Source organism: Pleurodeles waltl, chromosome 9, assembly GCF_031143425.1.
Source record: "Pleurodeles waltl isolate 20211129_DDA chromosome 9, aPleWal1.hap1.20221129, whole genome shotgun sequence".
Taxonomy (NCBI): Eukaryota; Metazoa; Chordata; class Amphibia; order Caudata; family Salamandridae; genus Pleurodeles; species Pleurodeles waltl.
In genome coordinates, this window is record NC_090448.1 from 752,954,881 (window position 1) to 753,026,681 (window position 71,801).

Sequence of the window (71,801 nt, forward strand, 5' to 3'; positions counted from 1 at the left end):
TTAAGAGTTACGTTTTTGGGTCACATGTTATGCAGGTGCTCACTAGTCGGTTTCATGGTTGCATCAGCACTAGGGTAAGTTTCCACAAGGGTGTTGGAATGGCCCCAGGGGCTCCATTCTCATTGCTCCTTCTAGGAATCTTTTAATGACTGGTATGTTGAAAAAACGTCTTTCATTACTCCCCGTTGTATATTCCCCTACGACCAGCAAGTGTACCTTAAATTAGAAGTAGAAGAGTCGCTCATAAAGTAGGTGTGTGAGTACCCGACTACTATACTGTACCCTGCTTTACTACACCCTTTCCTTTTACACCAATCGTTGAATCTGCGCCGCTTTGCAGTCTAGCACTTCCTTCTGCGTTCGTTAGGTACCTCGATGGCTCTTACCGGTTAGGCGTCTGAAATGTATGTCACTAGGAAGCACACTGCCAGGCTCAGGTTAGCTAGCAATGGGTGGTTTGCCTGATCCCTTTGTATGGTCAACAAGTTTTGAGGAGCTGGCAGAATTTTAACCCTGTTCTATGCCACCTTCACTCGGTGTAAAAAACATGTTTGCTTGTCCCATTGGAGTGCTATTAAGATTACAGTCATTTTGTGCTTGCTTGCATTTTTTTTATATCACAAGTGGTGGCAACAAAATTGAGAGAAGGGTGTAGGAAAATGTCCATGACTAGTCTATTAATTGAGAATTCCCTATTGACTAGACTAGTGGTGTGTAAACCTGAATCGGAAGCTTTGCCGTTTTGCTTTTTCCGGAGTTGCAAATACGTCTATGATTGGTGCGCCCCACTTCCAAACAGATTGCTGCTTTAGCTACCACTTGAGGCATTGGCCTGTCTGTTTAACCTGTGTCCTCTGCTAGTCTGGATAACATGCGAGACCCAGTCGCCCCAGTTTGTAGAGGTATAACATGGTGTTGTCTATTCAAATCTGAACTGTTCTTCCCCGCATATGTGCCTGGAAGGCTTTGAGGGCTAAGAAGACAGTTTTTAGTTCCATCACATTATGTGTTTTACTGCTTCCTGGGAGTTCCATTAGGCCTCTGATGTTCAGCTTGCCCATGTGGGCTTCCCACCCTATGCTGGATACGTCCATTGTGATGGTCAGAGGGAGTTGCCTGTTTGAATGGTCTGCCCATTCCAATGTTGTTTGTATTCCACCGCTGTATTTCTTTGTGTACTCTGTGACAATGACTAGATCCTCCCCACTCCTGAACGACTGTCACCATTGGTGTTGTAGCCACTACTGAAGTGATCTCATGTGGAGCCTCAGGGGGGACACTAGGGGGTATGAAAGAAGCCATCATGACAATAATTTTCCCTACTGTTCTCACTGTCAGATGTTCAGACGTTGACTCTTCTGGTGGAGGCGAGCATACTCTATCAGTGTCTGAGCTGACTTTGTTACTGGGAAGGCTTTAGATTCCACTGAATTTAGTCTTTCTTAGGAGCATCTTCTCCCTTTCTGGAATTGGGGGCGATTTCTTTAAGTTAAGTGTGAAGCCCAGTTTGTGGAGTGTCCTTTTCACTGTCTATGTATTGATCTGGTACTGTATGAATAATGTCACCTTTTACTAGCCACTCACTGAAGTATGAATAAACATGTATTCCCTTACTCCAGAGGTGTGCCACCACAACAGCACGGCACTTCGGGATACAAGCCACTCTAAGAGTTTTTCCCCCAAAGGGTAGAGCTCTAAGCTGGTAATGTACCTTACCTACAACAAACCATGGGAACGTCATGTGTCTGCTGTTCATTGGTACATGCAGGTAGGCACCCTTGAGGTTTGCAGTCTCTACATAGTTGCCTCTTCAAGCATGGTAGAACCTCTTGCAAAGCCGTCATTTTGAATCTTTGTAAACCGGGTCAGTGCACTTGTGTCTAGTATGAGTCGGAGTGTCTTATGCAGTTTTGGTACAAGAGGATAAATGGAGTACACTCCTTCATTCTTTCCCTCAGGGGGTGCCTGTTCTATTACTGTCTTTAGTAAGAGGTGGATAACCTATTGCCATAGACACAGCTGTTTTTTGCGGTATGTCTTTAGTTATGATTTGATCATCAATAAGTATGTTGGATTAAGCTAAATATCCATTAGTCGGAGTTTGTTATTCCACTCCTTGGTCCAATCCTGCTCCCTACAGGTGTTTTGTGTAGGACGAGTCCTGTTGGAAAGTCAAATGATATGGGGGGGGAGGGGCAGGGGGGCAGGCCCCTCGCAAGGTAGTTCCTCTTACTCTTTGTCTCCGCTGAAAGCCAGTTCTTGTTTTGGAAGTACACTACTACTGCGATGATGCATCACTTGGTGGTGTGATGGAGGGGTATGTGGAAGGATGTGAACCACTCTTTGTGGGTGTTCTCTTCCTTGATGTAATACACCCACTGAAAAAGGACCTCTGTACTGAAAAGTCCCCATAGCTTTGTTGTGTGGTTATCTTTCTTCATTTGCTGTAACCCGTCACCAACTGTGTTGCAGAAGAGACTCTCCCTGTGGAAGACAATATGTAGGCTTCCACTTCATGCTTAAACCCTAACACTCCCAGGCTCGTATTTATACTCTGTTTGTGCTGAATTAGTGTCATTTTTTTATGCTATTTCAGCACAAACATAACTTCATATTTACATTTTGACACTAGATCCGTCTAGTGCCAAAATATTAGAGCTAGTCATTTTTTGGATGCGTGAAACCACCTTGTGTCAATGAGATGCAAGGTAGGTGTTCCCATCCAAAAAATGACTAAGGCCCTAGCGCCTTATTTATCCTCCGGTGCAAAAATGGTGCACAGGAGGGAGGAGGGTCTAAATAATGGCGTTAAGCCTGCTTAGCGTCATTATTTAACGCCTGGGTCATGGCAGGCGTTATGGGACCTGTGGACCCATTTCCATGGTCAAACGCCATGGAAAGAGCCCACAGTTGCCCACCCCGAGCCCCAGGAACACCCACACCAGAGGATGGACAGGACCCCATCCCAGGTAAGTATAAATAAGTATTTTAAAATGTTTTTTAAAGTGCCAGTGGGGGCCCTAAAATGGGCCCTCTCACATGGCACTGGGTGCAATGGCCATGCCCAGGAGACCCTTGTCACCTGTGATGGCCATTGGGGTGGTAGGCATGACTTCTGTCTTTTCTAAGACAGGAGTCATGTGGTATGGATGGTTTTGCATCAAGAAATGACACTAGGCTGGTTAGAGGTATTTTTTTTTTGCCTCTAACCAGCCTAACGTCTGGTTCAAAAACCCCTTCCCCCCATACCGCCAACCCCACCCGGCTAACGTCATTTTCCCCACACGTTAGCTAAACCTTTGTGCCGGCTTGCGAGATTCTATACATTTGGCGCCCAGCTGGTGCTTTGGAATGACGCAAGCCGGCGCTATACTTTTTGATGCAAAACTGCGTTTGCACAGTTTTGCGGCAAAAAGTATAAATATGGGAGTCTGCACACAGCTACCTGCTGGTTGTGTCTCTTGGGTCGAGTGAGGACCTTAGGCAAATGTTTGGCGATGTTTTTGTCTTCCTTTATTTTACAGTTTTCACCCTCTTTCTATTTTCTTTAGGAACTGTTGTATCAGGTCCTCATATGGGTCTCATTGTTGATTGTAATACCTACTTTTCAGCACATTAGAGTTGGCAGTGTGCCACTGCTATTTACCATCTTGTGGCCCACCACGTCCACACACATGCTCTGCTTATCATGATGGGGTCTGCTGGTGCATGGTTTATTTTCCATGTAGCCATGCCTATAAAGGAATGTGCAGTGCACCTACTTTTTTTCCACCCTTGGCATCGCCACTGAAGGTTTCCCATCCTGGCTCCAGGACGCTGGGCAGCATGAGTAGATATTGTTTTTTTCTTCTGTTAAGGCAGAAGCATTTCTAGAAGGAGGCATGATTCAGTCTGTTCCTTCTCCAGTTAAACCCCGCAAGTGTCGACTGCCACTTTTTATCAGGACATTCTATACTGCAGTGTCGTCCGGTGGTGAAGGTTTAGATGGATAAGAACTGACCCCTTCTACAGGAGAATCTTTTGTAAATCTAGTGACTACTTCATAGCCTTCTCCTCTCTGGAAGGATTCCTGCACAAATTGGAACGCCTCGAATTCCTCTTCCTACGAATTCCTCCTGTGGTTGATTGGATGCTCCAGCTCAGTCTTTCTCACTGACCATTGCCCTCGATGGCTTGAGAGAGATTCATAAGGTTTTCAAGGAGTCAAACTGCTTCTTCCTCAGCAGAACATCCATTTCGTCTTCGATTCCTTTGGACATTGAGGGCCTTTTGTTAAAAAGGAAAGACGGCAAAGCTTGAAGTTGGTGTTGAAACCTCCTTTCACAGGGCTCTGCCCCTCCCACACTCATGACACATTTGAGATTCGAGGCCTGTTCTGAGAGCTGGCCTCCTGCTGCCTTTTGCTCTCAACATGTGGGGCTTTTTTTTGCTTTCGCTTCCCTTTGATCGCTAAAACTTTCGGTGCCGAGGCTGCCTTACCATGCTTAAAGTGTACGAAGACTTTAGCACAACTGTGGTGCACCATTGGTATATTACCTGCTCTTCTCATTTCGGCCGCCTCCAATGTTCCCTTCTGTGTAGTCTCTTGCTCGACCTCTATGGTTTCTTCAGCACTAAAGGCTTTGCCCTGCACCAGTTCCGTTTTTTAAGGGATACCCTTGTCAAGCCCAGATCTCTGAGTGACCCATGTTTGTGCAGAGATTGCACAGTTGCCTTGTGTCCCCATCTCCGTAGGCCTTTGCCTGGAGGTCTTCAGCTGGAACTCAGTAAATACAGCACATCCCCCAGATTTGTGAGCCTATGGAAGACAAAGGTTGCAGATGTCGCAGCTGTCCTGGGCAAATTTGTGGTTTTAGTTAGGGCAAAATCTAAATTGGGTGTGGCCCGTCCCCTTTGCTCAATCTCAGACCCCTTCACAAACACTTTGAAGATTTTTGGATTTTAGTGACTTTGTGATTTTCTCCGACGTACGGCAGCAATTTGTTTTGTGATTCCTTGGCTGTTTCAGCAAAATATTGTATTTCCCTTTTTTTTAGCTCTGGAGCTCGCTGCTTTGTTGCCAGACCCAATGAGGGGGAAAAAAAACCTGAAGATGGTGATATGTCTAAAATCATGCAAGAGTTGCATAACACCAAAAGGTTAATGATGCCCACAAAAAAAAAAAAAAAAAAAAAACGAGAAAAGGGACTAAAAGAGTCATTTACGGACCCAACTAGACGGCTGAATCCCACACTGCAAGTGAATTCAGAAAATATTATTGCTGCAAAACGTGAAACTCTAACAGTGTGGTGGGCTGAATACCACTTTTAGACACATGTTGCAGACAGGGGATTTTGAGTCTCTGACCAAGGTTTTCGAACCAGTTTGGGCTGGTTCCCTTTCAAAGGATATTTGTGGCTGTGTAGAACTTGATGACTCACAGGAGGTAGCAACGATGCTTGTGCGAAGCAAGAATATCCGAAACAAGGGCACAATGAAGTTTGAGCTCTCTACATCTGGCTATCAGAACTCCTGAAGCAGCAATGAGGGACAGAAGAGAGGCGGGTCTGGCCTGAAAACTTTATTAACAGGAACAACATAAATTGCAGTTCCATCCTTCAACCCATACAGGAGTGCTGTGGAAGGAATAATCAGCAGTCCTTAGCTAACAAGACTTCCAAATGAATTCTTTAGGGTAACCTAGTCTCTATTTTTCTTCACTTCAGTGTTTAGATTTCCACACTCCAGCATAAGGAATGCAGTAAATGGATTTCCACTGTCTGGAGGAGCGGTGCCCACCCTCAGTCTGGTGCTATGCTAGTCCAAGGGTCCCAGTACTGAGACTGACATTCACGGCCCTACAAGCGTACATGTGCCACAAAGTCACTGCATACACATGAAGTCACGAATCTGGGGTGGATGTAGCAGCAGATATTTATTACAAGAGTGGTCAGTAGGCTGCACTGCACTCTCCTTTATGCAAAGAAAAAGATCTGGTCACAATAATTCCCGAAAACGTGGTATTCTACAACTACTGCTTAAAGAGTCTTCGCAGGGTGTGGCGAGTACTCATAAGGCTGCTGTGCACCCCTTCCGGGTCACAAAACAGGTTCTGGAACTTGATTTACCACGAATAACCCTAGGCATCTGCGCACTAGATGATCATGACGCTATGCCCAAAAAAAGGTCAGGCTCTCACTTTCATGTACAGGTGGGCACTCCGTGCAGGGTTACCTGCCAGTTTACCACGAAGGCGGCATTCCCGTCCCACAACTCTTGTCAACATAAAAATGTCCTTCGTCTAGTGCTCAGTTTGTCTTTGGGGTCAGTTTCACACTATAAGAAAAAAGGCAACATAAAATAAATAAAAAAAAATGTTACTCGCAGACATGCATGTGTTTTTTTTCCAGCGGGTCTCACTCTCTCTCTCCTGAACTGCAGGTGCATAATCCAATTCAGTAATTTACTACAACTGCGACCTCCTGGCTACTCGGACGTTCAAAATTGTGAACTGTTTGCATGGGACTGAAGTCTCTAACTTATGTGCGTCGCTGTTTCCACGACATGTGCTGGACTCATTAATCTACTTGCCGAGTGCTTCTGAACCTCCTCCACACAACACACCGATACCCCAATGCAGAGATGTGTTAGATGAGCTTCAAAAATGCTTTTTAGAATATTGTCCTCCCTGTCACAGCCCACCCAAGAGCCCCGAAATCTCAGTACTCCTTTTACACCCCATCCACCTGAGTGCCCTCATAACATCTTTTTATTTGTGCCCATTGCTGCGATTGCCAGAAAATCTCAGTAAGACACTTGTGGTCTCACTATGACAAACCCCTACTGACACAATAGAAATAGCTCAGTGACTACACATGCTGAGCATGTCTTTTTATGAATATCCTGTAGGTGTCAGTGATGCACGTCATGCCAAGCGTTATAGCGCCAAATACCATGGTCAGAATAACCATTAGAAGTCACTGATCTATATGGAGGACTAACCTTTGTGCTAGTGGCCAGTAACGTTACTACGACTTGAATAATAAGTTACACACACCAAAACCTGGCTGGCCACTTGATGACACTTAGGATATTAAGCGCTTACTTTTAATCTAGCTCTCACTCCAAGTGGGCCAGAGTTAATCTGCGGATCTCATCAATCTTCTTTCCCCTCGGATCGTGATGGGGCTTACTTCATGAAGGGTGTGAGGAAAGGTCCCTGAAGTTCAATGGGATGTTGGACCACTAAGATCATCCTATCCAACCCCAAAACATTTTCTTTTTCACTTTTATCATTTTTAAAACACACCAGCTGCATCCATGAACAGTAGCCAGCAGCACCTCTAAAAAACGTTTTATTTCACAATAATTCAATCCATAGAATAACAAAAAAAAAATGCACCCTTAACTTAGCTAAAAAAGTTCCTAAAAAACACCCCATAAAATAAAAAAAACATGGAGCGAAAAACCTGGTTGAAAAAACGAGGTCTGGGGGAGGAGGTTTCCAGACCACCCCCTCCAGACAGGATGCCAGGCCATTATCAAAACACTAACCCGGTTGTGGATCAGTAAAATTGTCTCTTTGATTTTGGCAGGCTTTGTGAAGGAGCTGCACGTTGCTGCCCAGCACCACGCAAGGTGGATCCGCTGAAATGCACACCTTCTCAGACATTATGTTGGGCGAGAGATCTATTCCATTATGGCTGCAATCCACCCCAGGCGTGTCCTTCTTCCCCGGGTTGATTTCTCACTTCTTTTGTGGCGTGCTGAGTTTCTGCATACCCCTGATCTTGTCCAGCAGATCTTTCACAAAGGTCTGAAACGAGAAGATAAGAGTTAAACTTCGAAGGGGCGTCTCAGATATTAGTCCACCCCAAATCATTATTGATCTGTACATGGCAAAGTCTTGTCGGAGGACGCACCCTAATTAGATTGGTGGATGTGGACTCTCATTCTATCTTTCCTGAACCGCAGCTTCAACTAAGATAAACTGGGATGTTATAGTCCAGTATGCCATATGCAACCTTACCTTTGCTAGAACATATCACATGGCCGCATCCATGTTTGTTTTTATAAGCTAACATAGCTGACAGACTGCCATTCTATTCCAGCTGGTTTGCACACACTGTTGTGATTTCATCCACCACCCTGAATTTAAGTTTAAGGAAAGGAGGTGTTGCGTTTCTCTCTTTCGTCTCAGATGACATCATGTGCTTTCAGGGCGGTATGGTCATAAGATTTGTAGATGCTGCATTGCTCTTACTGAGGGAAACAAAGCAAGGGTTCAATTATCCCCTCTTTAAGTGATTCCCCAAGGATGGGGAAACATGGCAGAGCATGAGTCTTTTGGGCTTGACACAGTGACTTTTTTTCTTATGCTCTATGTTTTTGGGTTCCCAACTCTAAAATGTTCCTCTTTTTAGCAGATTGTCATGAACTTATTGTATGGTTTTACTTCTTTTTACAATAACCTAACTGATGGAACATTAAAATCAATCTCAAACCTCTGTTTTACCACGCCAATAGCACATCTGACGTATCATTTAAGGTTAAATACTGACATAAAACAGCACAGCACAATGCAATGCAATTAAATACTGCATTAATTGCATGACTAACCTGAAACAGTTTAGCTAGGGAAGGAACAATTAAGGGGCCCTGCAAAGGTTTCTCATCGGGCTGCATTTTTTGTGTTTTAAAAGAAACGCTGTTACATATCCCCTAAGGCATTATCGAGGAGATGTTATCTGCCAGCGTCCCAGCACCACTGCTTGAAATATTGGCTACGCTTGGTGAGAGATGGTACAGAGATTTACAACACCTGGACTACAAGATCCACGCACACCATGATTACTTACAAATTAAAAATACACGTGGGTGCCTGTGTTTTGTGTCCTGCGCACCGTGTGGAGCTACCATCTGTACATGTGTGAGACTGACTGCAGGGTGGAGAATCGGTGCGGCATATGCAAGGGTCTCCGGCGCCCAGGCTGAGCCGAGCTTTAGAGGCCTTGGAGGAAGACAAACACGGTCTCTGTATGACAGGGGAAGGATGAGGTAAGGGTTGTGCTTCGGGGTGATTGACGGGGACTGCTGCTTCTGGGTGGTGGCATTTGCAGGAGCTTGAGTGTATGTGGAGAATGGAATTTTCCAGAGTGAGCTGTTCTGCAGCCAGAGAGCAGGTGCCTGGTGCTGCTGCCCACTGCATAGCCCTTACTCTGCCAAGCTTGGCATGGGTGATGGGACCGTGCTTATTCATTCCAGGGGGGGTTAAAATAAGTGTGGCCCGTTTCTAGAGGGAGGCCACTGAGTGAACCGAGGGCTGGAAGGCCTTGCTTTTAAGGCCTTTTGCAAATCAACAGCTACAAGGCGTTATCACAAGGCTTGCTGCTAACACACTATTAATTATGCTGCCACTGAAAGCATGTGTTGGAGCCTTCTGAGATACACAATCAGAAGGCGGAAGTGGCACTGCATGAGGTGAACGAGGGTAGGGAGTTACATCACACGCGTGTGTTAGACACAAGGCTTGCGAGTGTGGTGTGCGAAGTGATCTGGATATTACCTGGTTCTAATCGGGATCTTCTTTTTTTTTTTTTTTACCCAACAGCGACTACTGAACTCCAGAGTATTCCAGCTAACCTTTTTGCACATGTGTAATCCTTTCATTGGTTTGTGAATAACATGGACAGTTTCCTGAATTGTGTATTAGTTTCGTTCATTTCCGAAGTCCTTCTTTTGCTCCACTGCAGAATATCAATGGCTGAGGCCTTCAAGAAAAGTAAACTGGGGTTGCAGGTCATCATTCTTCTGATCTCACAATTCCACAATATATCTGAAGTCCAAACCGCAAAAGTCAGTTAAACAAGGATACTGCGGTCCTATTCGTCACCAGAAACCAGCTTTTGTGCCACAGCTCTATGTTCAGAGTGAAATCCAAAATCACGGGCTACAGACCTATCTTTAGTTTAAAACATGTCACATCGTGGCATACTTCACAAGTCTAGCACATAAGGTGAACCAGAAGCTGAATTTAATTTGAAATGCTATCAAGCCAATGTGGGTCAGCCAAGGCCTAAGCTGTTGGATAAGGTAACTGGTGGTGCCAAACTGGTCATCTCAAACCTGCTTATTCCACCACAATTAAGCACAGTTAATGTCAGCAAGTGAAGTAGACTATTCTGCTGATACTCCGGTACTTAAATCTGGAAAAGATAATCAGCAGAACTATTTCCCATTTTAAACATGCTCTATCATCACTACAACCCAACTAACTTGTCAGTAATCAAGAAAACTAAACTGATATTCGGTATGGCATAGGCTCTCTGCACATGCAGTATCACAATACAGTCAAAATATAATTTGTTAAGCAAAATGGAGCGCCACACAGCACTGGAATGTGCCAACGTACATTCCAGCAAATGGCTAAAGAAAGCCTGGCATTAGCCAAGACTTTTAGATTGTAATTTTATATATATATATATATATATATATATATATATATATATATATATAAAATAAATACATAATATTCGCATATGGACTTTCAGCCCACTGTTCATTCATTGTGCAGGCAGTGTGTCGGTCACATTTTCGTTCTGCCTACCACAGCCTAGGACATGGGGCACAGGTTCAGCCAAAGTAATCCCCATGCACGGTTTTACAAGAACCATTCACAAACAATGGCAAAGCCAAAATGTGAGATCAAATGCAAGACATATTGGTTCTCACATTGCTTGTTCTATATGAAATCTGCCCCCTCCCCAAAAGGTGGCAAAACGTCCAGGAAACCAGTTACCATTGGAAGTATTACCCCTGAGTTTACTATTGTAGCCTATCTGAAGTGTGAACCTGTTGTGGTTTTCTCCTTACTGTATGGAATCCTGGTGCTGGAGTTAACAGAATTGTAATCCCCACCTTTAAGCTAAAGAACTCCGAGGTGCTACAACCTCCTTCTGCATCCCTGCTCATGCTTCATCAGCAACACAACTAGAGAGTGAGCCGCTAAGTAAGTTAACAGAAGTGCTGCAGACTAACTAGTTTACACCTAGGGTGTACTACTGTAGCGAGAGCAATTTTCAAATGGCACAAGTGAACATTTTTCATATCAATGCCCATTTCAATTGTGCTTCCAAAAAAGATGTAGCATATATATATGGAAAATGTCACTTACCCAGTGTACATCTGTTCGTGGCATGAGACGCTGCAGATTCACCTGGTTTGCACATCCCGCCATCTAGTGTTGGGCTCGGAGTGTTACAAGTTGTTTTTCTTCAAAGAAGTCTTTCGAGTCACGAGATCGAGGGACTCCTCCCCTTTCGGCTCCATTGCGCATGGGCGTCGACTCCATCTTAGATTGTTTTCCCCGCAGAGGGTGAGGTAGGAGTTGTGTATTATAGTAATAGTGCCCATGCAATGGAGTAAATATTTATGTACATACTGTTGTTTAAAGCGATATATTTACAAATTTACAAATGTTTAAGATCAAATTCAAACGGCTACAGGCTCCCGGGGAGGCGGGCGGGCGCATGTGAATCTGCAGCGTCTCATGCCACGAACAGATGTACACTGGGTAAGTGACATTTTCCGTTCGATGGCATGTGTAGCTGCAGATACACATGCTTTGCATAGACTAGTAAGCAGTTAACTCCCCAAAAGCGGTGGTTCAGCCTGTAGGAGTTGAAGGTGTTTGAAACAAAGTTCGTAGTACTGCTTGTCCTACTGCGGCTTGTTGTGCTGTTAACACATCCACGCAGTAGTGCTTGGTAAACGTATGAGGCGTAGACCATGTGGCTGCCTTACATATCTCAGTCATTGGAATGTTTCCTAGAAAGGCCATAGTAGCACCCTTCTTTCTAGTTGAGTGTGCCTTTGGTGTAATAGGCAGTTGTCTCTTTGCTTTGAGATAACAGGTTTGAATGCATTTAACTATCCATCTAGCAATGCCTTGTTTGGAAATTGGATTTCCTGAATGAGGTTTTTGGAATGCAACAAATAACTGTTTTGTTTTCCAAATTTGTTTGGTTCTGTCAATGTAGTACATTAACGCTCTTTTGATGTCTAATGTATATAGTGCTCTTTCAGCTACAGAATCTGGCTCTGGGAAGAACACTGGTAGTTCTACTGTTTGATTCAAGTGGAACGGTGATATGACTTTTGGTAAAAATTTTGGATTTGTTCGTAGAACTACTTTATGCTTGTGTATTTGAATAAATGGTTCTTGTATAGTAAATGCTTGGATTTCACTGACTCTTCTTAGAGATGTGATGGCAATTAGAAATGCAACTTTCCATGTTTAATATTGCATTTCACATGAGTGCATGGGCTCACAAGGTGGGCCCATGAGTCGTGTTAAGACAATGTTGAGGTTCCATGAAGGAACTGGTGGTGTTCTTGGTGGTATAATTCTTTTTAGTCCTTCCATAAAGGCTTTTATGACTGGTATCCTAAATAGTGAAGTTGAGTGGGTAATTTGCAGGTAAGCTGAAATTGCGGTAAGATGTATCTTAATGGATGAAAAAGCTAGTTTTGACTTTTGCAAATGTAGTAAGTAGCTTTCGATGTCTTTAGCAGATGCGTGTAAGGGTTGAATTTGATTATTATGGTCAATAATAAACAAACCTTTTCCACTTATTTGCATAGCAATGTCTAGTGGTTGGTTTTCTAGCTTGTTTTATGACTTCCATACATTCCTGTGTAAGGTTTAAGTGTCCGAACTCTAAGACTTCAGGAGCCAAATTGCTAGATTCAACGATGCTGGATTGGGGTGTCTGATCTGTTGATTGTGTTGAGTTAACAGATCTGGTCTGTTTGGTAGTTTGATATGAGGCACTACTGAGAGGTCTAGTAGTGTTGTGTACCAAGGTTGTCTTGCCCAGGTTGGTGCTATGAGTACGAGTTTAAGTTTGTTTTGACTCAACTTGTTTACTAGATATGGAAGGAGTGGGAGAGGAGGAAAAGCGTATGCAAATATCCCTGACCAACTCATCCATAACGCATTGCCCAGAGACTGATCTTGTGGGTACCTGGATGCGAAGTTTTGGCATTTTGTGTTTTCTTTTGTTGCAAACAGGTCTATTCGTGGTGTTCCCCAATTTTGGAAGTAAGTGTGTAGTACTTGGGGGTGAATCTCCCATTCGTGGATCTGTTGGTGATCCCGAGAGAGATTGTCTGCTAACTGATTCTGAATCTCTGGAATGAACTGTGCTATTAGGCGAATGTGGTTGTGTATCGCCCAATGCCATATTTTCTGTGTTAGGAGACACAACTGTGTTGAGTGTGTTCCTCCCTGTTTGTTTAGGTAATACATCGTTGTCATGTTGTCTGTTTTGACAAGAATGTGTTTGTGGCTTATTATTGGTTGAAATGCTTTTAACGCTAGAAATACTGCCCATAGTTCTAAGTGATTTATGTGAAACTGTTTTTGCCCCTGAATGCTGTGTTGATTGAGGTGTGCTCCCCACCCTATCATGGAGGCATCTGTAGTTATTACGTATTGAGGCACTGGGTTTTGAAAAGGCCGCCCCTGGTTTAAATTTATATTGTTCCACCATTGAAGCGAGGTGTATGTTTGGCGGTCTATCAACACTAGATCTAGAAGTTGACCCTGTGCTTGTGACCATTGAGATGCTAGGCACTGTTGTAAGGACCGCATGTGCAATCTTGTGTTTGGGACAATGGCTATGCATGAGGACATCATGCCTAGGAGTTTGATTACTATTTTGACTTGTATTCTTTGGTTTGGGTACATGACCTGTATTACATTGTGAAATGCTTGTACTCTTTGTGGACTTGGAGTGGCAATCGCTTTTGCTGTGTCGATTGTTGCCCCTAAGTATTGCTGTGTTTGACACGGCTGAAGGTGTGACTTTGTGTAATTGATTGAGAAACCTAGTTTGTGTAGGGTTTCTATGACGTACTTTGTGAGTTGTGAACACCTTTCTAGTGTGTTGGTTTTGATTTACCAATCATCTAGGTACGGGAACACATGTATTTGCTGCCTTCTGATATGCGCAGCTACTACTGCCAGGCATTTTGTAAAAACTCTTGGCGCAGTCGTTATTCCGAATGGCAACACCTTGAATTGGTAATGTACCCCTTGGAATACAAATCTTAGGTACTTTCTGTGTGAAGGATGTATTGGTATATGGAAATATGCATCCTTTAGATCTAGTGTTGTCATGTAGTCATGTTGTTTGAGCAGTGGGATTACGTCTTGTAATGTCACCATGTGAAAGTGGTCTGATTTGATTTAGGTATTTAATGTTCTGAGATCTAATATAGGTCTCAGTGTTTTGTCCTTTTTGGGTATGAGAAAGTACAGAGAGTAAACTCCTGTTCCTTTCTGTTGAATTGGTACTAATTCTATTGCTCTTTTTTGTAGCAATGCCTGGACCTCTAGTCCTAGAAGATCCATGTGTTGTTTTGACATATTTTGTGTTTTCGGTGGAACGTTTGGAGGGAATCTGAGAAATTCTATGCAATAACCATGCTGGATAATTGCCAGTACCCAAGTGTCTGTTCTTATCTCCTCCCAATGTTTGTAAAAATTGCTTAGTCTCCCCCCCATTGGTGATATGTGTTGGGGATTTGTGACTTGGAAGTCACTGCTTGTTTTGAGGAGTTTTGGGGCTTTGGAACTTCCCTCTACTCTTTTGGAATTGTCCTCCTCTATATTGCCCCCGAAAAGTTCCCCGTTGATACTGACTTTGATAAGTGGGCCTTGGTTGTGAGGTTGTGGGTTCTGTAGCTTGTCCTCGAAATTCCCCTCTAAACTGTGTTTTGCGAAATGTGCCTCTGCTCTGTGGGGAGTAGAGTGCGCCCATGGCTTTGGCCGTATCAGTGTCTTTTTTTAGTTTTTCGATAGCAGTGTCCACCTCCGGCCCAAACAACTGCTGTCCATTAAAAGGCATATTCAGCACGGCTTGCTGTATTTCCGGCTTGAATCCTGACGTACGCAACCATGCGTGTCTCCTTATTGTTACTGCAGTATTTACTGTCCTTGCAGCTGTATCTGCTGCATCCATTGCTGACCGTATCTGATTATTTGAGATACTTTGTCCTTCCTCCACCACTTGTTGTGCCGTTTTTTGGAACTCTTTGGGTAGGTGTTCTATGAAATGGTGCATTTCGTCCCAATGAGCCCTATCATATCTTGCCAGAAGTGCTTGTGAATTGGCAATGCGCCACTGGTTTGCTGCTTGTGCTGCAACCCTTTTTCCTGCAGCGTTGAATTTGCGACTCTCCTTGTCTGGAGGTGGTGCGTCTCCTGAGGTGTGAGAGTTTGCTCTCTTGCGAGCTGCCCCTACTACCACAGAGTCTGGTGTTAATTGCTGTGTGATATACACAGGGTCTGTAGGCGGTGGCTTGTACTTTTTCTCTACCCTTGGGAGTTATGGCCCAGCCCTTCACAGGCTCCTGAAACACCTGTTTTGAGTGTTTTAGCATTCCAGGTAGAATAGGTAAACTCTGGTATTGGCTATGAGTGGAGGATAGTGTATTTATTAAACAAAAAGTCATTCTCAATCTGTTCTGCATGCAAGGTGACATTATGAAAAGCCGCTGTTCTTGAGACCACCTGCGTGTAGGATGTACTGTCCTCAGGTGGCGACGGTCTCGCTGGGTAACAGTCTGGGCTGTTATCCGATACTGGCGCATCATAAAGGTCCCATGCGTTGGGATCATCCTGACTCATTGCAGTATGAGTTGGGGATTGCATCAGTGGTGGAGTGACTACCGGTGATGTGTGCATTGATGGTGGTGGAGATGGTGGCGGAGTTGTCTGTCTTGCCACCTTTGCCTGTGGCTGCTTGTCCTTTTCTTGAAAGGCAAGTCTTCTTTTCATTTTAATTGGGGGAAGAGTGCTTATCTTCCCTGTGTCCTTTTGAATGTGGAGCATCCTTTGAGTGTAGTCTGGCTATATTGATTCTAGTTCTTGTCCGAACTTATGTCCTTGCATTTGGGAGGACAATCCCTGTTCCTCTGTGTAGGAACCTGATTTCGGTTCCGAGACTGGATGTTTTGGAATGGAAACCTTTTCGGTAGCCTTTTTCGGCTCCGACGACACTTTCTTTATTTTCGGCGTCGTGGTCTCTCGGTGCCGACCCATTTCAGTGCCGCTGTCTCGGTGCCGAACTTGCTCGGAGCCGCTGTCTCGGGCTCGAGATTGCTGTGTGCCGGTATCTCGACCGGAGTCGGATGACTTCGACACAAGCGTGCCCTTTTTCGGTGCCGATGATCGGTCACCTATTTTTCAGGTTAAGCCATGGCCTGTTGGCGGTGGCGTCCCCTGGGCTTTTGTGGTCTTCTCATGAGTTTTATGTTTCGACGTCTTACTCACGGTTTTAGGCGTTTCTTCGGGCTCGAGCTCATCCGAGTCCGACTCCTGGATGGAGAAGGTTTCTTCTTCCTCCTCCAAATGTCTTTGTCCTGTTTTTGCAGTCTTCTCGCTCTTCGATCTCTTAATGTCTTCTTCGATCGAAACGCTCGACGGGCTTCACAAGTATCTTCTTTGTGTTCTGGAGACAGACACAAGTTACAGACCAAGTGCTGATCTGTATACGGATACTTGTTGTGACATTTCGGGCAGAAGCGGAATGGGGTCCGTTCCATCAGCCTTGAAGAGACATGTGGCCGAGCCGACCAGGCCCCGACGGGGGATCGAAAAAACCCCGAAGGGCCACCGGAGCTCTTCAAAAGTCGATGTCGATCTGTAGTAACTAACCCAATACCGTATGCAAACAATACCGTCGAATTTTCCGAGATTCTAACTAACTTTCCGAACCGAAACACGGAGCAAAAAGGAACACGTCCGAACCCGATGGCAGAAAAAAACCAATCTAAGATGGAGTTGACGCCCATGCGCAATGGAGCCGAAAGGGGAGGAGTCCCTCGATCTCGTGACTCGAAAGACTTCTTTGAAGAAAAACAACTTGTAACACTCCGAGCCCAACACTAGATGGTGGGATGTGCAAAGCATGTGCATGTGTATCCGCAGCTACACATGCCATCGAACATATATATATATATATAAAAATATAAATAACAAGAGTCACTGCAGTGCTAGGGAAATAACGGTAACGCCCCACCTCCCGCTAACACACTTCCCTAATAGTAAATTTGTATTTGACTACATAATATTTACTGCAGTTTCTGAAATCCAAATTACTCCAGATAGATTTTGCAAAGGTCCAATTAAAATCCCAAACTTTCTTGAATTATAAAAAAATACATACAGATTATTTCTAAATATCAACTGGAAAAATCTGAATATAATTTTTTAGATGTCAAAATAAATTTCAATTTGAAAAATTGCATATAATTTTTAGGATTTCAAAAGAAAGTTTTTGATTTTAAATGAACTTTTGAATTGGCTGCCAGGAGTCATTTGGATTTCAAAACCGTGCGGTTACATTTATAGAGATAAGTGCAAATTTGGCATTGGGAAGATGGCAAGTGAACAAGTGGGATGTCATCCTGTCACCTGAAACCTGGTCTCACCAGACTGCAGGATTTCTAGGTTTAGCCACGAGCTCTTGGATATGAAACCAGTCCTAGCAACGACCTGTACGCCCAGAGCATAAGGCATCAAAGTAAACTGTGGTACCGCAGTCCCGTTTGTCATCTTAACACAGCTAGCCCCACCACGTGCTTCCAACTTGTATTCCTAACGTCATCGGAAGTGTCAAAGATCCATTTTTCATCTGAATTCTGCTGTAGCTCCATGCTATGAAAGCCATCGGCCAGAGTAAACCCAAACTCTGCGTATTCTGTTTAAAAATCAGTAAACTAAATAATTGTAAGAGCTTTGCAAGGCTACTAGAATTAGAGGGCACGAGTAATCATGGCCTACTCCAGGCATAACCAGTTACAACTGTTAAGCCTCTGGGTGGAAAGCATCATGTACTATTAGTTACTATTGTCTGTGGGGCTGGGCTAAGATGCTCCTCTCGAAGAAAAATAAACGAGCTTAAATATATGTATATGTATTAAAAAGTAAAGTTCCACCTGCTAGCGTGGTTTGGGTGCTTTTAAACATAAGCACTGGCAACGTTTGGCTTTCCCAGTGATTGCTTTGCCATGGTTTTTGCAATATTTCATTTTTCAGGAAGATCAAGAACTCTCGTCAAGCTTTTAAAAAAAAAAAAAGAACAAGAAACACCACACACATAAACCTGTGGCTAAATGAAAATCTTGAAATTCATTCACTGGCAGTGAAGTTAGCCAGTGGCCGAAGTGGGTTGATCAACTACCCCCAGGCTGTAAGCTGATGTAGGCGGAAGAAAACTGAATGGCACAATGGATGAAAATTGCAGGCCGAAAGTGTATCTTACATATCATTTTAGTAAAATGATAAGGCAATGGCTGATGCCAGACCTAAACTTGTAACAGTATACGCTTACACATTTACTTGCCTGCTGCACGCTCCTTTACTACAGGATGTAAAGGCTGTCAGTACTGTTTGCTACATAAAAGGTTCGGTGGGCTGACTTTCTAGAGTGGCGAAGTAAAGAACCCTGTTTTGAAAGATCGGATTCCCTGTGCTACCCCAGAACCCTTCTAAACATTGTATGTCAAGATTCCACCTAATTATTAGAGAAGCCGTAATAACCCAGTTCCAAGAAGGGAGGTGATGAATAAAGGAAGGGGCGGGGAGAGGAATGCCTGGTGCTAACAGCGGCGGAGGAAGCCATGGCAACCGTTGCCCTGCCACACCCGCCCCCTGGGTCTGCTCCACCACAAGGGGGTGGGAAGAGCTGGTGGCAGCTGCCATTGCAGGCCACACAGGCACGAGAGGTAGGCTGCAAAACAGCACACAGCTCTGCTAATCCCCTTCAACTGGTAAAGCATCTTCTACTATTCTGTGACTTGGTTCTCACACACAGGTCTGCCAAAGCACCATATTATACTCTCGGTCAGTGACCTGCATAGTGATGCATGGGTTACGCCAGTCATTCCTGCAGAGCCCCCACGAAATGCGGCCCCACAGAGCTCTGCTAGAGCACCCGAAAGTTTACACTACTTGCCCCTTACTAAATCAGCCCGGCGCACCCACACTTTACTTTTTAGTGTGTGTCCCCACAGAGGGGTCTGCTGAGACACCACTGCCCTTGAGTCATCCCTGAATTGACACATCTCTGGCTTCTCCCCTATAACGCAAAGAAGCAAATGCACTTACCTCAGTGGGTTTAAAGCACTCCACCAAGAGCTCCTGCAAATAAGAAAATAAAATTGTTACATATCCGCCCGCTTTCAATATAGGAAACTAATCATCGTCTGCAAGTACTAGGATCACGGTTGGCTTCACTCAACTCTGCTTGCAGCCTCCACTAACTGATCCTCGCCGCCACAACTCACCCCTTCATGGACTCCAGGCACCACACTCTTCTGCCCTTTACTCACTCACCTTGACGCTTACCTCGTGACTGCCACTCACGAAGCCTCTCAGACTCTAAGTCCCCACTCATAGGCTCTACACCCACCTCCATTGCGACCTTCCATGCACCTTACTAATGAGCTCCATTGGCCATGCACGTGTCTCCACTCACTGTCCTCACTCACCACATCTCTTGCAGTCTCCACTCAACACCAGTCACAGGCTCTACTCACTTTGACTCGTGAGCTCCTGTCCTCATCATGCTCCATGTCTAGGAGCTCGTCCACATCGATTTCCAGCTCCGGTATCTCTTCCTCCTGCAAGTCAGAAAGGAAACCGTTAATGGCTTGCAAGGTCCACATGAGGGTCTAGTGAATTCTTCTGTGTATCAACCTGTTTGCTCAGACCACTTTTACCCATTCAATCATGTAACTAGCTCCAGTGGATCTAAAACTAGCCCAGGGATTTGTATGCTATGGGTTCTGTTGTGTATGGGTTGGGTCCATCCTGAGAACTCCAGAAATGAACACTTAAAGGTTTGTGTCGATTTACTGGCATTGGACTCCTACCAGCTGTGTAAGGTGCTCTCCTGGGTCCAAACGTGTTTTAGGGAGCAACTCCAATTGCTAAAATGCTCCTTATTGGTTATTAAACCGGTAGGTACATCTCAGTACATAGATGTGCTTCGAGGCATGATAAAAGTTCTGCATGAGACACACGGTCCCTGTAATTTCTTCTGATGGGTCATACTGTTTGCCAACCACTCTAGAATCTCAAACGTGGGTAGACGTTTCTGCATTATTTGCTCTGTTTGAGAAAGCTGCAGTTTTTCACAAGATATCAAGAAGAACTTTACAAGCACTCCGCTGATCAGAGAGAAGATTTCAGGGTGGTTTTTAATTGGTCTTTGTAGCTTGGGTTACTATTGGTGGGCTTGGCTAATGAACTATGTATGCATCCATGAAACAGAAATCCCTGTGCATTACAGTAGCCACAATTAAAGAAATACAAAGGAACCAACAGCAACGTGGCAGCTATTTTAGATAACTTCATCTACCTCCCTCCAAAATGGTCACTGCATTGTCCAGAGGTGTATTAAGCACGTTTTATCAAATAGTAAACGGACCTCCAGAATGCTGATCCATCATTTTAAAGACCCGTGGGGGAGAGGGACTTCTACGTAAACCAGTGCTACGTTTAAAAGCCCACTTGTTTTTATTTCTTTTGACTTTAAACGTATGTCCGAGATAATTTTTTGCTTCAACTATAACCTGTGCTATAAAATAAAAAAACATGTTTTAGGCGCAAGTAGAAGAGTTCAGGTTTGTTGGTGCACTCCTGCATCCACTGCAAACATACCAGAAAGGTAACATGGTGTTTCTTCTCTGTATAGCATGCAAATGTGCAAGTAAAATACAAATGCTTGTGTTCCACCCAGGATTAGCCACTTCCCACAAGGTTTAGAAAAGCGCAGCAATGCCCAAGGTCACCAAGGGCATGAAAATGCACTCTGTACTGAACTGTAACAGAATTGATATACCTTCAGACCCTCGACGAGTCGTGAAAGTTTCCCTTGGGAGGAGATGGGGGGAAGTTTGCCCTTTTTACGTAGTGTAGATGTCCGCGAGAAGCACGTACAACTTTTTTCCGCGCTGCCCCTAGGCAAAGCGGAGGTGAAATCGGGGAAGTAATAGGATGTTTTACAATTAGAACTGATGTGTGGAGGGGCTGGGAGGGTGTGAATACTGCGTGGCTTATTTGGAAAGTGTTTGTGTGTCATGCGCGTTTGGCAGAGAAGGTTCAAACTGGGTCACCGAAAGTGTGAGGCTGCGCATACACAAGTGTTTCTTGAAAGTGCGGGAACAGAGGCAGTCGCCTAGCGTGCAGACGCATCTCTACCCGAACAATATTTTCAGCCTCACGAGGCAATCTGCTAATCTCTGATGAGGTTTTTTTGAGCTGGTTCCCGGATATGAACAGGCGATCTGTCTGAAGGCAGATGCTAGGTTAGCATGATGTACCACTGACCACTGCCTCACAAGTAGTGTACGCGGGGATCTTTGTTATGTTACTCCACGCTCAGTCTAACTGTAGCATCCAGTATTGAAAATCCCAGTAATATAGGTTTTTATGATGTGCTTGAAAAATATGAACCCCCATCCTTGCCCTCCCCCTTTTTTCCCCAATGAGTGATCATCAATGATCAGCTGTCTTCAGGGGGCAGGGGTTAGGGCCACTGTTGTTACTTGGATGCCACAGCCCCCCCCACACCCCATTACCACCCCCTTCCTAGAGCCAGGCATTCAATACTGACGTTTCCATATCGACCTGCACTTACATCCACTCAGTAATAGCAGGGTACACAGCTGTGGAGTATCGAATGGTGATTCCGTATATGCTTACCTTCATGATATGTTGGTAGTCGGTACAGTTGAGTTGATTTATGTGCAGGTCGATATTACTGAACGCAATACTGTGACACGCATCGGCTATTTCTCGCTCATGCAAGAGTTTGGGGCAACTGGCCACTGCTGCAGGGAGTCAGGGACACCGTTTTCTCTGTGCCCTCCCCTAAAAATGGATGTAGGATGTGTGAAATTAGGACTGTGTGCAGACTGACGGGTGTTCATTATGGACACTATATGTGGGTCTTTGTCCCTTGCCTGAAACTTAAGCTGTCTGGAGTGTAGGAGGAGTTTCAAACTCCCTTCCCTGCTGAAAATAGATGTGTTTTATTACAGTGTTCCCCAACCCCCGGGCCGCGGACCGGTGCCGGTCCGTGGATCAATCGGCACCGGGCCGCCCCACTGTGGCGGGCGGTAAATGTTCGATAATTTTTCCGTGGCCCGCTTGTCACACAATGGGACAAGCGGGCCACGGAAAAATTATCAAACATTTACCGGTCCGCGGAGATAAAAAGGTTGGACAACACTGTTTTATTATATAGCGCTCTGTACCGCAGTCCGCGTTTCTGCAGGAACGGCCCCGCTTCAGGTGTTCCAGGGCATAGTCCCACAGCCTGTGAGCCCAAGGTGTTAATGCATGTCCGTCTTTGGTGTTTACATGAACTCTGCCGCCCTCTCAGCCTCGCCACCAGGCTCCCGATGACAGGAAGAGGAGGGGGAGGCAGCCGAGCAACGCTCCGCCTATAGATTTGTTTAAAACAGTGGTTCCCAACCTGTGGGCCGGGGACCCCTGGGGGTCCGCAGCTGCTTAAAACATTTAATAATATTAGGTCCCAGCTATCAGTAATGACTCCTCGGGGGTCCCCGTGTTCCAATAATGATTCAGTGGGGGTCCCCGGGCTCCAATTTTGATAAAATGGGGGTCCACAGAAGTCAAAAGGTTGGGAACCACTGGTTTAAAACACAGCTCTCTGTAGATTGACATTTGGATTGCCAACATGAAGGGCGTAGTTGAACTATATCCCCTACTACAGGTACAATCCTTTTTATTTAGCCAAAATGCTGCGCTTCCCCAGGCAGCACAGTGCATCTGCTAAAACTGGGCTCTGTCAGGGCACACATCAGTGCATCCGTGATGCCAATGAGGAGCCACGCGGAGTGCAGGGCCACTAGACCTGTCCCAGCTTTTGACAGTGCTGTGATCAAGAAGCTGGGAGAGGGCTCAAGGTAAGTTTTCCTCTGAACCTGGCCCTGCTGCTCAGTCTGGCTCTGTGTTAGGCATCATGGCTTGCTGGTTCTAATGCTCAGTGCTAGGTTCCTGTTCTGCCGCTGCCATAGCACCCGAGATGCCAGCAAAGAAAGAAGGGTAAGTAAAAAAAAAAAATGTTGTTTTGTGTATTTGCGAGTGAAAGTGTGATTGTGAGTGATTCACAGAATGCAATTGAGTGAGAGTTTGTGCTAGTTTAATGTGTCGGAGGGTCAATGAGAGTGAAAGAGTGAGAACCAAATGCGTGAGAGTGGAGTATGAATAAGGGAATGCAAGGAAGGGAGTAAAGCAGTTTGAGAGTGAGTGAGGGGAAGACTGTGAGAGAGAAAGAGTGGGAGTGAGTCAGGGGTGTCTGCCCTGGTGCAACTGCACCCTCTGCACAATTGATAAAGAGGCCCTGGAGCAGCTGCACCTGCTGCATTATTAAAGCATATCACCTGTACCCCAGTAGATCAAAGCAAAGCCCCTGAACACCAGTAAATGTGAGTGAGGGCCAGTCATTGTGATAGTGTGAGTGAGCGCAAATGTGCATTTGTGTGCGAGGGCACCCAAGGCAAATTTTGAAAACAATAAACTGAACCAGTGGCAAGTATTATGCCCAACCAATTTCAGGATCACCAGCCACCACTGTACTTCTAAGCTCTGTACGGAAAAGGTGATACTACTATATAATTTATTCGTACCGCATTTACCATCATTGGAAGGCTTAATTAGCTTGACTGTGATGCAAACACATGATCTACAGATCATATCAGCGGTACACAGTTACCACACTGTGTTATGGTATGGCCTACATTATTCCTAAACTAATTTCCTTTCACTCCACTAAAACCTACTGTTTTTCCATGTTGTCGAGAACACATCCTGGATTGAATTTACAAAATACGATAACCACTTTCTACCAGGCCAACCTCACCATCAATGCCTGATAAGAAAACAGGCCAATGTTCTCCTATTTGGAAGGTAATTTTGAATTTGAAGAAAGTTTCTACAGTTGAGGCCCTTGCTCCCAGCCTCTGGCCTGAATCCATAAATAAAGAACCTATTAATCTAGTACTTCTTTATTAATTTGCTCTTCTAGGAGGACACAGACTGCATCGGGAGAGGAACACAGAGGAGAGAGGCAAGCCCCTGACCGAGAGGTAAGACTAAGTTTAGGCTGTCTCAAGCTCTACATTAAGGAAGTGCCATGTGGGGGTTTCTTAGAATTCATGAGGATCTTGCGGCCCAGTTAGCTGAATTTGCTCCAAGAAATTAACTGTCACAGCAGAAGTCAAGAAACTTCAGAACAAACGCTCTTAGAATGCAAAACGTGGTGAGACCGCCTGCATGGTACTGTCAGGGGGGCTGTATTCGGCCCATCTCGTCCAATACGGTTATAGAGGTTTTACTTCTTCATCCTCAGCAGGTCAGGCTGTTACCTGTTGGCTGAAGCAAGCTGCAATGAAACTTGATCGCGTGCAGCACTCTTTTTCTATAGATTTGATAATGTAAAAATGCATAACAGGGCATGGTGCATATTAGCATGGTCTGTGGCTGTCCGTTGTATAAGCTCATTTAGTGTAAGTGCACTAGGGCTAGAAATGAGAACTCAAAACAAAATGTTGTTTTCTTGCTTTAGTCTGTGCAAGCCTATCGAAAGTGTTGCCTGTGCACAATTACTGCATCTTTTGTCTTTAACCTTGCTTACGCTGATCGGGAATTGAAATTTCTCCAACTGGATAGGCTGCAGGTATGAGGTAAAGTTTTTGTTTTTTTGTAGAAGATAGCATCGCAAAAAGATTTGGTTTCGATACGAATAAGGCTAAAAAAAAAAAAAAAAACAACGCTTGGGAATGCTTCAATTTAAAACATCCAGCTGAATGTTACCTACACTAATGTGTGTTTGCAAGACACCACTGTCAGCATAGAAATATTAAGAAGAAAAAGCCATATCAGCTCTCCCCAATTATAGAGCGGAAGAAAGAAACCAAATGCCAGTAGACATACTGTATGTAGGGCAGGGCTGTTGAATTCCTCAGACATATTGTTTGAGGTCAAGGGCAACAAGTTTTCATGTTTAGTTTGTCCTTGGGAAAAATAGATCCACCCCCTTGCAACACAAACCCTTTGCCTGTCAGTTTACAGAGAAGGGAAATGTCTGCAGTTGAAGTAGTATGTGTGTCCATATTTTAATACTGTTCTAACTTATTTATGATTCATTAATGAAAAGTCTCCATTATTAGGGTAAGTGCTGTAAATAGACTTTTTGAGGTCACACTGCACTACTGACAGTGGTTGCAATAAAAAATTTTTTAAAAAGGGATCATGTTTGAAAAGTTTAACACTATGAGGCTAAGTATAATGCTCCCAGAATGCTCTCTGATTAGATGTAGATGTTTGCAGAAGCTTGTAAGCCAGAGTGATGATTCTTTGCTTTCAGAATAAACTGTTCAGAAAAAAATGCAAGTAGGAAAAAAAAAGTCTCATTACTATGAAATTTTAGGTTCTATTTCTTTGAAGAGTCATTTAGTAAAACACGTTAATGCATGCTGATATTTCCAAAAATAATCCTAATGGAAAATCAGTGGAACCATTTTCAACAAGATTGTGAGAAGCATGAAAATAAGCAAGCACTGGCAAAGCCAACCGATCCGACATTTTCTGTGAGTCTTTTGGTTTCATCAATGTTGTCTTGTTTTGACATGGCTTTTGTAACACTTTATTGTGGGAGCTGCCAGGCCCTCACCATTATAAGCCACTGTGGTGCTCATTGTGCCCCCCGTGAAACAGTGATGGATCTGAACCCAATTAAAAAAAAAAAAAAACACACAACATACACCCACTCACAGATCCATTCATATACTCACACCCACTCACAGACCCACTAAACCACTATCAGACCCACACAGCCACTCACACACCCTCACGACTACTCACACCCCCAATCACAGACCCTACAACCACTGGCACACCAATTCAGACCCACACAGCCATTCATACACCCACTCACAGACCCAAAATGCCACTACCAAACCCAGTTACAGACCCACACAGCCACTCACTCACAGACCCATAAAACCACTCGCACATCCACTCAGACTGACACAGCCACTCATACATCCACTCACACATCCACTTATACACCTATACAACCATTCACACCCCTCACACACAAATACAGCCACACTCATTCACAGACCTACCAAACAACTCACAAGGCCACTCCTGCATGCACTCACACCCACTCGGAGACCCCCTAATCCACTCACATACCCATATGGACACATACACCCCCACACATACCTACAAAACCACACATAGCCAATCGCAGACCCACACACACACCCACCTACACACCCATAAAGCCCCACACAGGCCCACAGCATGGGGTTGGCTGCATGTGGGAGCCGCCAGGCCCTGCGGCAACTCCCCGCTGCACGCGGCTAAGGTCATGCACAGCGTGGGGTTGGCCACAGCGTCTGGCTGCAAACAAGGCCCTGGGGCGGGTGGATTAACATATGGTAATTAAATATTACTTCACGTTAAAAAAAAAAAAATATAATAATAATCCTAGAAATCACTTATTTAATTATTACAGGGCCTGTCCAAAGAAGTGGTGATCCCTGGGCCGAAACCGACCCAGAAGGGTGGCTGCGCAGAGCCCCTCCCCCTTTCTCATCAACGACCTGGGCGCGGGGAGGAGGTATCCCGGCTTTTGTGCATTTTTCTGGACAGTGGCAAAATTATTATGCATGCCATAAGGGAATTCCTATTAATTGAAATGTCAACATTAACTACAGAAATTAGACTGCACTTCTGCAATTTAGCTCTTCTAGAAATTAAATATCATTCCAACTGGAGTAAAGAGTCTAAAAGGTATACCCATTTGATTTTTGAGCTCTCTGTGAATTATGGAATACTTCCGTCTCCCTACCCTTCCGATGACTGAAATATAACAAACATGAAAAGTCAGAAGGAACACGGCGTGTGGGTGGTACTTTGTATTTAATGTGCCTGTCACCTGATCCTAAGCAGGTTGCACAAGACTAGACTCTCACACCCTTGAAAAGTACCAAGCGTTGGGGCAAATCCGAGCATGCCTTGAAGATTGCCGAGTCATGAGTGGCAGATCCGTCACCGAGGATTAGGGGGAAGGGCACACATCTGGGCATGTGCTGGGGACTACCGCCGAGCGATTGCTTCAGGATGGCAACCTACATCCACAGCACCAAACGCCACAATATGGGGAGGCGCATCAATAACAATCAAACGTATTTTCACCGAAGAGGTATGTATGTTACTGCCCTATAGCAGAACAATAAATAAAATTCTGACAATGCCTTTAGAAAATCACATTGAAACGAGTGTTTAGAGAAACGAAGGGTATTTCAAGCTTGAAACCAGAGCGGGATGTGTCAAGAACAGGAATGAAAGGAAAATGGCAAAACTAGACGCGTCTAGCAGTCTTGTTTCTGTTGTTGTAGTCTATACCCTTGTGAGTAATGCCTAGTTTGCAGTCGCTTGCCAGTGCTGTTTTTTATTTTTGAAGAAATACATATATGCCCAGAAAATAAATGGCTACCCGGTCAGACAGATAATCTTCAGCTGGTTCTGGGGACAGAGACTTCGTGTCCGCGTGGACCCCACTCAAGGGATGCCCCCGGCAACCCCAATACAAGAAAAGCAGCCGTTAAGGAAAACATGCATCAGAGATGGCAGATTCAGCAACACCTGCTCACTTCTCCCCCCAAAGGCTGAGACTTTCTGTTCCTAGGGTTACAAATGCCTGCAGAATTGGTAACGCTAGGTGAAGAAGGATGAAGCTTCAGGCCGAAATCCATCCCGCCCTCCACATCCAACTAAATGACTAATCTGTTCAGACGTCGCACTTTGGGCCTCAACATCGCATTGGCTTTCTGTTCCATCAACTCGTGGCAGCTCCATGGAAAGAAACTCTGCTTCCCATAGGAGATGGGAGCCTTTAATTATTTACTATGTTGCAAGTGTTACTTCATTTGACTCGTGTTGCTACTTCGAAAAAAAAAATAAACGTATTATGTCAATTAGCAACAATTAAATGAACATTTTAAACGATTTCGCCGAGCTCTGAAACGTTTTAGATGGCCGGTGTTTGTTTAGATACATCAGGCACTGACTGAATAGAAGGGGTTTTTGAATGGCTACTAAGGAGAGGGGAACACATTAAAATGGATGACTTGTTACTGTAATCAGTCGACAGCGCTGACGAACCAAGGCAGGGCTTGGTTTGTACAAGTCCAGAGCAATAAAGACAACAGACGCCATCTAAAGCAGTGGTTCCCAACCTGGGGTCCGCAACTACTCAAAATTAAATAATATTAACAGATTATGTCCCCAGCTTTCAGTAATGTGGGGGGGGGGGGGCTGCCCGGATTCCAATAATGATTCAGTGGGGGTCTCTGGGTTCCAGTAATGATAATGTGAGGGTCCACAGAAGTCAAAAGGCTGGGAACTACTGATCTAAAGAACACTACATAGCAATTTAACCCAGTTCCTAAAACATGTTGCTACAGAAACCTCTTTCAGTCATCCAGTCGCAAAGCTGGCAAACTTCAGGTACTGTACATAGTCAATAGCATCTGAAAACCACAAGATATTCTCAAAAATCCAACCCCCCCAAAATGTAACAAATTAATCTTTAAAAATAGATTTATACTATGCCAGCAGCCTTTCTTCAAGACACTCTATACATTCTACACTAACTGATCCTTGCCTTAGAAGCACCTTTGATTTCTCTATTTCTCCATTACAGAAAACAGAGCCGTTCCAGTATGAATAAATGCGGTACAATCAGAACAACTTCGAAATGACTTCCCCATACTAGTAACCCAAGAAGAAAACAACCATAATAACGTTTTGCTATGATAAAAAAATCCAACAAGATTTTAACTTGTGAGATCATCATTGATGGTTTCTCTTGCTTTGGTACCAGCTAATTCCTTAGTCATATAAGTGCCCTTTCAACTTTAGTGCCATCCCTTAGATGTGACCTATAACAATAGGTCATGGCTACCTCCCTTTGGAATGAGAGTGAACATCTGATCCACTCCACTCTTTCAGTATGGCTTTTGAGGCCATCTTTAATGCAGAGACTGCATTAAAGCATTTAAACAATCAGAGTGCTGAAATAAAAAAGTAAAAGTAGTTCCCAGAATGTAAGCAGTGGAAGGATACAAATCATTCAATCAAAAGAATGTTTTTAAAAAAAAACTATTATCCACAGGAGAAACAAACAAGAAGAGGAAGGAAAACCATGACTAAGAAGCAAGCAAATAAGATAGACCAGAAAGACGATCGAGCGTGAGAAAAAGGCTCACCTGAAATATTGGTATTGTAAACAACAGCTCTTTCGAAAACAGACAGCTGAAAGCTCTGCATAGACGAGACATTCAAAAAAAAAAGTGCTTGGTTTGCACTTTTTGACTGATGAAAAAGCTTATGCTCAAACCTGTAGGTCTGAGATGGTTATAGGGACAGGCCAGTGAGAAGGCCAATTTGCTATTTTGCAGTTACGAAATGTTACAAATCAGTAGACCGACTCTTTTGCCAGTACATGTGAAAACCCCTGGGATATCAGTGGCATTAGTGATGGGGGGGGGGGGGGTTTGAGCGGAGAGACCCTGCAGGCGGGTGAACAGCGAGTATATACTACCAGGAGACCGGGTGCTTTGATAAACCTTTAACGCATCAGCACTTTGCATTCTGGAACTTGTGGTTTTGTGTTTGCTGAATATAGACTACGAACCTTTAAGTCTGAACAAGTAAAGGGACGCTGCCTGCTGGCTTAACCACCAAGGATGAGTAAGGCCTGCACCCCGTGTCCTCTCCTGTGCTCCAAATGTCGCACATTTCTCACATGCGAGTGGTCAGTGGGTTCTTCCTCATGCGCTTACCGAGCAGACGCATGATTCATCCAATGCCGCCAGCAGCCTGAGCGTGGAAGACTGGCGTCACCTGCCTGCTCTTTGATCATGTGAACTCTGCGGGACTGGACAGGAGCACTGCAACAGGATTGGTCCCGGACTGCTGTTTATGGCAGCTTGGATTTGTGTAACTCTTGATTTCTTCACTCTGCCGTTCCAAGTAGATTCCAAGAAATTAAGACGCTCGATGCATTTTGATAAACGACAGACCAGGTGAAAGGTCTAATTATTTTACTGTCTGAAACCTATATAGCGCTTCAGTCCTTTTATTCGGGAAATTGTGCTGACAAATCCACTGATTTGCTCTATTTTTCAAAGCATCTTGTTAGCTCACATAACCTCTAGTGATGTTAAGGTATGCGCTACACTACAGAAGCACTTAACTATTTCAACAGTTTCCTTCACAGCCTCTGGATTGTTCACCATTTATGTACACATTTGCTACTTAATTCCACCATTTGCTACTTTTTTTTTTTTAAGCCGTTTGGTAAAGAAACTTTTCCCCAGCCCCCTAAAGGCCTTGAGCTTGCTCAGTTCCCCTTCACAGCTCTTTCTGATGCAGGTATTACTTGCCAACCACTTTAAAAGGTCGCTAGCCGTGCAGACAGGTCTCCTGCTAACACCAGTTCGTGGAGCCCAGGGTAGAGTGGATGGCACTCGTGGTGGCAGTGGGCAGCCTCAGCTGTGGCAGTACCTATTTAAGAAACATTTTGACCCCCAAGTACTTATTTTATTACAAATTAAACATCAGTCCCGTCTTAGACGTGCATTGTTTTGCCAAGGGTCCTGGCAAGCCAATAATACAGCCTACAGGTTAAATGCATGTTCCTTCCTGTATGCATGTTTCTATGAGGTAATAATGTAGCATGAACCTAGCCAAGAGCACTGTACAGGGTTCTTTAGAAAAGTGACTACAAAGGCAGTAGGCCTGACATTCGTTGTGAAATTATGCCGCAGCCATAAATAAGGCTGTTACATGTTTAATTGTTACTACACTATCAAAACTTTATTCAAACGTCAGAGACATTGATAAAATTCAAAAAATTAAAACATTCATACCTAACATTAGAATAACATATACATTCATCAATTAAAATGGCCGGTAATATAACATGTTATCAACATACAGAACTTCAAAAAAAAAAAAAAAAAAAACTAATTCGCGAGTTGCAAGAGACATTATTATGTAGTAAAAACAGGTCTGGCTATCAATGGCTAACAAAGCATACTACTCCTCGAGTGTACGGCTAATTTCGGAAAGGACCCCACAGAAAAGCTGCCTTCCCTGTAGTAGAAATAGCAAGACACTTGATTCTACTCTGCACTTACGGAATTAAAACTTCATCAATAATGGAATTAAAACATGTCCAACTAAAACTGGAATACAATTTGCAGAAAAGAAAAAGTGCAAAAAAGGTCTGGAGAAATCTGCTGTCGCAGGGCCAGGTATGTGCGAGAGTATCCTTACAAAACCCCAAGCAGAAATCAAAGCATAACAAAACTGTCCGCATCCTGCATCCATACATCAGTGTTCTTTCCCAATACACTACGGGTAGAAAAAGATAATATGTTAACCCCGGGCTGACTTTCAAAGAAACGTGCGAATACCGATGATTTGTCCACACTCCACAGCTTCCTGAGAGAGCAGCAGCCTAAGCAAACGTTTGTTTAACCTTTTTTCTTCTCTTTTGCACTAGCAAGTGTATTATCAAACAGCAATGCTTGTTGGAACCCTGCAAGTGTTGTGCGCACACTGGCGAGTCAAGGTATTCTAAGGCGCTTGTCACATGACATTCTTTAATAACCGATTGGTTCTGGCTAGATCCGGGTTAAGCCAAATCGAGATCCACAAGGCAATTGGGTCAAATTCTATATGAACCTCAATATCGCTGTACCATAGTTTTTTCGTGACATATATAGTGAGATGACGAAGGGGGTACAGAAAGGAGCCATCTGCAAAACGATTCTCCTCGTTCTGAATAGATGCATAGTTGGGAAAAACCCTGACCCCTGCCACGTACGCAGCAGTAAATGCACTGGGCCTTATAGATCTCAAGAATGGGTGTGATTGATTTGCTACCTTGGCATGTTGAGATGGCCCCCACCAATCAAGAAGGCTTCATGCTGCTATTAAGGATCTTAAGGGACCACGCCCCTCAGCAGTCAAATATTATCTCTAAATAAGACCAGCATTTGCAACACAATAGGTCTCCCGGTTGTTCGACTTAGAGCTATTAGCGTGGTAAATTTCTAACTGGAACTTTCTTGCCACACAAACTGAAAATGAAAAGTAAAACAGTTGACATAAGCGAGCCAATCCAAAGCACCGCCGTGAGTGTGAAGGATAGACACAAAAGGAAAAAGAAGTTTGCTCGCAGTCAAAGTTTTCGGCAAACATGCAATTATCCATTTAACAGGGTCGATGGCCAAGCGGTAACCAACCCGGGATAGGAACAAACGTGAAGCATTTACCAATGAAAACAAAGGATTTTTGAAAGGCAAGCCCACGAATGAGTGAGAGTGATGGGCGTAGTTAAAAGCCCAGATACATACCAACACGTCGGAAAAGCAGCACTTGCGAACTGCTATGCTCGACCTAAAAAAACAGTGGCCCTTTCTAAGAGATTATCAACAGTTAAATAGGAAACGCATAGTTGTTTAGGGCCGCAGGCCATCATATAGGATTCAGAGTAGTTAGTAATTAAGTAAAGACCAGCCATAAAAAGGTACAAAAGTAGTGACAAGAAGGCAAAAAGCCTTCTGCATGTGGGCAATTAAAACTGCGTCATTGCCATATAACAATGCAGGCAACAGGACACCCTCTACCATTGGGATGCCTGGGCTTGCGCTGCCAAGGATATGATTTAACTTATTGATATTTAATATAAACAAAGGTGGGCAAGAACACACACCTGCTGCACACCCTGTGATAGGAAACTATCTGAAATATTCCCTTGGGTGCCAAATCTGACCCTTTGTGGACATATTCTCATGGAGGGGGTGAATATAAACCTAACTAGTATCTCATCTACCCCCAGCTTGAGTAGGGACCTCCATACATTGGACACAGTCAAACGCTGCTGACATATCAATAAAGACCTGGTACCGAGGGGGCAGCGCTCGTCAAAGGTGTATTTGCCTATCACCAGACTGAGGTTTAGTGACTGCTCTACTTTATCCAGCGACTCCCTAAATCCATATTAGCAGGTATTAGGAATGCTGTTTTTGTTGGCCCAATCACACATTCCATTACACACAACTGTTAATAACTTTAACTGAGGTACCAATCTGGGAAATGGGCCAATGACATCTGGGATCAGAGTGCTCGCCCGTTTTGAAAGCAGGAAGCTGACCACGATATTGACAGTGGTTTATGATCTGAGCTGCTAAAGATGTTTGTCATCAGTGGCACCCACAGATATAGTTTGCAATTTAGGAGGTCCATAGGACTCTGCCGGGACCAGGGGCTTTGCCTACTGGTCTCTGCTGTATGGCTAGAGTTACTTCTTAGAGTGTAAAAACTAGTTTCCCCTTCAGGGATTGTAGTAGTTAAAGGCTTTGTAGGCCCTAGACTGTCCAAGGGGAAACAAAAGAAGTTTGAGAAACAACTCTCCCACTGTACTCTTGGGACACAACAGCTACTTAGAGTGAGGGATCAACCACCAGTCCTCCACACATTAAGAAAGCGCTGCTGTCCTTAGTTACTGCTGCTAAGACTAGCTTATTCCAATTATCACTATTTCGCTTTCCTTCATTTTACAGCAACTTTATACAACCAGGATAGTAAAACCTCCAGAGGATACCTGGGGGAACTAGTTAGGGCCCTTGGTAGAGATCTGTTGGCCAAAGAGCATGAGGTGTCAAATCAACAAGTAGCACCCAAAGGAGTCTTAATAGGTTTTAGTAAGGCAGCTTTAATGTGGACACAAAAACTCAAATGATCCTGGTATATACTCACTCTGTCCATCGCAAGAAAAACAATCTAAGAAAGAGTCAAGACTTTTTTCCAAGTTAAAATAAAGCAAGCTACTGGAAGGATTCAGAAAGCTCCATGAAAGACTAAGTTCATTTGGGTGAGAATGGGACAGGGTGGAGGCTTCCGAGGGCAGATAAGAGAGACTACAAGAGGGTTATGATCTCCAAAGATTTACTCTAAAATCTCACTATATGCCAAATACTTATTCAGGCCTGTAGAAGGGTATTCTGTTCGAAGATGTGTTACTGAGCACCAACTGTAGTAGGCGAGCAAAACGTTTGATATTGGTTACCCCTCGGGCAAATCCTGGGGATAAAGGATTTGTAATGGGAGAATCTCTGTAAGACATTTTTTAAGACAGGATCTGTACTTTCTCAAATTTAATTTTGTATACATGCCTGATTTTGTGGCTGTAAACCAAATGGTTGCCCTGTGAGAAAACGTACTCAAAACAGTAGGTTTCAGTTGCTTATGGTGACAAGCCAACAATAAAGGCTTAATGCCCAATTGGTTCCAGGGAAAGTATGTCATAAGCCAGTGGTCTGATGTGTCAATTATGAAATGTTACGAAAAGGGTATTGGGGCTGACCTTTTTACTGTTAAAAGGATATTTTAAGGACAACAGGCCTTTAAGTGTGGATTGTGGCATAATGTGTAAACATTATGCATGATAATGTCTGAAGGTGGATGTGTTTAATTTTGTACCCTTTTTTACTACAAGCATGTGTTTTCTACAGTTATGCTGTGATATTTTTTTCAACTCTTATTTTAACTGAGCTTACACATTCTTGTGTACGTTTTATTGTGGAGGGGCGAGTAGCAGTCAACAGGTGGAAGAGTGGATACGCGAGTGCAAGAAACAGTGACGGACTGCATCTATGCTGAGTTACTTAACGTTTAAACTCCCCTGTGGTTGCACAACTCACCTGTGGTTGCAGAGGCGCTTTCGGTTATAAGCAAGACCTATTGGCATCGTCGGTGCTCGTTTTATTATTGCAATTCTAAAACAATTCCTCAGTTCCCAATCCACTACCGCCCCCTAAGCAATAGACTATATCCAATTAAACACCAGTTTTCGTTTATCTCGCATAATTTGATTATTCTGTAGATGTCTCCTGGGTAAATCCTGTTGAAATGGTAAATTCCTTTTGTCTAGTTAAAAAAAAAAAAAAACACGAGATCCTAAAATACTACTGCAGATTTGGATCTAGTTTTTTCAATGTCCTTTGATATGCACAGTTTTCAGCGAAATAACGTACCCTGCTGTGGAACAAGAGAACTCTCAAGGCGGTTGCTTAAATCATGTCTGAAGATCCCAAAACCAAAAGGATGAGGAGGAGGACACGGCTCTGTCTGCAACAGCAGGGGCCATGCTACTTTCCCAATTGGAAAGGGATATCGCCCTTTCCTACAAACATTCAGCGAAGAGGTGGGAACATAGGATCTGAGCAAGAGGACCACCCTCCCCCCGGAAAGAAAAGTCTCCGACATGTGACTGAGTGGGCAAAGGAAAAGCCACGTGCTCGAGCTCACGAGCGAGACAGGTGGGTTTTGTGGGGTGGGTGGAGCCAAGGGGTGGGCGGAGCCAAGGGGTGGGCGTGCCCTCACATGGATTGACAAGAACTGTGGGACGGGAAGAAGGGAGAAAGAAATGAGCGAGGGGACGATTGGAATGGACGGGTTGTCCTAGGTTCTCAATGTTTTCCTTTAAAGTGATATACTAATTTTCAACACTTTTAAAACTTGTCAAGAAATGAAAAAAAATAAGAAACGCGCTGGTGATCTAACTAACGCCCCTAATCTCTCGTCTCGCTCTCGTTCTCACCCACGGTTCTCAATGCGGTCACCGAAAACGTTAGCACAGGAGCCCGCAGCTGCCGGCCTGCTCGTAAAGTATAGAAGACAACTGGACGGCGCCCACCGCTAACTTATGCCCCCCAAGCACACGGCTAACACCTCAAGTAACAGCTGTAGCCGAGGCGCGCTTATCGGAAATGAGTTTTAAAACACTTTACGACCGGGCGCTTTAATGGACGCCATTTATAAAACACTTCACAGTCTTTAAACTAATGGTATCGAAGCAGTGTCTCTTTCAGCCAAATTGTGTGTAAAGAACTTGTGGGCCAGGGCATCGGTCATGGAAAACCTGACTTTGAAGCGCTCTGCAGAAACGCCTAACTTGAAACAGTATGAAGCACTTTTCAGACGGCTATTTTCAACTGGAGTGAGTTTAGAGACCCGCTGACAAAAACCGTCTGCAGAGTACTTTACCAACATAGTACTTTTTGTTTTACACAAACTGCCCCCAAGCACTTTGCAGACACAGTGGCTTCCCACAAACTGCATAATGCACTTAATGGGCACCGTACATGTAACACAAATTGGATCTAAAACACTTAAGAAACCGAACGCTTTTAATAAGAGAGTATTTAAAGCGCATTAAGGACACAGCGCCTTCCATGAGAACTGGCTGCAGAACTTTTCACAGACACTAAAGAGTGCCTAACGTACAGACTCTTCCCAAAGCACTTTGTCAACCAGGCGCCTTTATAAAGACAACCGGTCTCAAAAGTAGTTTACAGATTCCGTGCGTTTCACGCCAACTGTTCAGTGCACTTTAAGTTTAACACTGAAATTATTTACTAAAGCTACATCCATGTCACTTTAAAGACACCGAGCATTTCATGCACGTAGTCTGCAGAGCCTTTCACCATAAAGGGTCACTACACACTTTACAGTCACGCTGCTTTAATGAGCAGACACGACACCATTGACATGGAATTTACATAGCGCTTTACAGAGTGACTCTTTAAATCATAAATAAAGCACCATACTATGCCTTTCAATCACATAGGCACTTTAAAGGAATAGCATCTTTCAAACAAAGTACTCTTACAACACTCCGCAGAAATAGATTTTTCACATACACTGATTCGAAACGCACCCTTTCTTACAAAATGTATGAAACACTTTACAGGCAAAACTTTTCAAACACAAACGTTTAAAATATTGATGCAGTGGCCTTTTGTGTATAATATAGTCAAAGCATTGCATAAATATAAGTGTATTTAAGTCACCTGACAAAGATGGCACTTTTCATTTAAAATGTCTACAATGTATGTTACATGAACCGCGCCTTCCCTCCAAACAATTTTCATCGCAGTCTGAAACTTTCGTACACTTTAACAGACGAAGACCACTAGCTGAGTTATTTCAGACGTAACACAAGCCCAAGATTTGTCCACCTCATATCGTGCAAAAAGGAAGACCGCAGGGCAAAATATGTCACACTGAAAACTAGTTTTGTGTCACCATGGGACCGGAAGCTGTATGTTTAAGTAAAGGCCTCCATTGTCAAAGTGCCTGTGACCGACATGTTTCGGATTTGTTAGACCACATGATGTTGCATCAGGAGATATGTTCTTATGAGATGTGACTTCACTGGACAGCAGGGTGGACTAATCAAGATTGTAGAGGCTTACTTGTGTGGGTGGGGCAAGGGTGATCAGAAAGGAAAACCTTGTCCACAACTGAGGTTTCAGATGAGATCAAGTTTATTGAACAGATAATGTAATCTCACAGTTGTAGTCCTTGCTTATTGCAGCAACTTGGAAAAAAAAGTACTAGATTAGTGTGATTGTAAAAGGAATAGTGAAGACTGAAAACATGTTGCCCCAGAGACACACTAAAATTTCGCTATTCAGTCAATGTGAAAGGGTGGCCAAAAGAAGGAAAGGTTTGGAGGAAGGGGGTTTTGTGGGCTATGTCTGCAGACAGCTAAAGAATAGGTTTACACCACTGTTATAAAGAGAGATTTGCCTACAGAGACTGTTGGGAATACAGTCCTTGAGAAGATGGAAATTTCAGAGTTCAGATTCTGAAACGCTAGGCTCCAGGCCTAGTGTGTTGTGCATCAAAAACAGTAGCCTTGCTGCCAAGGACCCAATGGCACCAGTCTCAGCTAGTTCAGACAGATTGGACAGTAGTACTTTGCATTCTGAAACTTGCAGTTTCACATTACAAGCAGAGAAATGGCCCTTTTTGCAGGGTTAACCCCAAACCTTTTGCCTTCTTCCTCCTATTTTTGCTGGTTTATTGTCTCTGCACACTTTACCACTCCTAATCAGTGCTAAAGTGCAAGTGCTCCCTATGGAAATTGTACTGTTGATTGGTTGTATCCATGATTGGCATATTTGATTTACTGTTAAGTCCCTAGTACAGTGCACTAGAGGTGCCCAGGGCCTGTAAATCAAATGCTACTAGTGGGCCTGCAGCACTAGTTGTGCCACCCACACCATTAGCCCTGTAAACATGGCTCAGACCTGCCACTGCAGTGTCTGTGGGTGCAGTTTTAAACTGCCAATTTGACCTTGCAAGTGTACCCACTTGCCAGGCCCAAACCTTCCCTTTTGGTAAATGTAAGGTATCCCTGAGTTAGGCCATAGGTAGCCCTATGGGCAGGTTGCAGTGTATTTAAAAGGTAGGACACGTACTGTTGTGTCTTACATGTCCTAACAGTGAAATATTGCTAAATTCGTTTTTCACTGTTGCAAGGCCTATCTCCCTCATAGGTTAACATGGGGGCTGCCTTTAAATCACTTTGAAGCGCAGATTCCCTTTGAGTGCAGATAGAAATATGGAGTTTGGGGTCTCTGAACTCACAATTTAAAAATACATCTCTTAGTGAAGTTGGTTTTTAGATTATGAGTTTGAAAATGCCACTTTTAAGAAGTAGGCATTTTCTTGCTTAAACAATTCTGTGACTCTGCCTGTTTGTGGATTCCCCGTCTGGGACAGTTTGACAGATGGGCTGGTTACACCTCTCCTCTAGACAGAGGCACAAAGGGAGCTGGGGTGTAGCCTGCATATCCCGATGAGCCATCTGAGCTAGAGTAAGGGGAGGAGTCACTTACACCTGAAAGGACTGTGCCTGCCCTCACACAATACAGTCTCCAACCGCCTGGTGTGTGTTTGGAGCCTGACTTTGACAAGGAAGGATTTTGCAAACACTTGAGACTTTGCTTGAAGTTTGCCAACTTCAAAGGCAGAACGAGGTATAAGCATTGGACCCAAAACCCCAGACTTTTAGAATCTTTCTGGAATCAAGAAGAATCTTTGCCAAGGAGAAGAGCTGAAGAAATGGATGAGGAGTACTGTCCCTTTGCTGTGTTGCTTTGCTGGACTGGCCTGCAGTTGCTGCTTTTACCTTAAAAGAGAGCAAAGGGTGAACTTTGCGTGTACCCTGCTTGAGAAAGTTCTCCAATGGCTTGGAGTAGAGCTTGCCTCCTGTTGAAAGTCTCAGGGACACCAAAGACTTCAGTTTCATCTTCCTACAGCACTGTAAACGGAGTGTTTTGTGCTGTTCAAGAGGAAAAACCACTGCGTCGCTGCTAACAATGCCACTGGCCTGCACAGTGACCTGCCGATGCTGCACAGAGTCGCATTGCCCCGCTCGGCAACACTGGTCTCACTGACATCAGACAACTTCACTGAGATGCTGCTTGCACTGTGACCTGTGGGCCCCGCACTCCGGCATCGCCTGCTCACACCGTAGCCTGGGCTGCTCTGACGATGACGCTCCTGCTGACACCCATGCCGCTGCCTGCACCGTGGCCTGTGGACCCTACTAGTGAGGAGCACGAAGCACCATCCCGTCCTGCACCGCAGCCCCGGTCCACCGACGCCAACACCATCGACTCCAGTGTCGTTACTAGGCATCCCTGCCTGCACCATAGCCTGTGGACACTGCTCGTGAGGGTCACGTAGCACCATCCAGCTGGCTTGGGCCTACTAACCACAGCGCTTACGCAATGACGCCGCCGCAGCCTGCACTGACTCGTGGACACCGCATGTTGCACCGCCCCGCTTCACACTTTAGCCCTAGTCTCACCAACACCACTAGACCCAGTCACCGAGCCGCTGCCTGCACTGTGACCTGTGGGCACCGCACGTCGCATCGTACCGCTTCGCACCGCTGCCCTGACGCCATCCACGCCAGCGCTCCCGACTTCATTCGCCTGGAGTTTGATCTGCAATGGATGTGACTTCAAGGACCCAACGACTCCTGAGCTGACTCTGGAACCGACACCGTGACGCTGCTCTCCAGAGCTCACCTCGAGGACCACAATGCCCTACAAATCCAAGGTACTGTTCGCAGGTCTTCCTGACACCGTAGCTGGCCCCAGGTGGAGCTATCTACTTCAGGAACTGTATTTCTGAGTAAATCTTGCAGAATACTTATTTTTTATTACTGTATGTTGGATTTTTATCATTTTGGTCTTATTTTACACATAAATATTGGCTATTTTTCTAAAACTGGTGTGGTGTCCCTTTGTAGTGTTTCACTGTATTACTGTGTGTTATGTGCAAATGCTTTACACATTGCTTCTGAGATAAGTCTGACTGCTTGTGCCAAGCCACTAAGGGGGTGAACAGGGGTTATCTGTGCAGGTATCTCCCTTATCCTGACTAGAGTGACGGTGCATACTTGGACCGGGTTCAAACCGACTGCCAACTAGAGACCCCATTTCTAACACTGGCCCTGTGGGCAAAACCATGGAACCATGGGAATGAGTAATATTACTAGTAGCCCCTTTGCAGATAGACCAATAGGGCTTCTTGGGCAACTCAACCACAAATTCTGCCAGAGGCAATGGAGCATCTATGTACACCAGCCCAGCTTCATAAAAAGAAAAAAAAAAAGCCCACTGGCAAAGCCAACAGGCCTGGAGCATTGGCTGTCACCATTTTGGCTTTATCAATGCTTGTTTTTTCATGATGTTTGTAAAACATTTAATTGGGCAAGATGCTGGGCCTTGGATAATATCAAAAATGAAAACAGACTAGAAACAAATATATATTGTAGGTCTCAAAAAGAACACATTGCAATAGTACCCCCTGGCACTCTGTGGAGGTTCTTCTTGTGAGACAGCAGCATGCCATCACTCATACAGAAGTTAGCCAAAGACAAAAGTGGGCTGATCCACTACTCCATGCTGCAGTGGGAGGAAGATAAGTGTGAATGACAATAACAAACAAACGGATGAAGAGGGAGGGCTAACAGCCCCTCTTAGTGAGTATGTTCTATATATTATTTTAATAAAAATCAAAGGGTCTTGGCTAATGCCAAATATTCAAAAACATCTTGTGGGAGCTTCTCTTCAATCTACAAGCTCATTTCCAAGACGTCAGAGATGATCACCGCACTACTAAAGGGACTCTAAGGCACACCTGTACCTCTTTGCTAAAGGAGTGGCCCCTCCCTAAGGACTCCATCCTAAGGTGAAGGGCTGCTCCAGTCACTCGCCCTCACCGCAGGCTCTTCAACAGGCACTCTGCTCTAGAGCTTATGCAGCGGCTCCAAGAGGAAGTTCACGTTCCACAACTTAAGCACACGGCAGAACAACACCTCCTCACTAACTTTCACATTTTTCACAAAGGCGTCATAGGTCCTAATGCAAGGAAGGATAATAGCCCTATGCCACCACTAGGCAGTAAATATAGAGCCGTAAAAAGAGGTGCAGAAGACCCCCAACACACACTGATGCCAATGCACCCAGTGCTTTAAATGGGCCGGTAATGTCCGGTACGGAGTACCGGCACTTTATTTTTTATTTTTAGAGGGAGAGTACCTGCACTCTCCAAGAAAAACGTAAGACTTAACTGGAGAGTACCGGCACTTCTCAGAAATAAGCAGTTACACTTGTATAGAGTACCTGCACTTCTATTTTTCCATTTCAAGCACTGGATGCACATACTGAACAACTGATAGCTACAAGCTTGAAGCTAACGTAAGTGGGCCTGGTTCTTCCCTCAAACTTTATCTCAGCCGAGTAGTTCGACCTTTACACAAACATGTCACTTTTATTCATGAGTTGAAGACCGCTCTTCCGGGCCTCGCAACCTTTCCACATGTTTCTCAATGGCTTGTCTTTCCAGTGGCCGCTACACTGCAACCCTCAAGGCGATCTTTGTCAAGGCTAAGGTGGCATCTGCAGACACCCACTATGCACTTTTCAGGAAATACTAACTGCTTGTACGCTTGTACCTGATCTGTCTCAGGAGGACTTTGGCAATCACTGTTCAGATCTTATTTAAGAGGCCTGCGCTGGATTCGTCCTGTCCGACTCAGTAGCGTACAGCAAAAAGATATCATTTTGTGGTGAGACTTTAAATATTACGTTTAGTCTGGTCACCTCAAGAAAATATGAAGGGATTAGGTAGGTGTGCCCGTTCAAAAGCGTCCCCTGTATTGCCTTGAACTGGGAAGTGGCTGATAAAAAAAGCTTTCACGTAGTATAAATAAACATGTCTTTAAAGTATGTATGTATTTTATTTTGTTTACTGCTTTTTCAATAATAATCCCCCGTCAACCTAAAATTTGGCGACGGGCAGCCTCGTGCCAATATGGCCGCAGGCTTTTCCCCCCTGTCTACAAGTTGGAGGGTTCGTACACGCTTCCACAGAAACACCGAGCCTGCAGCGACTCTGTCTATCCTGGACCCACAAATGCCGCATGGACTCCGGAGTTACATAACTCACTCGTCTGCTTCTTAAATCCACCATTGCTCCTATGTGCCCTGTGGTTTTTGCTTGGGAATGTGTGGCAAGCACAGAGGGCGTGGTTGCCACGACTCCCTAAACACGGTGACATACTCGTGGCGAGGGAAGGAGGGATCTCCTCGGGCCCTCACTGGCAGGAAGTGGAGCTCCCATCCCCGAGGGCTTCTTTCCCCATTCCTGTGCATCATGCCGGGAGAGAGGGCTGAGGCCTGGGAAAGTGATGGAGCCAGGAGTGCGCATGCCCAGGCAGGCTGCAGGGACAGCAGCACATGGGAGCACAGGCTGAAAGCCTTCAACAGCAGGATGTGAGCTCAACTGACGGGATGAAGTCACTTCCAAAACCCCTTCCTTTTCCAAATCCCTCAATCGTAAAGTTTTTTTTCGTTGTCTTGCAGTTTCTCTGTCACCATTTTGTAGGCCTCATCTCCTCGGCCATCGCATCGCTTTTCTGCTCAACCCCTCCATTCATAATGCATTTTTATTTTACTTGTATGTCGAATAAATGAGTTTGACATCTCAAACAGATGAACAGAAACAGCTGTTCTCTTGTCCCACGTGATCTCTAGCGGCGAGAACTACCTTCCCTAACAACTCTCGTAGGTCAGTAATTCGACATACTGGGTTGAGTTGGGAAATGCTTAGTTTATAGTTTAAATATTTCCAGGGACTCTAAGTGTGTGTTTGGGGGGCGAGAAGGACACCAGTTACCATACTGCATTCGATTGCCATTCCCTACCCCCCTAAGCAGGAAGCAGCAACCCGCCTGAGATCCGTGCAGGAACACCACCCGAGTGTCTTGTTTGCCGACTGCACGGTGCGCAATGTCCAGTGCAGCTGCAGGACAGCCGCATCCTGTCTTCAGCCCCCAATTCACTTCCGGTCCCCACTGGCCTTCCGGCTCTGGCGTGTGGTCTCTAGTCACCCTCACAGGCATGTGCCCGCCCCATGCTGACCTCCAGAAAGAGACACACTGCCCTTCTACATACAGTGCCTCGAAATGCTCGGCATGTGATTCGGAGAAGAGGTCAAACTGAAAACCAGAAGCATGAGAGAGAGCGACAGCACACGACTGAGCAGGGAGTGCAGTATAGAGCACATGGCCCTGACAGGGCACCCCGGAGTCAGGCAGGGCTGCACGGCCCAACATGCCGCATGCTTCCTCCTATGCCAGGGGTAGCCCGTATGCTTCGCTATGCCCCAGAGGAAGAAATGGAAGTGGTGCTTAGTCACAGCGCTAACCTACTAGTGTGTGCCTAGTTGCATGATACGTACATTACGTCTGAGAAGCAAATCGATGCTACACTACGTGCGAACACAGCAGTAGTTACTGGAAGGATGCATGTGAACAGCTTTCTGTGTGCCTGCTGAATGGTGTGATGGATAGCTGAGGCCTGTGTACAGTCTACCAGCTATGTCTGAACAGTGGCCCTGTAGGTGGGAGTTCTACCTGCCTGGGCAGCAGGCGAGTGGTAGATCGTGGGCCTATTTAGTCGAGTTTAATTGCTCTGTGTCGGTCTGGTTGATCTATGGTTAGTTGTACATTAATACCAGGGGCTCGGTTGCTGAATAGGATTTCACCAGTTGGTTCATTGTTGTTGAACAGCATTTAGGGGTGCCTATCTGACGGGGTACGTCTATTCACAAGTTAGTGAGTGCATGGTGATATATTTTATTGATGTTTGTTTAGTGATCCCAATAACTGCCTCCATCTATCCGCATGCTGGGATTTTAAGAGGTGACTCTTGATTTACTGTTGGGAAAGCGCGGGGTACATACATCTAGGGGTGAATTCTCAGGTCTGTCCTTTTCCTAGGTGCATGGTTATCTAGGCCCCAGAGATGCTGGCTTAGAGTTCACCAATGGTCGTGGGCCCCTTGGTGCTTTGTGGTTCCATTTTTACTGTCTAGCTGAAGAATCGATCGTTTGGATTGCTACTAAACAAGGGTGGGTGCAAGTTTTTCAGGCTACATTCTCTCACATAGCCGCATGGTTTAAGGGACTCTACAGGGGAGTTGGGGTTACTTCTGAGTGGGGGTACGCTTGCTTACCTCGCAGTCGTACAGCTTGATGAGTTGATCCAGGATCCACTCCTCCAAGTTGAGGCGCTTGCGCAGCTCCTTGCGGTCGTATTTGACCGTCACTTTCCCCTGCCGCCGGACAGGGATCTCCTCGGTGTCGTCGCCAGCGGCCCGGGGCCCCGACGGACTCTGGAAGTACACGCGGGGCGAGTGGGGCCCGCTCTCGGGGCTGCTTACAGTCGCCATGGCCGGTGAATTACGGAGAGAATTCAAGTCAGAGTTCAGGGCGGCAAGGCCACAGCCGAGGTAGCGCTGTAAAGAGAATTATCACTAGTGGAGGCACTTGAGAGCTACGGACCTGTCAGCCCCGGTGAAAATGGTCAATGACAGTATTGTAAAGATCGTCTCCTCTGAATGGATCACACAATGAAGACACACGTGGCGTCTCTTGGGGAGAACAGCCCTATGTCAGGTCTCTCTCACCGCTGACTTTCTCTTTACCCCGCTCCAGGTTATTTACAAATACTTATTAATTATGTATGAGCACCAGGATTTCCTCGCCTCCCGCAGAACAGGATCCTTACTGTCTCCAAGTTCGACTCGCTGCCCCGTCGCTCACCTCCTCTGCTCGTGGGGTTTCTCAGATGACTGCCTGTTTCTGTCTATAGCCTCACTCACTGCCAGTGTTTCTCTCGCAGGGCTCGCGGCGCCGTCTCTCTTTGTGTCTCTCTTGTTCCCACAGGATGCCCCAGTCATTAGACCTCGTGTGCTCTCGCTGACTCTGTGTTTTCCTATTGGTTGTATCTTGCTGTGGCAGTGTGTTCTGCTGCTATCCCTGTTTCTCTTGGTCCTGTCTCTTGCTGTTTCTCCGTACCTTCTTTTTGGCTGTCTATTTAGTGTCTGGGAATTTCCAGCAGATACTATTTATTGCACTCTTGAGTTTTTCCACTGGTTATCTTTTGTCGTCCCTCCTGCTGACGGCTCTTTGTGTCTCGCCCCTGGATGTCTCTCCGCCTCGTGTGTACCCGGCGCCGGCTGTCTCGCCCTCTCCTCTTTGTCCCTGAGCCAGTCTCTCAGTCCCACCCTCTCTCCACCCATTCATGACAGTCTCCCACAGCCGCCCCCCTCCTTGACTCCTCCTCCCACACTCTCTCCTCCCTCACATGGCTTCCTGTCTCTATCTCGTGCCGTCGTCCCCTCCCCCATCCGCCGGTAGAAAACTGAAGGTGGTCTGAGACCTCCTAACCGGTTCTCTATTGTCTTCGCACCCCAAACCCCTCATACCGGAGTGCTAGCGTTGTGACTCCTTTCACACAGTACAGGAAAACCCCCTACACAAAGCTGCCACAGATACAAGTGCTAATTTAATTAATTATTCATTGAGTGTGCCCTGGAAGCATAGCTCTCAAAGTTCCCATTTCCATGTGTAAATCTGCCACACCAAGCTTGTTTTACAGCTGGTACCTGTAGACCTTATTAATGCCAATAGAAATTCAGGATTACAAGTCCCAGAAAGCAAGGTACAACCCCGGACTGGTTGAATTACACCCTGATATAGGACACTCTAGAGCCCAGCTTGGAAGTTGGCTATGCTAACCGCTCCAGATTCCCACTTCCCCTTCATCTGTGGTGCAGCCTTCCCCATTTTTTAATTTGTTCCTTGTTACTATTCCGATGTGGCAACTACTTTCACTTGATGTTCACGATTTACAAATGCCTATCATTTTGGAGTTTACTATTTATTGTTCTGTTTTCGTTGAAGCTCCCAGTTCCCCTACCTGCTTGATGGGTCAGAGTAGTATATAGCCTTAGAACCCACCATAGCGGGCTCTACCGGCTATTAAAGGCCCGCTCCCGAGTTAAATGCCCGAGCCGAAGGCGAGGGCATTTAACAAGGGAAAGGGCCTTTAATAGCCGGTAGAGCCCGCTATGGCGGGTTCTAAGGCTATTAGAACATTCTGCCACTCAGGGCAGAATGTTCTCTTAAAAAAACAAATTGCTCACGGAGCCCGAGGGGATTAGAATCCCCTCGGGCTCCATGAGGCTTTGTTCACAGCTTCTGCTGTGAACAAAGCCCATTGGAATGTTGGCGCTGCGGGCTTTTACCGGCCAGTAAAAGCCCGCAGCACTCCATTGTTTTCAATGGAGCTGCCAACTTCCAATGTTCTAATAAGGGGATACCTTCCATCAAGCTTTTGAGAGGTATCACGCCCGTGGTGACATAGACAGTGACGTGGGTGCCCCCGCCCGTGCTGACGTAGGCCCTGATTTAGGTGTGTCACGTGGGTTGTGACATCATGGGGTCACGTGTTAGCTATATGCTAGGGTCCTATTCCCTTGTGTCTAGGTCTATGGGCAGTGTAAAATGAGGGCATTGCTGGTGTGCAACCTGTTTCAGAGCCCAAGAGGACAGGTCTGGACATGTCCGACATTCAGGACCAAGAGGCTGCATGGGGACCTCCTCACAGGGTGGAGCATTGGGAGTGCAGACCAAACCTCCTCACTGCTATCTAATCAATCAATCAATCATTTGTAAAGCGTGCTACTCACCCACTAGGATCTCAAGGCGCTGATGGGGGGGGGGAGGATTGCTACTGCTCGAATAACCAGGTCTTGAGGCATTTACTGAAGGTCAGGAGGTTCTGGGTCTGTCGTAGGTGGACAGGGAGGGTGTTCCAGGTCTTGGCGGCAAGGTGGTAAAAGGATCTGCCATTGGCTGTAGTTCGATAGATGCGAGGGACGGTGGCGAGGGCGAGGTTGGCGGAGCGGAGTTGGCGGGTGGGAGTATGGAAGGTGAGTCGCTCATTGAGGTAGGCAGGGCCCGCGTTGCGGGGAGCTTTGTGGGCGTGGATGAGGAGTTTGAAGGTGATCCTCTTGATGACGGGACGCCAGTGTAGGTCTCTGAGGTGGGCTGAGATGTGGTCGTGGCGTGGGATGTTGAGGATGAAGCGTGCAGAGGCGTTCTGTATACATTGTAGTTTCTTCTGGAGCTTGGCCGTGGTTCCCGTGTAGAGCGCGTTGCCGTAGTCCAGTCTGCTGCTGACGAGGGCGTGGGTGACTGTCCTTCTGGTTTCGGTGGGGACCCATCTGAAGATCTTGCGAAGCATGCGGAGGGTGTTGAAGCAGGAAGATAAGATGGCGTTGACTTGCTGGGTCATGGTTAGTGATGAGTCTAGGATGAAACCTAGATTGTGCCAGTGGGTGGTAAGTGTTGGTGTGGTTCCTAGAGTGGCTGGCCACCAGGAGTCATCTCATGCAGAGCGGTAGGTGCTGAGGATGAGGATCTCTGTCTTGTCTGAGTTAAATTTGAGGCAGCTCTTCTCCATCCAGTTGGCGATGGCATGCAGTCCGTCGTGTAGGTTGGTTTTGGCGGTGGCGGGGTCCTTGGTGAGTGAGAGGATCAGCTGGGTGTCGTCGGCATAGGAGACGATGTTGAGGTTGTGGGATCGGACGATGTTGGCGAGAGGTGCCATGTAGATGTTAAAAAGGGTTGGGCTGAGAGAAGATCCTTGGGGGATGCCTCAGATGGTCTTGGTGGCTTCCGACAGGAAGGGAGTGAGGCGTACTCTGAGTTCTGCCCAAGAGGAAGGATGTGATCCACTCCAGGGCCTTGTGGCGGATCCTTGCGTCGTAGAGGCGAGTGCAGAGGGTGTGGTCCCAGACGGACGGTGTCAAAGGCAGCTGAGAGGTCCAGGAGGATGAGGGCTGAGGTTTCGCCTTTGTCGAGCATTGTCCTGATATCGTCGGTTGCGGCTAAGAGGGCGGTCTCGGTGCTGTGGTTCCTACGGAATCTGGATTGGGAGATGTCCAGCGTGTTGTTGTCCTCCAGGAAGCAGGTCAGTTGGCCATTAAAGATCTTCTCGATGACCTTCACCGGGAAGGGAAGGAGGGAGATGGGCCGGTAATTCTTGAGGTCTCCAGGGTCCGCTTTGGGTTTCTTTAGCAGGGCGTTGACTTCGACGTGCTTCCAACTCTCCGGAAAGGTGGCGGTCTCGAAGGAGATATTAATGAAAATACGGAGTTGGGAGGCGATGGTGGGGCTCGCTTTGTTGAAGATATGGTGGGGGCAGGGTTTTGTTGGTGTCCTCGTCGTTGATGTTGGTCCAGGAGAGCAAGAGGTTGGTGTGGCTGGGTGCGTTGGGGTTAGAGGTGGCCACAGTGGTAGTGGGAGGCGAGGAGTTGAAGCTGTCGTGGATTTCCGTGATCTTGTGATGGAAAAAGGTGTCAAGAGAGTCGCAGAGGTCTTGCGAAGGAGGGGGGTCAAGGGAGCATGACCTGCTAATCCAAAAAGAGGGGTGGGCAGTAGCTACAAAAGCCGTGACATGTGATTAACACCACATGTAACCCCAGCAGCATATTGGAGCTATCAGGGAGAGCATGTGATCGCTATGTGTTGTTAAGGCGTACGCCATTTTTGAACCATAGAATACATATAAGGAGTTGGTTAGAGCAACATGCCAAACCGTGAACCACTGCTGAAATAGGTTGTCTAGGCAATATGAAGAGATACAATCCACTCACCAGAAAAGCCACTGCCTCAGGAGCCCAGAACCCTATCAATAAATATTATTGGATCCTAACACCTCTTGTGTTGGATGAGAATGCACAGCAGACTGCCCCTAAAGATGGGGGTTCTGATGTTACTGGGTTTCAGGAGGAACATTGCCAGCGGCTTGAAAAGCTCAGCCTCAAAAATTTGCCGCAACTGGTATCCCCAATCAATGTTGATAGCAGCGACAGCGAAGCCTCGAAAGACAAATTAAGTGATGCAATCAACTTCAATGACACTGAAGATGAAGAAGGTGTAGCACCACAGAATTCGCCGATCTATGAAGACATGGTGTAGGAAGTTGGCTCTGTATATACTATCACAAAGTAAGAGATAGTGTGCACAGAGTCCAAGGGTTCCCCTTAGAGGTAAGATAGTGGCAAAAATAGATAATTCTAAAGCTCTATTTTGTGGTCGTGTGGTCGAGCAGTAGGCTTATCAGAGGGTAGTGTTAAGCATTTGTTGTACACCCACAGGCAATAAATGAGGAACACACACTCAAAGACTTAACTCCAGGCCAATAGTTTTTATATAGAAAAATGTCTTTTCTTAATTTATTTTTAGAACCGCAAGTTCAAGATTTGAAGTAAATACATAAAATGCAAGGTATTCCACACAGGTAAGTTAGGAATTTTGAATTAAGGCAAAAGTATACACAGTTTTAGTAAAAATGGCAATAAGCTATTTTAAAAGTGGACACAGTGCAAAAATCAACAGTTCCTGGGGGAGGTAAGTAATGGTTAGTTTATCAGGTAAGTAAGACACTTCCAATCTAAGTTCCTTGGCATAGGCAGCCCACCGTTCGGGGCTCAAAGCAACCCAAAGTTACCACACCAGCAGCTCAGGGCCGGTCAGGTGCAGAGGTCAAAGAGGTGCCCAAAACACGTAGGTGCCTATGGAGAACAGGGGTGCTCCGGTTCCAGTCTGCCAGCAGTTAAGTACCCGTGTCCTCGGGGGACAGATCGGGGGGTTTTGTAGAGCACTGGGGGGTCACAAGTAGGCACACAAAACACACCCTCAGCGGCACAGGGGCAGCCGGGTGCAGTGTGCAAAGCAGGCGTCGGGTTTTGTATTGGATTCAATTGAGGGACCCGGGAGTCACTCTAGCGGTGCAGGCAGGGCAAAGGGGGGCTTCTCGGGCCAGCCACCGACTGGGCTAGGCAGAGGGTCACCTGGGGGTCACTCCTGCACTGAGGTTTGGTTCCTTCTGGTCCTGGGGGTGCAGTGCTTGGTACAGGCGTCGGGTCCCTTGTTACAGGCAGTTGCGGTCAGGGGTATGCTCTGGTTTCTCTCTGCATGCGTCGCTGTGGGGGCCCTGGGGGGTAGTCTCAGCTACTCACGGGGTTGCAGTCACCTGGGAGTCCTCCCTGTGGTTTTGGTTCTCTGGATCTCAAGCCAGGGGCGTCGGGTGCAGAGGGAGAAGTCTCACGCTTCCCACGGAAGAGTGAGGTCTTTGAAAGTTGCAATATTATTGCTGTTTGTTGAGCAGAGCCACTGGTCATGGGAGTTTCTTGGTCCTTTGGTTCAGGGCAGTCCTCTGAGGCGTCAGAGGTCACTGGTCCCTGTTGGATGCGTCGCTGTTGCAGGTTTTCGAGTCAGTAGATAGGCCGGTATGGCTCGGGCCAAATCAGTTGTCGTCTTCCGTCGTCTCTGCAGGGCTTTCAGGTCAGCAGTCCTTCTTCTTGTTTCAGGTTTCAGGAATCTGATTTCCTGGACTCTGGGGTGCCCTTAAATACTAAATTTAGGGGGGTGTTTAGATCTGGGAGGGCAGTAGCCAATGGCTACTGTCCTGGAGGGTGGCTACACCCTCTTTGTGCCTCCTCCCTGAGGGGAGGGGGGCACACCCCTAATCCTATTGGGAGAATCCTCCAAACTTAAGATGGAGGATTCCTAAAGGCAGGGGTCACCTCAGCTCAGGACACCTTAGGGGTTGTCCTGACTGGTGGGTGACTCCTCCTTGTTTTTCTCATTATCTCCCCCAGCCTTGCTGCCAAAAGTGGGGGCAGTGGCCGGAGGGGCGGGCATCTCCACTAGCTGGGATGCCCTGTGGCGCTGTAACAAAAGGGGCGAGCCTTTGAGGCTCACCACCAGGTGTTACAGTTCCTGCAGGGGGAGGTGAGAAGCACCTCCACCCAGTACAGGCTTTGTTCCTGGCCACAGAGTGACACAGGCACTCTTCCCATGTGGCCAGCAACTCATCTGGTTCTGGCAGGCTGGCAGAAACTGGTCAGCCTAACACTAGAAGTCGGATTGGTATTCAGGGGGCATCTCTAAAATGCTCTCTGGGTGCATTTTACAATAAATTCTACACTGGCACCAGTGTGCATTTATTGTGCTGAGAAGTTTGATACCAAACTTCCCAGATTTCAGTGTAGCCATTATGGAACTGTGGAGTTTGTGTTTGACAAACTCCCGGACCCTATACTCTTATGGCTACCCTGCACTTACAGTGTCTAAGGTTTTTCTTAGGCACTGTAGGGGATTAGTGCTTATGCACATATGCCCTCACCTGTGGTATAGTGCACCCTGCCTTAGGGCTGTAAGGCCTTCTAGAGGGGATTACTTACCTATGCAATAGGCAGTGTGAGGTTGGCATGGCACTCTGAGGGGAGTGCCATGTCGACGTAGTCATTTTTTCCCCACCAGCCCACACAAGCTGTGAGGCAGTGTGCATGTGCTGAGTGAGGGGTCCCCAGGGTGGCCTAAGACATGCTGCAGCCCTTAGGGACCTTCCCTGGGATCAGGGCCCTTGGTACCAGGGGTACCATTTACAATGGACTTAACTGAGTGCCAGGGCTGTGACAATTGTGGAAGCAAAGGTACAGTTTAGGGAAAGAACACTGGTGCTGGGGCCTGGTTAGCAGGGTCCCAGCACACTTTCAATCATAACTTGGCAATAGCAAAAGACAAAAAGTCAGGGGGTAACCATGCTAAGGAGGCATTTCCTTACACCCCCCCCCCCAAATGAAAGAGGATGAGACTAACCTTTCCCAAGAGAGTCTTCATTTTCCAAGTGGAAGAATTTTGAAAGACCATCAGCATTGGCATGGGCAGTCCCAGGTCTGTGTTCCACTACAAAGTCCATTCCCTGTAGGGATATGGACCACCTCAACAGTTAAGGTTTTCTCCTTCATTTGCATTAGCCATCTGAGAGGTCTGTGGTCAGTTTGAACTATGAAGTGAGTACCAAAAAGGTACGGTCTCAACTTCCCCAGGGACCAGACCACAGCAAAGGCCTCCCTCTCAATGGCACTCTAATGCTGATCCCTTGGGAGTAACCTCCTGCCAATATAAGCGACAGGCTGGTCAAGGCCATCATCATTTGTTTGGTACAGGACTGCTCCTATCCCATGTTCAGAGGCATCTGTCTGCACAATTAACTGCTTAGAGTAATCCGGAGCTTTCAAAACTGGTGCTGCACACATGGCTTACTTAGGGGTGTCAAAGGCCCAGTTCACTTTCTTGGGCATTTTCTTGGAGGTCAGTTCTGTGAGGGGTGTCACTATTGATCCATATCCCTTCACAAACCTCCTATTGTACCCAGTCAAGCCAAGGAATGCCCTGTCCTGAGTCTGGTTTTTTGGAGATACCCAGTCCAGAATAGTCTGGATCTTGGGTTGGAGTGGCTGAACTTGGCCTCTACCAACAAGGTGGCCCAACTAAACCACAGTACCCTGCCATATCTGACATTTAGATGCCTTGATAGAGAGGCCTGCTGCTTGAAAGGCCTGCAAAACCTTCTTCAGGTGGACCAGGTGATCCTGCCAGTTGGAGCTAAAGACAGCAATATCATCAAGATAAGCTGCACTAAAGGACTCCAAGCCAGCAAGGACTTGATTCACCAACCTTTGGAAGGTGGCAGGGGCATTCTTTAAGCCAAAGGGCATCACAGTAAACTGGTAGTGCCCATCAGGTGTAGAGAATGCTGTTTTCTCTGTTGCTCCAGGTGCCATTTTTATTTTCCAGTACCCTGCTGTCAAGTCAAAGGTACTTGAGCTAATAGACAAATTAGGTGCTGCCAAATACTCATCTGCCCTTGGAATGGGGTGAACATCTGTCTTGGTGACAGAGTTAAGCCCTCTGTAGTCCACACAAAACCTCATCTCTCTCTTGCCATCTTTTGTGTGAGGTTTGGGGGCCAAGACCACTGGGCTAGCCCAGGGACTGCCAGAGTGCTCAACCACTCCTAACTCCAGCATCTTGTGGACTTCCACTTTGATGCTTTCTTTAACTTGGGCAGACTGTCTAAATATTTTGTTGTTGACCGGTATGCTGTCTCCTGTGTCTGCGTCATGGGTGCACAGGTGTGTCTGACCAGGGGTTAAAGAAAAGAGCTCAGCAAACTGCTGGAGGACTTGCCTGCAGTCAGCCTGCTGTTGGCCAGAGAGGGTGTCTGAATAGATCACTCCATCTACTGAGCCATCTTTGGGGTCAGTGGAGAGGAGATCAGGGAGAGGTTCACTCTCTGCTTCCTGGTCCTCATCTGTAACCATTTACATGTTTACATCAGCCCTATCATGAAAGAGTTTGTGGCGGTTCACATGGATCTTGGGGGTCCTGCTAGTGCCTAGGTCAACCAGGTAGGTGACCTGACTTTTTTTCTCAAGAACTGGGTAAGGGCCACTCCATCTGACCTGAAGTGCCCTTGGAGCCACAGGCTTCAGAACCCAGACTTTCTGCCCTGGTTGAAACTCAACCATAGCAGCCTTTTGGTCATACGCATCTTCTGGAGGTGTTGGCTGGCCTCAAGGTTTTTGCTTGCCTTTTCCATGTACTCTGCCATCCTTGAACGTAGGCCTAGTAAATAGTCCACCACATCTTGTTTAGGCTCATGGAGAGGTATCTCCCAGCTTTCTTAAGCAAGAGCTAGTGGTCCCCTAACAGGATGGCCAAACAGAAGTTCAAAGGGGGAAAACTCTACTCCTTTCTGAGGCATCACTCTGTAGGCGAAAAGCAGGCATGGTAAGAGGACATTCCATCTCCTTTTGAGTTTTTCAGGGAGCCCCATGATCATGCCCTTCAATGTCTTGTTGAATCTCTCAACAAGGCCATTGGCTTGTGGTTGGTATGGTGTGGTGAATTTGTAAGTCACCCCACACTCATTCCACATATGTTTCAGGTAAGCTGACATGAAGTTGGTACCTCTGTCAGAAACCACCTCCTTAGGAAATCCCACTCTGGTAAAAATATCTCTGAGTGCTTTGGCTACTTCAGGGGCATTAGTGGACCTAAGGGAAATTGCTTCAGGGTACCTAGAAGCATGATCCACTACTACTAGGATGTATTGGTTCCCTGATGCTGTGGGAGGTTCAAGTGGACCCACTATATCCACTCCCACTCTTTAGTTGGGACAGGCCTTGTCTCCACTTTGGTGTCCATGTTGAGTACAGATGCGACAGCAGGCCCTTTTGGGATCAAAGTTTTTACCCTTATACCCAAATGAGGATTGTGAAGAAGCTTTGGACCCACCCTCCTGAGCAGGTTTATGGGGCCCTATAGAAGACACTTTACTTTTTCCCATGGATGTCTCAATACACTTCCCCTGGGGAGGCTTTGTGACCCCTTTCTTTTGGTCACCCCCTGTGGAAGTCTTGGTCACCCTAGTCTTGACCCAATGGTCTGCCTTCTTTCCCAATTCTTGGGGAGGAATTGGACCAAGGTCTACCAGATGCTGATGCAGTTTGTCATTGAAACAATTACTTAAAATATGTTCTTTCATAAACAAGTTATACAGTCCATCATAATCATTTGCATCACTGCCATTTATCCAACCATCTAGTGTTTTGATTGAGAAGACAACAAAATCAACCCAGGTCTGGCTCGAGGATTTTTGAGTCCCCCTGAACCTAATCCTGTACTCCTCAGTTGAGAATCCAAAGCCCTCAATCAGGGTAGCCTTCATGAGGTCATATGATTCTGTATATTTTCCAGAGAGTGTGAGGAGTTTATCCCTACACTTTCCAGTGAACATTTCCCAAAGGAGAGCACCCCAGTGAGATTTGTTTACTTTACTGGTTGCACAAGCCCTCTCAAAAGCTGTGAACCACTTGGTGATGTCATCACCATCTTCATATTTTGTTACAATCCCTTTGGGGAGTTTTAGGATGTCAGTATTCTCTATGACCCTATTTATGTTGCTGCCACCATTGATGGGAGCTAAACCCATCTCTTGTCTTTCCCTCCCTATGGCTAGGAGCTGTCTCTCCAAAGCCAATTTTTTGGCCATCCTGGCTAACAGGAGGTCATCTTCATTGAGGCTACCCTCAATGCTTCCAGAGTTACTGGTCTCCGCTGTGGATCAATTGGTTTCTCTGACTTGTGGAGTCAGGATTTGAGGGACCCTGGTCTCCCTAATTAGGACAGATGGGAGGGAGTCATCCTCCTTGTCACTAATTTCTCCCTCTGTAGGATTATCCTCAGAGGGATAGTCCTTTGCAAACTCTGTCAAAAGCTCCTGGAGCTTCACTTTGGTAGGATTAGACCCAGTCTATATATTTTTTTTAGCTTACAGAGAGTCCTTAACTCTGATATCCCTAGATGCAGGTAAGGGGTGAGGTTGAGTTCCACCACCATCTCATCTGTGCTAGACATTATTTCTCTCAAAGTTGGGATTACTTTTTAAGAATCTAAAAACTACCTCTAGAACTTAAATCCAAACTTTCAGAAACTATTAAACTCTAAAAGAAATGCTAACAGGGACTTACACAAGGCCCTAGCAGGACTTTAAAAAATTCAGAAAAATTGCTCAAATTAAAAAACTCAGTTTCTAATGACAATTTTTGGAATTTAGTTGTGTGATTAGGTATTGGCTAAGTAGTCCAGCAAATGCAAAGTCTTAGACCCCACCGCTGATCCACCAATGTAGGAAGTTGGCTCTGTATATACTATCTCAAAGTAAGAGATAGTGTGCACAGAGTCCAAGGGCTCCCCTTAGAGGTAAGATAGTGGCAAAATTAGATAATTCTAATGCAATCTTTTCTTAATTTATTTTTAGAACTACAAGTTCAAGATTTGAAGTAAATACATAAAATGCAAGATATTCCACACAGGTAAGTTAGGAACTTTGAATTAAGGCAATAGCATACACAGTTTTTGTTAAAATGGCAATAAGCTATTTTAAAAGTGGACACTGCAAAAATCAACAGTTCCTGGGGAGGTAAGTATTGGTTAGATTGTGAGGTAAGTAAGACACTTACAAGTCTCAGTTCCTGGGCATAGGCAGCCCACCGTTGGGGGTTCAAGGCAACCCCAAAGTTACCACACCAGCAGCTCAGGGCCGGTCAGGTGCAGAGGTCAAAGAGGTGCCCAAAACACATAGGTGCCTATGGAGAACAGGGGTGCTCCAGTTCCAGTCTGCCAGCAGGCAAGTACCCGCGTCCTCGGGGGGCAGACCAGGGGTGTTTTGTAGAGAACTGGGGGGAACACAAGTAGGCACACAAAACACCCCCTCAGCGGCACAGGGGTGGCCGGGTGCAGTGTGCAAAGCAGGCGTTGGGTTTTGTATTGGATTCAATGGAGCGGCCCGGGGGTCACTCTAGCGGTGCAGGCAGGGCACAGGGGGGCTTCTCGGGCCAGCCACCGAGTGGGCTAGGCAGAGGGTCACCTGGGGGTCACTCATGCACTGAGGTTCAGTTCCTTTTGGTCCTGGGGGCTGCAGGTGCAGTGCTTGGTCCAGGTGTCGGGTCCCTTGTTACAGGCAGTTGCGGTCAGGGGGACCCTTTGGTTTCTTTCTGCATGTGTCGCTGTGGTGGTCCAGGGGGTTGTCTCGGCTACTCATGGGGTCGCAGTCGCCTGGGAGTCCTCCCTGTGGTGTTGGTTCTCTGGATCTCGAGCTGGGGACGTTGGATGCCGAGGGAGAAGTCTCACGCTTCCGGCTGGAAGATTGAGGTCTTCGAAAGTTGCAGAAAAGTTGCAATATTGTTGCTGTTTGTTGAGCAGAGCCGCTGCTCACAGGAGTTTCTTGGTCCTTTGGTTCTGGGCAGTCTTCTGAGGCTTCAGAGGTCACTGGTTTCTGTTGGATACGTCGCTGTTGCAGGTTTTCGAGTCAGGAGACAGGCCAGTAGGGCTGGGGCCGAAGCAGTTGTCGTCTCTGCAGGGCTTTCAGGTCAGCAGTCCTTCTTCTTGTTTCAGGTTGCAGGAATCTGATTTCCTGTGTTCTGGGGTGCCCCTAAATACTAAATTTAGCGGTGTGTTTAGGTCTGGGAGGGCAGTAGACAATGGCTACTGTCCTGGAGGGGGCTACACCCTCTTTGTACCTCCTCCCTGAGGGGAAGGGGGCACACCCCTAATCTTATTGGGGGAATCCTCCAAACTTAAGATGGAGGATTCCTAAAGGCAGGGGTCACCTCAGCTCAGGATACCTTAGGGGCTGTCCTGACTGGTGGGTGACTCCTCCTTGTTTTTCTCATTATCTCCCCCAGCCTTGCTGCCAGAAGTGGGGCCAGTGGCCGGAGGGGCGAGCATCTCCACTAGCTGGGATGCCATGTGGCGCTGTAACAGGGGGGCAGAAGCCACCAAGATGTCAGAGATTTTTTTTCCCTTTGTTTTTTTTGTGCTGAGGTCGCCCCTTTCGCAAGGATTGCCCCCCCAAAGGGGGCGCAGAACTGTTGGTCATTTCTGCCCCCCTATTATTTTAGGCCCATGTGCCCCCAAAGGGGGCAGAATCCACTTAGGGACCAGGGATCTTGTGTGTGTGTGTGTGTGTATGTTTGTGTTATGTATTGGGAGGTGGCCCCTTTGGCAAGGGTCACCCCCAAAGGGGGCACATTACTGATGGCCATTTTTGGCCCCCTTGGGGGCAGATTGGCCTATTTTGTTTTAGGCCCATCTGCCCCCAAGGGGAGCAGAAGCCACTTAGGCACCAGGGAAAATTTGTAAGTTCTTGGTGGCGGGTGTTTGTGAACTTGCAAAGTATTTGTATTTGTGATTACAACAGTTTATTTCTTCTTTTTGTTCTAGTTCAAAGATTTTGCTTCCTTTGCTGTGGATCCTTGCGGTTTTGGCAGTAGTTGTCCTGCGGGTTGCATGTTTAGGTAAGTGTTGGAAATGGCCCTTCTGCAGGGTTATCCCCAGACTTTTTGCCTTCCTCCTGCTCTTTTTCTGACCTCATTTTTGCTGGCTTTTAGACTCTGCGCACTTTATCACTGCTAACCAGTGCTAAAGTGCATATGCTCTCTCCCTTTAAACATGGTAACCTTGGATCATACCTGATTGGACTATTTAATTTACTTATAAGTCCCTAGTAATGTGCACTATACATGACCAAGCAAGTCAACGCCGTGTCCTCCGCCTGCTTCCTCACCCTCCGCATGCTCCGCAAGATCTTCCGCTGGATCCCCGCCGACACCAGAAAAACCGTGACCCACGCCCTCGTCACGAGCCACCTGGACTACGGCAACACCCTCTACGCCGGGAGCACAGCCAAACTCCAAAATCGCCTGCAACGCATTCAAAACGCCTCGGCCCGCCTCATCCTCCACATACCCCGCAGCAGCCACATCTCCGCACACCTGAGACACCTGCATTGGCTCCCAGTCAGCAAAAGGATCACCTTCCGACTTCTCACCCACGCACACAAAGCCCTCCACGACAAGGGACCGGAATACCTCAACAGACGCCTCAGCTTCTACGTCCCCACCCGCCTCCTCCGCTCCTCTGGCCTCGCACTCGCTGCTGTCACTCGCATCCGCCGCTCCACGGCGGGTGGGAGATCTTTCTCCTTCCTGGCGGCCAAGACCTGGAACTCCCTCCCCACCAGCCTCAGGACCACCCAGGACCACTCCGCTTTCCGGAGACTCCTAAAGACCTGGCTGTTCGAGCAGCGATAACCCCCCTTTTTCCCCTAGCGCCTTGAGACCCGCACGGGTGAGTAGCGCGCTTTATAAATGTTAATGATTTGATTTATAGGTGTCTAGGGCCTGTATAGATTAAATGCTACTAGTGGGCCTGCAGCACTGGTTGTGCCACCCACTTAAGTAGCCCCTTTACCTTGTCTCAGGCCTGCCATTGCAAGGCCTGTGTGTGCAGTTTCACTGTCACCTCAACATGGCATTTAAAAGTACTTGCCAAGCCTAAAACCTCCCCTTTCTCCACATATAAGTCACCTCTAATGTGTGCCCTAGGTAACCCCTAGAGCAGGGTGCTGTGTGGGTGAAAGGCAAGACATGTAGTTTACATGTCCTGGTAGTCTAAAACTCCTAAATTCGTTTTTACACTACTGTGAGGCCTGCTACCTTCATAGGCTAACATTGGGGCTGCCCTCATACAGTATTGAAGTGGTAGCTGCTGATCTGAAGGGAGTAGGAAGGTCATATTTAGTATGGCCAGAATGGTAATACCAAATCCTGCTGACTGGTGAAGTTGGATTTAATATTACTATTCTAGAAATGCCACTTTTAGAAAGTGAGCATTTCTTTGCACTTAAATCTTTCTGTGCCTTACAATCCACGTCTGGCTGGGCTTGGTTGACAACTCCTTGTGCATTCACTCAGACACACCTCAAACACAGGGTACTCAGCCTCACTTGAATACATCTGCATTTTGAATGGGTCTTCCTGGGCTGGGAGGGTGGAGGGCCTGCTCTCACACAAAGGACTGCCACACCCCCTACTGGGAACCTGGCAGACAGGATTGAACTGAAAGGGGACCTGGTGCACTTCTTAGCCACTCTTTGAAGTCTCCCCACTTCAAAGGCACATTTGGGTATAAAACAGGGCCTCTGCTCTACCTCATCAGACACTTGCTAGAGAAGAAACCTGAACCAGAACCTGCATCCTGCCAATAAGAACTGCTTGGCTGCCTAAAGGACTCACCTGACTGCTTTCTACAAAGGACTGCTGCCTTGCTGTTGCCCTGCTGCCGTGCTGAACTCTTGTCTGGCTGTAAAAGGGCTCTCCAAGGAGAACTGCCTGGCTGCCTAAAGGACTCACCTGACTGCTTTCTACAAAGGACTGCTGCCTTGCTGTTGCCCTGCTGCCTTGCTGAACTCTTGTCTGGCTGTAAAAGTGCTCTCCTAGGGCTTGGATAGAGCTTGCCTCCTGTTCCCTGGAGTCTCAGGACCAAAAAGACTTCTCTTTTTCATTTGGACTCTTCGTGCGCTGAAAATTTTGCCGCACAGCTTGCTCCGCGGCGAGAAAAACGCCGCACACCGACTCTGATCAACGTGACGCCTTCAGGGCGACAGGAACTTCGACGCACGGCCTCGCAAGGACGATGCCTGCCTTGAGAACGAAACTTCGACGCACAGCCTCGCGGAACGACGCGCAGCCGGAAAACAAGCTGAAGAATCCACGCACAGACCCCGGGACATCAGGTAATCCTGCGACCCTCAGAAAGAGACTGTCCGCGTGCCGGAAAATGACGCTCAACTTCCCCGCGTGAAAAATAACGACGCAAGTCCGTGTGTGCTGGGGAGAAATCGACGCACACACCATTTTTCCACGTATCTCTTCTTCTGCGGTCCTTTGCGGAGATTGTCCACTTTAAACCAGGTACTTTGTGCTTGAAAGAGACTTTGGGGGTGATTCTAACCCTGGCGGTCGGTGATAAAGCGGCGGCCAACCCGCCAACAGGCTGGCGGTCCAAAAAATGGAATTCTGACCCTGGCGGGAACCGCCAACACAGCCCGCCACATTAACACTCCGCCCGCCACGGCGGTACAGACAAACAGCGCGGCGGTCACCGCCAACAGACAGGCGGCACACAATGTACCACCCACAGTATCATAACTCACCAATCCGCCACCTTTTCCGGGGCGGGAGCCCCGCCGATAAAAAACACGGCGGAAACAGACTACGAACGGGAAAACGCTCACCTCTACGCACTCCACGAGGAAGGAGGACAGCATGGAACCCGAATTAAACATCCTACCTGCTCTCGTCCACCTGCTCATCTACCACGAGTACGAACGCCGGCACAGACGACAACGGTGAGTACTGCACCTACGACACACGGGAGGGGGGAGGAGGAAAGCTTACGGCACACACATATGCGACCCCCACCCCCCCAAACTATGTACACACCAATGCAGAGCAACAAGTCACAGTGACACCACCCAAACCCCCCTGAAAAATGCAAAGACATAATTAAATTGTGAATAAAAATTTATGTACAAAATAGGCTCTGAAAAGTATTGGTCAACTAGCCAAAAAATCAATATCAAAATAATTCTATATACAGTGCAATGGATAACCGATACAATTAGTCCTGCACATCAAAAGAAAATCGAAGTGTCCGTGGGCCAAAGTGTAACAACACAAGGGCAAAGCCCACACAGGAGACCTGAGTCCTTTGGAGAGAACACTGCAGGGGCATCTGATGAAAAAACTACAGGCACCTCAGGGGGAAGGGAAGGGGGGGGCACCACAGCCACATGAGTCCACGACGCCAGATCCACGAAGGGCCCACCATGCCTACTGTGCCATCCTGGGGAGTGCAAAGCCACAGTCTCTCAAGTCTCTACAGTAGGTGGGTTGCCCACTGTTCCATCCTGGGGAGTGCAAAGCCACAGTCCATCAGGTGGATTACAGTCTCCACTGGTCAAGGAGGAGGCATGGTGGGCACAGTGAACCGTTAACAGTGCATGCAGGAAGGGCCCAGCGGAGCGGTGCTTGAGACGGCGGTGCCCAGCGGAGCGGTGCTTGACAGGAAGGGCCCAGCGGAGCGGTGCCTGAGACGGCGGGGCCCAGCGGAGCGGTGCTTGACAGGAAGGGCCCAGCGGAGCGGTGCTTGACAGGAAGGGCCCAGCGGAGCGGTGCCTGAGACGGCGGGGCCCAGCGGAGCGGTGCTTGACAGGAAGGGCCCAGCGGAGCGGTGCTTGACAGGAAGGGCCCAGCGGAGCGGTGCTTGAGACGGCGGTGCCCAGCGGAGCGGTGCCTGAGACGGCGGGGCCCAGCGGAGCGGTGCCTGAGACGGCGGGGCCCAGCAGAGCGGTGCCTGAGACGGCGGGGCCCAGCGGAGCGGTGCTTGACAGGAAGGGCCCAGCGGAGCGGTGCCTGAGACGGCGGTGCCCAGCGGAGCGGTGCTTGACAGGAAGGGCCCAGCGGAGCGGTGCCTGAGACGGCGGTGCCCAGCGGAGCGGTGCTTGACAGGAAGGGCCCAGCGGAGCGGTGCCTGAGACGGCGGGGCCCAGCAGAGCGGTGCTTGACAGGAAGGGCCCAGCGGAGCGGTGCCTGAGACGGCGGGGCCCAGCGGAGCGGTGCTTGACAGGAAGGGCCCAGCGGAGCGGTGCTTGACAGGAAGGGCCCTGTTCAGCGGTGCTCTTCTGCACGGCGGGGCCCTGTTCAGCGGTGCTCTTCTGCACGGCGGGGCCCTGTTCAGCGGTGCTCTTCTGCACGGCGGGGCCCTGTTCAGCGGTGCTCTTCAGCACGGCGGGGCCCTGTTCAGCGGTGCTCTTCTGCACGGCGGGGCCCTCTTCAGCGGTGCTCGTCCAGTAAGTCAAGGGAGCCAGACCTGGCCTGGACTCCCTGCTCAGTCGCCCTCCGACTGTGCTGTTGCTGGACCCTTCGGTGACGGAGTCCTGGGCCCTTTGGTGTCCTCCCTAACACCCGGGATGGGGCTTGTGGGGCCCTCCTGCTCCGCGCTCCTGCTGGCTGACTTCTCCGCCCTGCTGCCCTTTCGCTCCTTAGATGGGGCTCTCGGGCCCTTGCCTCCCCTACATGTTGTGGCTGGTGAAGTGGGCGAACTTTGCTCCTTGGGGGCAGCCGTGTCAGTCCTCTCACGGCGGCCCTTTAGTTTCCTGGTCCTCTTGCCTGGGGGGGGGCTGGCTGTCCCCTTGCTGCTGATTGAAGTGTCACTGCTGGCAAAGGGTGGACTCCAGAACCCATGCACCACAGTGACACTCGAAGCTGGGCTGGTGGTGGCTGAGGTGCTCTTGGGACTCTTTGCAGATGGAGGGGGTGGGTCAAGGGAGGGAAAGAGGTTAAGATTAGCGAGGAAAAGTTTTTTAGGACCAAGGTAAAGGGTAGGAGAAGTGGTGATGGGAGTGGAGGAAGAGGATATGGTTGTAGGAGAGTCAGGTGTGCTGTCTTTGGGTGCAGGTGCTTGTGCTGGAGGCTGTCATGAGGTGGATGGCTGTTGGGTGGGTGTCTGCCTGCGTTTGTGTGTCTTGGAAGAGGGGGTGACAGACACAGTGGGAGAGGACACAGGGGACGTGTAAATGGTAGTGGGGGTGGTGACTGCACGTGTGCGGACTGTACTGGAGGGTGTGCTGGTGATGGAAGCACTGGCTGATGGTGGTGTGCATGCAGGTGTGAGTGTAGACGTCACAGGGAGGGAGGAGGGAGACGAGGAGGAGGGGGACACAGAGGTGGTAGTGACTGTTGGAATGTCTGCATCTGGGTGTTGCTTGCGTGAATGCTTGTGGGTTCTGTGGTGCTTGTGTCTGGATGAGCTGCCCTTGGGTGTTGAGGTGTGTGCAGGCTGGTCTGATGGTGTGGATGGGATAGGCTGAGGAACAGGAGACAGAGACAGGGTGGAGGCAGTCAGAAGAGGGAGGCTGGAAACAGGGACAATGGCTGCCGTCAGTGCTGAGGCCAGAGCATTGAACGATCGTTGATGGGCAGCCTGACCCGAATGACTGCCCTCCAGGTAGGCATTGCTCCGATGCACCTCCCTTTCTACCCCCTGGATGGCATTCAAAAGGGTAGTCTGCCCAACAATGATGGTCTGAAGGAGGTCAATGACCTCCTCACTGAGGGCAGCAGGGGTGACGGGCAGGGGCTGAGGTGCCTGGGGCGAAGGAGACGCCCGCCTTCCTGGGCAAGCGGGCACGGAGCGTAGGCTGAGGGGCTGCTGGGAGGGCGGGGCTGGTGCACTGGGTGGCGGCTGTACCTGTAGAGGCGGGGGGCCCGGATGTTGCCGCCACCGCTAGGGAGCTCCCATCCGAGGATGTGTCGGTGTCGCTGGTGTCACCACCGGTCCCCGTTGTGGTGCTCCCCTCGCCCTCCGGATCACTGGTGCCCTCGGTGTCTGTTCCTGGGCCCACCGGGGCCTTGTGACTTGCAGCTCCCTCGTGCTCCGATGCCAATTCTCCTCCGCCTGATGATGCTAATGCACACATGCACAAGAAGATGAAGAAGAAGGGTGGGGGGAGAAAAACGAAGGCAAGGTTGAGTGCATGCAATGTCAACACCGTTGGCGGAGAGGACAGACACAGGAGCCTCATGCACTAAGCCGCGCATTCGGGGTACACTACTCAGTACTTCTGACTAGGACAACAGGTCTAGAGACGACAAACGCGCACATGTGTGATGCTGGACCATCGATAGCTGTACTTGTCACCCTACAGAGGTGGGGGCCGGGAGCACAGGGCCATGCCTAAAGGAGAGGACTACACTACAGAAAGCGCCCTGGCCTAATGTCACCCACAACCCTCCTCCCCCAACCAGACGCCTCCACTGCGCAGAGAGATAGCAGAATGTGCTGATACCCCCTTGTGTCTGCTGTGATGTCCTCAAGCACCCATCTAAATCAGGGTAGGCCACCGCCAGGATCCGGGACATCAGGGGGGTCAGGGTACGACTGGCACCCCTCCTAGGTTGGGAGGCCATCCCCAGCAGTGACTCAGCGGTCTTCCTGGTCCCGCGGCGGATGTCCTCCCACCTCTTGCGGCAGTGGGTGCCCCGTCTGACGTGGACCCCCAGGGCCCGGACTTCCTTGGCGATGGCACGCGAAATGTCCACTTTCTGATGGGCGCTGACCTATTTGACATGTACAGGGTGGGAAGGAAAAATTCATCAATTTTCTGCATGTTAGATGTGATTGGCCCCCCCTCCCCAACCTTGCCATATGGCACATGCTCTCATCTGTCGTGTGTTGCACTCCTGATTCGCCCCCACCCCACCAACTTACATCCACCCCACTCCACACAGGCATAGCCCTTTCAATGTGCACCCAGTGTACTTACCTGTTGGTCAGGAGGACCGTAGAGTAACGCATACTGGGGGAGGACCCCATCCACAAGTTTCTCCAACTCCTCAGACGTGAAGGCAGGGGCCCTTTCCCCAGTCGCAGCAGCCATTGTCACTTCCAGACCGAGGTCACAGCAGCACTTGCAGTATAGGTCCTCTCCTGTGGATGATCAGGTCTCGAGTGATTAAGCAGATAGAAAATGGCGGTCACGCCCGTGGCGGTGCGTACCGCGGCGGTGCGTACCGCGACCGCCGGTGCACCTCGTCATTGGCTCCTGAAACCCGTAGGCTTCAATGTTAGCCAATGCGGCTTCGTATAGCGGTCTTCGACCGCCTACCGCCACGGTGTGCCACGCCAGCGCATTGACCTCACATCCCATTGTCCCACTTCACAGGTCAGGCAGCCGCCATTTCAAGGGCCCACATGGCATAATTTGTACTGCGTCACACTGGCCTAGGCCTTGCATTGCCACACATACACGCCTTTCAATACATAGATAATCGTGTGCTCGGCATGCTGTGGTGAACGTACCTGTGATTTGCTTGACTCTGTGCTCCATGTTGTCCTTCCTAGGCACCGTCCGCTGGGACTTGCGAGGAGAAGGATGAATCCTCGCGTGTACCGACCGCTGGTGGACCTGTCGACAATGGAAGAACGCCATATCATACTACGATACCGACTTGACCTAGCCACTATACATGAACTGCGTGCCCAGCTGGAGCCAGCCCTGATGTCCCCCATCCGCCAACCCACAGGAATTCCCCCTCTAGTGCAGGTTCTGTCAGTCCTCCATTTTTTGGCAAGTGGCTCATTCCAGACAACAGTGGCCATGTCATCTGGAATGTCTCAGCCTATGTTTTCAAAAATGTTGTCTAGAGTGTTGTCTGCCCTGACGAAACACATGCGGAGCTACATTGTATTCCCTGAGGAGGTTGATTTGGCCACTGTGAAGGGTGATTTTTATGCCCTTGGACATATCCCCAACATAATTGGTGCCATTGATGGGACCCATGTGGCTTTAGTACCCCCAAAAGACGATGAGCAGGTGTACAGAAACAGGAAAAGTTACCATTCTATGAACGTCCAGGTGGTCTGTTTGGCTGACCAGTACATCTCCCATGTGAATGCCAAGTTCCCTGGGTCAGTGCATGACGCGTATGTGATGCGTAATAGCAGCATCCCTTATGTGATGGAACAGCTACAGAGACAACGTGTGTGGCTAATTGGTGACTCTGGTTACCCCAACCTGCCTTGGCTATTGACCCCAGTGAGGAATCCCCGGACCAGGGCAGAGGAACGGTACAATGAGGCCCATGGGCGAACTAGGAGGATCATAGAAAGAACCTTTGGCCTCCTGAAGGCCAGGTTTAGGTGCCTGCATATGACAGGGGGATCCCTGATGTACTCACCAAAGAAGGTGTGCCAGATCATCGTGGCCTGCTGTATGCTTCACAATCTGGCATTGCGACGTCAGGTGCCTTTCCTGCAGGAGGATGGTCCAGATGGTGGTGTTGAAGCAGCTATGGAGCCTGCGGAAAGTGAAGAGGAGGAAGACGAAGAGGACGACCCAGACAACAGGGACAGAGTTATCCAACAGTATTTTCAGTAGCACACAGGTAGGAATCACCCACGCCATTTAACATTTACTGAAAGCCCCCTGCATCTTTACTTTGTGTATTTCCCCCCAGTTCATTTATACTGATGTTTGATTTTCCCTTCCCTTTTCAGTGCTGTATGACCCACTGCGTGACTTCTGCTTGGTTAGCCCATGGACTAATGCTTATTGACATCGGTATGTTGTCATCACAAAAATAACAGAACATTATTGATCAGTAATGTGTTATACATTTGTAAATAATACAGGCTGACTCCTGAATGATTTCAGTGTAATGAGTGATTTATTTTTAGTGCTAGATATTGGTACATGATATTAAAACGGTGATGGGTGAGGGTGGAGTTATGTCCATGGCAGAGCCCAGCTCTCAGTTTCACAGGTGAATTTTCCATATGCCTGTGGAAGGATGGAGCAGGGGCAGTTCAAGGTTGGACAGGGTGACACTGTGGGACAGTGGGATGACATCAGGGGGTATCTTATGCTGGCGGGGGTCTTGGCATCCTACTCTGTCTTCCTGTGAGATCTCAGGTTCCTCTTGCGGGGTGGTTGTTCTTCAGCAGGAGGTGGGGTTCTGGTGGGCCGTCGTTCTGTGGGGGCCTCCTGACCACTAGCGCCGGCGGAGGTGGTAGGCTGTTCCTGGCTAGTGACAGGGGCCCTTTGTGGTGCCACATGGTCCCGCGATGTGGTTTCTATCCGGTTGAGGGCCTGGACTATGGTCCCCATAGCGGTAGCGATGTTCCTGAGTTCATTGCTGAACCCCATGTACCGTTCCTCCTGCTGTGCCTGGATCTCGGTGAACCTGGCCAGTACCGTCGCCATCGTCTCCTGGGAGTGATGGTATGCTCCCATGATGGTGGTGAGGGCCTCTTGGAGAGTGGGTTCCCTGGGCCTGTCCTCCCCCCCCTGTCGCACAGCAGCCCTCCCAGTTGCCCTGTTTCCCCGGGCCTCTGTCCCCTGGACGGTGTGCCCACTACCACTGCCCCCAGGTCCCTGTTGTTGTTGGGGTGTTGGGTCAGCCTGGGTGCCCTGTAGTGGCAGACACACCGCTGATTGACGCGTCCGCGAGACAGAGGCATGGGCCCGCTGGGTGGGAGCTGTGCTGGTGTTCCCAGAGGGGGTTGGGTCTGCTGTGGCCTGTGTCTGTGTGTGGGGAACCGACTGTACAGAGGTCCCTGATGGTCCGGGCTGGTCATCAGGTTCTAGGTCGACAGAGCTGCTGTCCTCGCTGGGGGCCTGTTCTGGGGGTGGGATGGACAAATCTGGACCCTCCGTGGCTGTGTGATGGCGTTCGGGCCCTGCAGGGGTAAAGGAGTATGGTTATTGTTTCTGTGTGTGCCATGGCGTGCATTTTGAGTGCCCTTGTCCACCAGTGCTGGCATTCCCTTGTGGGAGGTGTTGTGAGGGTGGTGGTGGGGGGGGTGTATGGGTATGTGCAATGGTCATGCTTTGGTGGTGGCTGTCTATGGTTTGTGTTGGCATTCAGGGGTTGGTGTTGTTTAGGGTGGGTTGTGCTGGTGAGACATTGGCAGGGAGGTTGTGTGCTGGGGGGTTGAGATTGGGGGCGAGGGGGAGGGTTGGCATGCTGGTGGTTGGGGGGGGGGGGTGAAGTAGTTGAGATTCGATTTACCAGAGTCCATTCCTCCGTGTACTCCAGCGAGGCCATCAGGATGCAGGATGTTTACTACCTCTTGCTCCCATGCTGTGAATTGGGGTGGAGTGGGTGGGGGTCCGCCGCCAGTCTTCTGCACCGCGATGTTGTGTCGCGACACCATCGAGCGCACCTTCCCCCGTAGGTCGTTCCATCGCTTTCTGATATCTTCCCGATTTCTGGGATGCTGTCCCACAGCGTTGACCCTGTCTACGATCCTTTGCCATAGCTCAGCCTTCCTTGCTATAGTGGTGTGCTGCACCTGTGTGCCGAAGAGCTGGGGCTCAACCCTTATAATTTCCTCCACCATGACCCTGAGTTCTTGGTCCGAGAACCTGGGGTGTCTTTGGGGTGCCATGGGGTGGTGAGGATGAGGTGTGGGATGGTGTTTGTGGTGATGTATGTGGTGATGTGTGCGTAAATGTGGTGTGGGTGATGAAGTTGGGTTCCTGTGTGTGTTGGGGTTTTCGATTGCTGTGCTCGCTCTCTCTATCTCTATCTCTATCGCCTTCTCTCCGATTTCCAACTAGTGGGGGTTTGTGGGTGATGTGGGTGTGTGTTTTATAGTTGATTGGATGTGTGGGAGTGTTGTTTGTATGTGTGTCAGGTGTGTGTATTTCAAATTGTCCAATGTGGCTGTGTTTTGGAGCTGTGTGTGTATTTTGAGCGCAGCGGTGTGTACCGCCAATGGAATACCGCGGTTGAAAGACCGCCGCGTGGATTCGTGGGTCAGAATGGCATGGGCGTGTTTGTGTTGGCGTGACGGTGGAGGTTTGGTCATCTCCAGTTTTCCGCGGCTCGCTGATGAGGCGGCCTTCCTTGGATGTCGGGTTTTTGGCGGTTTCACAGTTGGTGGTCAGAATGACCGTGGCGGTTTACCGCGGCCGCGGCGGTAGAATGGCGAACTTCTGACCGGCGGTAAGGGCCTTTTACCACCGAGGTCAGAATGACCCCCTTTGTTTGCTTTTTAAATACTTAAGACACTTTATATCACTTTTCAGTGACATCTCTACAATTTCACATTGCATCTTTATTCGTTTTGATCTACAATTATCCTGATAAATATTATATATTTTTCTAAACAATATGTGGTGTATTTTTGTGGTGTTATATTGTGTTATTGTAGGATTCATTGCACAAATACTTTACACATTGCCTTCTAAGTTAAACCTGATTGCTCGTGCCAAGCTACCAGAGGGTGGGAACAGGATAATTTTGGATTGTGTGTGACTTACCCTGACTAGAGTGAGGATTCTTGCTTGGACAGAGGGTAACCTGGCTGCCAACCAGAAACCCCATTTCTAACAGTAAGTAAAAGTAATTTACTCCAAAGGAGTATTGTTGACATGCATGAATGACATGTTTGTAGGTGGTGTACTAAATGCAGGATTGTATTTGAAATTGTCCTTAGATTTGTGCACAATGAGATTTGTGTTGTCTTATGTCTAATTTATTTGCATTTCTTTTTTTCTTTTTAGTGGGAAATCATTGGTGATTGCTTTGTCTGTGCAGAGTAGTTGCTGGTGAGTCTAGCTTTTTCAGGCAAGTGAATGGTATAGTTTTTTAGTGCATAACTCTTTGTGATAAAGCTACACTTTGTTTATTACTTATTTTAGACAGTGCTGGTTGTTGTTGGCAATCCTTTTGTTGTTAGAAAGGGTCATCGCTAGCCACAGAGTGACCGCTCAGCAGGTTGTTGGCATGCTTTTTGAGTCATCTTCTGACCACGATTATGAGTCTGACTCTGCATCTTAGGCAGAGGAGGAAGTGAGAGATTCTGGCAGTGAGTTTTCTGCCCGAGATGATTCTTCGGATGAGGAAGCGACTCTCAGTGCAGATGAAGGGCCTGTTTTAGAGGAGGACATTGATGTGCCAAGAGTGCAGCAGTCTGGGGCTGAAGGGTTTCCCATTGGAAGACCTGACACCTGGATTGCCCCAAACATGGAGCAGCCACAGTTACCTGCAATTACTGGTCTCCCAGGGTGTAGAGTCAATACGGAAAACTTTTTCTCTATCAATTTCTTTCACTTGTTTACGGGACGATGTATTTTTAGAAGAGATTGTTGAGCAGACTAATTTGTATGCGGAGCAATATTTGAGGGACAACGCTGCCAGACTAGGCCTCAGTCTAGAGCTACCCAGTGGGTTCCCACAAATCAGGAAGAGATGAAAAAGTTTTTAGGTTTGACTTTTTTGATGGGGTTGATAAGGAAGTCGTCACTGGCTTCTTATTAGTCTACTGGTCCCTTGATGGCAACAGCTGTTTTTCCTGCAACCATGACTCGTAATCGCTATTTGCATCTTCTTCGGATGCTGCATTTTGTAGACAATGCTTTAGCCTTGCCACGAGATCATCCTGATTGTGACCGTCTTTTTAAAACTAGGCCTGTCCTTGATCATTTTGTAGATCAGTTTTCAAAGGTATATGTTCCAGGCAAAGAGATAAGTGTGGACGAGTCTTTGGTCCTGTTCAAGGGGCATTTGGTTTTTAAGCAGTACATTCCTAGCAAGAGGGCACGGCATGGAATTAAATTGTATATGCTGTCAGAAAGAAGTACAGGATACGTGTATAATTTCTGAGTCTACACTGGTAGGGATTCCAGTATTGACCCCCCTGGTTGTGCGCCCACTTTTGGCGTTACCGAGAAAATTGTGTGGGAACTTGGTAGATGACTGTTTAACAAAGGTCACCATTTGTACGTAGATAATTTCTACACTGAGTGCAGTTGTTCAAGGAGTTGTTTAGAGTGGACACTGTTGCTTGTGGCACAATCCGTTCTAACCCGAAAGGCTATCCAAGGGAGCTTGTCTGTAAAAAACTTGAGAGGGGACAGTGCAGTGCCTTGCGGAATAATGAGCTACTAGCTCTGACATTTTCAGACAGGAGGAATGTGTACATGCTAACTACCATCCATGAAGAGAGTACTTCCCCTGTGACTGTTTGGGGTCAGGTTAGCGAAGTGCACAAACCTGCGTGCATTTTGGACTACAGTAAGCACATGGTTGGTGTTGATAGAGTAGATCAGAGGTTGGAACCTTACACTGCTCTTCGTAAGTCTTACATGTGGTATAAAAAGTGGGCCATACATTTATTTCATTTGGCAAATTTTAATGCTTTTATTGTGTTCAAGGATTGTTCACCTGAGCCAAGGATGAAATTTGTTAAATTTCAGGAGTCAGTGATAGAGAACCTTATTGTGGTGGAACAGGCAAGAGTTCCTAGAGTAGCAGTGGTGGAGGATGTGGCTAGATTGAAAGATCGCCACTTTCCAGATCACATTCCTCCCATTCCCAAAAAGACTTGTCCACTTAGAAATGTAGAGTATGTGCCCGAAGAGGTATCCAGAGGGAGAGCGGGATGTACTGTCCTCATTGCCCTTCAAAGCCTGGGCTGTGTGTGGCCGGCTGTTTCAGGAGTTACCACCCCCAAAATTTCTTGGGGGATATAACGTGAGCCTAAACTGCCTGTTTTATATTTTCAGATGTTCAGTTTCACATTTCTGTCATGTTTTCCATTAGAGCTTTTGTGTTTGTACTTTTTGTACTTATTTTAT

General features: G+C 47.4%; 1 protein-coding gene across 1 annotated transcript; it reads right to left on the minus strand.

Annotated features, from left to right (window-relative positions):
* Nucleotides 1–7,317: 7,317 nt before the first annotated feature.
* Nucleotides 7,318–45,609, minus strand: PPP1R14B (protein phosphatase 1 regulatory inhibitor subunit 14B). Its single transcript, XM_069207905.1, has 4 exons — nt 44,557–45,609; nt 19,588–19,671; nt 19,157–19,189; nt 7,318–7,795 (listed from the first exon to the last, which is right to left on the minus strand). Exons 1-4 carry the CDS (start codon nt 44,770–44,772, stop codon nt 7,727–7,729), a joined length of 402 nt encoding a protein of 133 aa, XP_069064006.1. The 5' UTR covers nt 44,773–45,609; the 3' UTR covers nt 7,318–7,726.
* Between the last annotated feature and the right edge of the window lie 26,192 nt (nt 45,610–71,801).

What these genes read in the sequence shown, in the direction of transcription:
- PPP1R14B (XM_069207905.1), bottom strand. Translation starts at nt 44,772, where the DNA reads ATGGCGACTGTAAGCAGCCCCGAGAGCGGGCCCCACTCGCCCCGCGTG. An exon ending in TCAAGCTGTACGACTGCGAG is followed by an intron (nt 19,672 to 44,556) that starts GTAAGCAAGCGT and finishes TCTGACTTGCAG; the next exon opens with GAGGAAGAGATACCGGAGCT. An exon ending in ACAGGAGCTCACGAGTCAAA is followed by an intron (nt 19,190 to 19,587) that starts GTGAGTAGAGCC and finishes TCTTATTTGCAG; the next exon opens with GAGCTCTTGGTGGAGTGCTT.